We start from the raw sequence: 71,667 nt of genomic DNA on the forward strand, positions 1-71,667 counted from the left end.
GTTTGTATTTTTTACAGATGTTTTCCTGTAATTGATATCTAGTCTCATAGCGTTGTGGTCGGAAAAGGTACTTGATATGATTTCAATTTTCTTAAATTTTCCAACTCTTGATTTGTGCCCCAAGGTATGATCTATCCTGGATAATGTTCCATGAGCAGTTGAGAAAAATGTGTATTCTGTTGTTTTTGGATGGAATGTCCTATAAATATCAATTAAGTCCATCTTCTTTAATATATCATTTAAAGCTTGTGTTTCCTTATTTTTTTCATTTTGGATGATCTGTCCATTGGTAGAAGTGGGGTGTTAAAGTCCCCTACTATGTATGTGTTAGTGTCAATTTCCCCCTTTATGGCTGTTAGTATTTGCCTTATGTATTGAGGTGCTCCTATGTTAGGTGCATAAATATTTACAATTGTTATATCTTCTTCTTGGATCGATCCCTTGATCATTATGTAGTGTCCTTCTTTGTCTCCTCTAATAGTCTTTATTTTAAAGTCTATTTTGTCTTATATGAGAATTGCGACTCCAGCTTTCTTTGGTTTCCATTTGCATGGAATATCTTTTTCCATCACCTCACTTTCAGTCTGTATGTGTCTCTAGGTCTGAAGTGGGTCTCTTGTAGACAGCAAATATATGGGTCTTGTTTTTGTATCCATTCAGCCAGTCTGTGTCTTTTGGTGGGAGCATTTAACCATTTACATTTAAGATAATTATCGATATGTATGTTCCTATTCCCATTTTCTTAATTGTTCTGGGTTCGTTATTATAGGTCTCTTCCTTCTCTTGTGTTTCTTGCCTAGAGAAGATCTTTTAGCATTTGTTGTAAAGCTGGTTTGGTGGTGCTGAACTCTCTCAGTTTTTGCTTGGCTGTAAAGGTTTTAATTTCTCCATCAAATCTGAATGAGATCCTTGCTGGGTAGAGTAATCTTGGTTGCAGGTTTTTCTCCTTCATCACTTTAAACATGTCCTGCCAGTCCCTTCAGGCTTGCAGAGTTTCTGCTGTAAGATCAGCTGTTAACCTTATGGGGATTCCCTTGTGTGTTATTTGTTGTTTTTCCCTTGCTACTTTTAATATATTTTCTTTGTATTTAATTTTTGACAGTTTGATTAATATGCGTCTTGGCATGTTTCTCCTTGGATTTATCCTGTATGGGACTCTCTGTGCGTCCTGGACTTCATTAACTATTTCTTTTCCTATATTAGGGAAAGTTTCAACTATAATCTCTTCAAATATTTTCTCAGTCCCTTTCTTTTACTCTTCTTCTTCTGGAACCCCTATAATTTGAATGTTGGTGCATTTAATGTTGTCCCAGAGGTCTCTGAGACTGTCCTCATTTCTTTTCATTCTTTTTTCTTTATTCTGCTCTGCAGTAGTTATTTACACTATTTTATCTTCCAGGTCACTTACCTGTTCTTCTGCCTCAGTTATTCTGCTATTGATCCCTTCTAGAGTATTTTTAATTTCATTTATTGTGTTGTTCATCATTGCTTGTGTCATCTTTAGTTCTTCTAGGTCCTTGTTAAATGTTTCTTGCATTTTCTCTATTCTATTTCCAAGATTTTGGATCATCTTTACGATCATTATTCTGAATTCTTTTTCAGGTAGACTGCCTATTTCCTCTTCATTTGTTAGGTCTGGTGGGTTTTTATCTTGCTCATTCATCTGCTGTGTGTTTTTCTGTCTTCTCATTTTTCTTATCTTACTGTGTTTGGGGTCTCATTTTTGCAGGCTGCAGGTTTGTAGTTCCCGTTGTTTTTGGTGTCTGTCCCCAGTGGTTAAAGTTGGTTCAGTGGGTTGTGTAGGCTTCCTGGTGGAGGGGACTGGTGCCTATGTTCTGGTGGGTGAGGCTGGATCTTGTCTTTGTGGTGGGCAGGTCCACATCTGGTGGTGTGTTTTTGGTGTCTGTTGACTTATTATAATTTTAGGCAGCCTCTCTGCTAATGGGTGGTGTTGTGTTCCTGTCCTGCTAGTTGTTTGGCATAGGGTGTCCAGCACTGTATCTTGCTGGTCGTTGAGTGAAGCTGGGTGTTGGTGTTGTGATGGAGATCTCTGGGAGATTTTTGCCATTTGATATTACGTGGAGCTGGGAGGTCTCTTGTGGACCAGTGTCCTGAAGTTGGCTCTCCCACCTCAGAGACACAGCACTGACTCTTGGCTGCAGCAGCAAGAGCCTTTCATCCACATGGCTCAGAATAAAAGGGAGAAAAAATAGAAAGAGAAAGAAAGAAAGAAAGAAAGAAAGAAAGAAAGAAAGAAAGAAAGAAAGAAAGAAAGGAAGGGAGGGAGGAAGGAAGGAAGGAAGGAAGGAAGGAAGAAAGAAATAAAGTACAGTAAGGTAAAATAAAGTTATTAAAATATAATTATTAAGAAAAAAAATTTTTAAGTAAAAAATAAAACAAAAAACCCCCTAAAAACCCAGGTGGATAAAGCCCTAGGACAAATGGTGAAAACAAAGCTATACAGACAAAATCTCACACAAAAGCATACACATACACACTCACAAAAAGAGGAAAAAGGGAAAAAATAATAAATCTTTCTCTCAAAGTCCACCTCCTCAATTTGGGATGATTCGTTGTCTATTCAGGTATTCCACAGATGCACGGTACATCAAGTTGATTGTGGAGATTTAATCCGCTGCTCCTGAGGCCTCTGGGAGAGCTTTCCCTTTCTCTTCTTTGTTCACACAGCTCCCGGGGTTCAGCTTTGGATTTGGCCCCGCCTCTGCGTGTAGGTCGCTGGAGGGCGTCTGTTCTTCGCTCAGACAGGATGGGGTTAAAGGAGCCGCTGATTCGGGGGCTCTGGCTCATTCAGGCTAGGGGGGAAGGAGGGGTACAAGGTGCGGGTGGAGCCTGTGGCGGCAGAGGTCTGCATGACGTTGCACCCGCCTGAGGCGCGCCGTGTGTTCTCCTGGGGAAGTTGTCCCTGGATCCTGGGACCCTGGCAGTGGCGGGCTGCACAGGCTCCCTGGAAGGGAGGTGTGGAGAGTGACCTGTGCTCGCACACAGGCTTCTTGGTGGCGGCAGCAGCAGCCTTAGCGTCTCATGCCCGTCTCTGGGGTCCACGCTGTTAGCCACGGCCCGCACCCATCTCTGGAGCTCCTTTAAGCAGCGCTCTGAATTCCCTCTCCTCACGCACCAGGAAACAAAAGACAAGAAAACGTCTCTTGTCTCTTCGGCAGCTCCAGACTTTTTCCTGGACTCCCTCCTGGCTAGCTGTGGCGCACTAACCCCCTTCAGGCTGTGTTCACGCCGCCAGCCCCAGTCCTCTCCCTGCGCTCCGACCAAAGCCCAAGCCTCAGCTCCCAACCCACGCCCATCCTGGTGGGTGAGCAGACAAACCTCTCGGGCTGGTGAGTGCTGGTCGGCACCGATCCTCTGTGCGGGAATTTCTCCACTTTGCTCTCCGCACCCCTCTTGCTGCGCTCTCCTCCGTGGCTCCGAAGCTTCCCCGCTCCGCCACTCCCAGCCTCCGCCCGCTAAGGGGATTCTAGTGTGTGGAAACCTTTCCTCCTTCACAGCTCTCTCCCACTGGTGCAGGTCCCGTCCCTATTCTTTTGTCTGTTTTTTCTTTTGCCCTACCCAGGTACGTGGGGCGTTTCTTGCCTTTTGGGAGATCTGAGGTCTTCTGCCAGTGTTCAGTAGGTGTTCTGTAGGAGTTGTTCCACGTGTAGATGTATTTCTGGTGTATCTGTGGGGAGGAAGGTGATCTCTGTGTCTTACTCTTCCGCCATCTTCCCCCTGTCCTGAATTGTGGGTTTTTATAACATATGTAGCTGTAATGCATATAACAAATATGCCCAGAAAGGATAAGAATGGTGGAGATGTAAGTAAGGGCCAGATTTTGACAGATTTTCTGTGCACTGAAACAAGGTTGGAATTAGCATGAAGACCAGGGAGAGTCCCTGCAGGGTCTTGATCTTGGGTCAGGTTTGATTTGCCCTTAGAAGGATCACTCCGGGTCCAATCCAGATGCGACTCTCTCAAATATACCAGTACATGGCCCACTTTTCCGTCAAAGAGCCTCAGAGAATAGAATGAGGATGTACAGCACAGGGAACTCTGCTCAATATTCTGTAATAACCTGCTAGTGTTGGAGGGTCTCCTGCAGAGTTGGAGGTGGCTGTGTCTCACCGTGAGGACCAGGACACTGGCAGCAGAAGTTCTGTGAAGCACTCCTTGGCATGAGCCCTCCCAGAGTCCACCATTAGCCCCACCAAAAAAAAAAAAGCTGGATCTTGTTTTTGTATCCATTCAGCCAGTCTGTGTCTTTTGGTTGGAGCATTTAATCCATTTACATTTAAGGTAATTATTGATACATATGTTCTTATTGCCATCTTGTTAATTGTTTTGGATTTGTTTTAATAGGCCTTTTTTCTTCTCCTCTTTTGTTCTCTTCTCTTGTGTTTTGATGACTATGTTTAGTGTTGTGTTTGGATTGCTTTTCCTTTTCTGTGTGTGTATCTATTGTAGATTTTTGGTTTGTCATTCCAGTGAGGTTCTGATACAGCCAGCCATATATATATATGTATGTATGTATGTATCTTTTGATTTTTCTGCAGAAAAATCAAAAGATAACCTTATGGGGATTCCCTTGTATGTTTTTTGTTGCTTTTCCCTTGTTGCTTTTAATATTTTCTCTGTATTTAATTTTTGTTAATTTGATTAATATGTGTTTTTGTGTATTCCGCCTTAGGCTTATCTTGTATGGGACTGTCTGTGCTTCCTGAGCTTGAGTATTTCCTTTCCCATGTTAGGGAAGTTTTTGGCTATTATCTCTTTAAATATTTTCTTAGTTCCTTTCTCTCTCTTCTTCTGGGACCAGTATAATGTGAATGTTGGCTTCTTAGACTGTCTTCATCTCTTTTCATTCTTCTTTCTTTATTCTGTTCTGCAACAGTGATTTCCACCAGTCTGTCTTCCATTTCACTTATTCATTCTTCTGCCTTATTTATTCTGTTATTGATTCCTTCTAGTGTATTTTTTTATTTCAGTTACTGTATTGTATTTTTCAGTTACTGTATTGTATTGTATTATTCATCTCTGTTCTTTAAAGCTTCTAGACCTTTACTAAACATTACTTGTATCCTCTCTGTCTGTGCCTCCATTCGTTTTCCTAGATCTTGGATCATTTTTACTCTCATTACTCTGAAATGTTTTTAAGTTAGATAACCTAACTTCACTTCACTTGGTTGTTCTCCTTGGGTTTTATCTTGTTCCTTTGTCTGGATCGTATTTCTCTGCCATCTCATTTTGTCTAACTTTCTGTGTTTGTGGTCTCTGTTCCTCAGGCTGCAGGATGGTAATTCCTTTTGGTTCTGGTGTCTGCCCGCTGGTGGGTGAGGTTGGTCTAGAAGATTGTGCAGGCTTTCTGGTAGGTGGGACTGTTGCCTGCCCACTGGAGGGTGGAGCTGGGTTTTGTTCCTCTGGTGCGCAGGGCCATGTCAAGGGATGTGTTTATAGGCAGATCTTGGCTCAGGATGACTTTAGGCAACCTGTCTGCTGATGGGTGGGACTGTGTTTCCACCCTTGGGTTGTTTGGCCTGAGGTGTCCCAGGACTGGATTCTGCAGGCTGTTGGGTAGGGCCAGGTCTCTGTGCCAAAATGGCAACCTCTGGGAGATCTCACACCGATGAATACCCGGGGTATCTGCCACCAGTGTCCTTGCCCCACAGTGAGCCACAGCTGATCCCTGCCTCCCCAGGAGACCTTCCAGGACCCACAGGTAGGTCTGACCCAGGCTCTTATGGAGTCAGTGTTTTGTCCTGGGTCCTAGTGCACGTGCAACCTTGCATGTGTACTCCAAGAGTGAAGTCTCTGTTTCCCCTAGTCCTGTGGAATTCCTTCATTCAAGCCCCCTGTCCTTCAAAGTCTATTGCTCTCGGGGCTCCTCCTCCTGATGGCAGACCCCCAGGCTGGGGATCCAGATGTGGGGCTCAGAAGTTTCACTCCTGTTGGAGAATCTCTGAAATATAATTATTTTCCAGTTTGTGGGTTGCCCACCTGGTGGGTATGGGATTTGATTATATTGTGTAAGTGCCCCTCCTGCCATCTCATTGCAGCTTCTTATTTGTCTTTCTGTGTTGAATTTTTTTTTTTTGGTAGGTTCGAGTCTTTTTTGTCAATCATTGTTCAGCAGTTAGTTGTGATTTTGGTGTTTTCTTTTGAGGAGGTAAGATCAAGTCCTTTTACTCCACCATCTTGTCTCTTTTCCTACACGAGTTTTTTTCAATAGTAAATACTACCATACTACACTATCCATGGTTGATTGTATAAGTGAATGCAAAACCACAAAACAGGAAGGCTGACTATAAGTTTTATTTGAATTTTCCACTGGGTGGAGGGTTGATCCCCTTAACCCCTATACTGTTCAAGGGTCAAGTGTCAATAATGAGTCAAAATATAAAGCATAATGGAAAAAAATGAGTTCAAAATGATTAATAGTGTTACAAATAATTTGTAGTAAAATTTGTCAAGTATGTATGAATAAAAATAAAACGACCATTTAACACTATATCTCAAATTAATTAATTTAAAGAAAAAAACTTTTAGAAGATAGGAGAATTTCTTTATAAACTTGACATTGGGAAAAAATTTAAGATATAAAAAGTACTAACCTTCAGTAATTACAAAGTAAAAATGGATAAATTGATCTATATAAAAAATTTGTTGGGTAAATATGAATAGAGGTGAAATTCTGTTTATCACAGATACTATTAAGATAGTGAAAAGGAAAGCCACAGGGTGGGAGAAGATATTTGCAATAACTGAGAAAGGGTTTCTATCTAGGAGATATGTGTGTATATGTATAAATCATATCTATGTTATCTTATATGTCATTGGGAAGGCAATAATTTGAAAATATACATTAAATTGACAAATCCCTAAAAATGTAAATTAATGAAATATATCCAAGAAGTTTGAATTTTCCTATAAACAAATAAACTGATTCAGTTTTCAAAAACATTCCATCAAGGAGAGCCCCACGCTCACAAAGCTTCACTGAACATCTCTACAAAATAGTCAAAGAACATTATATAATGTCTACTGGAGAGTAGGCACTACTGATCTCTTTTATGGGACTAGCAAAACCTCGATGCCAAACCCAGTGAAGACAATATGGGAAAGGAATATTTCAGGCTAATATCACGAATATTGAGGTAAGTCAAATCATTTAATAAGGAAAAATATCATCTCAGGACTAATTTGGGTTTAGGAGTAGGTGGCATTGTATTCAAAACCCAATTGCTATAACACAATACATTGATTGATGAAATGATTATTCAATTAAAGCAAAACAGAATAAGCAATTTCTGAAGTTCACCCTCATCAATTAAAATTCTAACAAACTAGAACTAAAAAAAGAATGTCTTTAATTTGATAAAATGTCTCCATAAAAATCCCCAAGCAGGGGCTTCCCTGATGGCACAGTGGTTGGGAGTCCACCTGCCGGTGCAGGGGACATGAGTTCGTGCCCTGGTCCGGGGGGATCCCATGTGCCACGGAACGGCTGGGCCCGTGAGCCATGGCCACTGGACCTGCGTGTCCGGAGCCTGTGCTCCGCAACGGGAGAGGCCACAGCAGTGAGAGGCCCATGTACCGCAAAAAAAAAAAAAAAAAAAAAAAAATCCCCAAGCAATCATTATATGCTGAAACACACAGTGTTTCTGTTTGAGAGCAAAAAATACAAGGACACATGGATAGCCATAATCACCATTTGTCTTCAGTATTACACTAGAGATTTTACCCAGTGCAGTTAAGCAGGAAATAGAAGTGAAAGGCATAAGGTCAGGAAAAGAGGAAATAAAACTTTGAATATATGAGATATTATAGTGTACACAGAGAATGCTCAAGAACCTGCAGATCAGTTATTACAATTAATTAGACAGTTTGACAAATTTGTTGGGCACAAAATCAACTTAAACTTTAATCATATTTCGATATATACTGTAATACTGTTGGAAAATGAAATTTGAAAAGATTAACGTTTAAACCATGAAAATTATCAAGTAACTAAATATAAATCTAAAAAAGATGTTCAAGACCTCTTTGGTGAAAATTATAGAATTATATTAAGAAGACCTAAGCTTAGAGATATTTTATGTTCATGTTTGGAAGAGAAAATATTTTCAAAATATCAGTTCTCCAAAAAGTGATCTATAGATTCATTGCACCCAAGAGGTATTTCATAGAACTTAATTGATTCTAGATAGATGTGGAAAAATCAATGGCCCACATTAGCCAGGACAGTCTTGAAGAATGAGAATAAGATGGGAGGTCTTGCTTTAGCAAATTAAGTCATAGTAATGACAATAATGTGGTATTGATGAGGGCATAGAGACATAGACTAAGGGACAAGAAATAGAGATCCCACACAGATATGGGCACTGATACACACATATTGAACACTTGGTTTATGATGGAGGTTTTATGGCAGAGAGTGGGGGAAAGACTATTTTCTTTTTCCCTCATAAATAAGTGGTGCTAGGACAATAAATGTCTCTATGGTGTCTTATAAGAACACATATTTATACATGGAAAAAATCCCTGACCCTTATTTCACACCATGCCCAATAATCCATTTTAGGTGGATTATAGATCCAAGTGTGAATAAGTATTTGAAAATATAATGCAACAATATCTTCATGATAGGTAAATATTTTAAATATGTTACATAAAAGTATTAATCATCAATAAAAGTATTGATGACTTTGACATTAAAATAGAGAGAAACAAAAGCCAGAGGTTAGGGATTAGAGAGAACATTTGGGTGGAGAGGGGATATATGACAGTAGAGAGAGGTATATATGCTTTTATTTTCTGTTTTAATGAAAGAAAGTATGATAGTTGAACAAATAAGACGGTGATACATTTCACAATATCCATAGCTACTTACATCTACTTTGGACTGTTTTATTACATTTCCATAAGTTACAATTTTTTTCTTCTCTGGGATGTTGGGACATTAGAGAGGGTGTTTCCCATATCTTCCCTGGGCTCCAAACACCACCAACAATCCAAATATTCTGGGCAGGCAGTTGCCAGATGGTGCTGGATCACTTCCCCTTCCCTCTTTTGCTGCTTCTTTGGTCAGAAATCAACATAGTTGGTCTTGGCTTTCTAGGAGACCAGTGTACTCCTGAGGCATTCTGGACATCATCAGGGCTGTTTTAACATCACTCTTAGAAGGACATTTTGGAAGCTCCTTGGGGAAACTTCTACTGATGAGCTTGTGTTGCCACCACCATTGTCTTTTCACCACATGTGTAAAGAAAGACAAATGAAATGGAAACACAACACTCCAAAATCTATGAGATGCAGGAAAAGCAGTCCTAAGAGGGAATTTAATGCAATACTGGCATTCCTCAAGAAACAAGAAACATCTCAAATAAGCAAAGTCACCTATCATCTAAAGGCATTCAAAAAAAAAAAAGTCCAAAGTCAGAAGAAGGAAGGAAATAATAAAGATCAGAGAGGAAATAAATAAAATGGAGACAACAAATAATGGGAAAAAAATCTATGAAACCAAGAGCTGATTTTTTTGAAGGAATAAACAAAATTAATAAACCTTTAGCCATGCTTACCAAGAAGAAAAGAGAGGCCCCAAGTAAACAAAATAAGAAATGAAAGAGGACAAATAACAACTGACATCACAGAGATACAAAAAATCATAAGAGAATACCACAAACATATATGTGTCAACATATTGGTTAGCCTAGAAGAAATGGACAAATTTCTAGAAAGTCACAACCTGCCAAGACCGAGTCAAGAAGACACAGATAATTTGAACAGACTGATCACTAGTAGTGAAATTGAATGTCTAATTAACAAAACTCCCAGCAAACAAAAGTCCAGGGCCAGATGACTTCACAGGGGAATTCTACCAAACATATAAGTAAGAGCTTATACCTATCCATCTCAAACTATACCAAATAATTAAAGAGGAAGATACACTCCCAAATTCATTGTATGACGGCACCATTACCCTGACACCAAAACATACCAAGGCACTACAAAAAAAATTATAGGCCAATATCTTTGAAGAATATAGATGTAAAAATCCTCAACAAAATATTAGCAAACCAAATTCAGCAATATATAAGAAGCATCATACAATGTGATCAAGTTGGATTTATTCCAGGACACAAGGATCATTCAACATTCACAAACCAATCCATGTGATACATCACATTAAAAAGAAAAGATAAAAATCAAATGATCATTTCAATAGATGCAAAAAAAGCACTTGACAAAATTCAACATCCACTCATGATAAAAACTCCTAGCAAAGTGGGTATACAGGGAACACATCTCAACATAATAAAGGCCATTTATGACAAACTCACAGTCAAGGATGCCCATATATGGGGATATATGTATACTTATAGCTGATTCACTTTGTTGTACAGTAGAAACTAACACAACATTGTAAAGCAATTATACTCCAATAAAGATATAAAAAAAATAAAATTGTATCAGAAAGAATAAAATTAAGGAATAAACTTAACCAAGGAGGTAAAAGACGTATAGAAAACTATAAAACATTGATGAGGAAATTGGAGATGATACAAAGAAATGGAAAGGTATCTGGCACTCTTAGATTGGAAGAATTAATATTGTTAAAATGACCTTACTACCCAAAGCAATCTACAGGCTAATGCAATCCCTATCAAAATACCTATGACATTTTTCAAATAACTAGAAAAAATCGTCCTAAAATTCATATGGAACCACAAGAGACCCCAAATTGCCAAAGCAATCTTGAGAAAAAAGAACAAAGCTGGAGTTATCACTCTCTCTGACTTCAGACCGTACTACAAAGCTACAGTAATCCAAACAGCATGGTACTGGCATACAAACAGGCACATAGAACGATGGAGTAGAATATACAGCCCATGCACCTACAGTCCATTCAACCTAGGAAATAAACTCATACACCTATGGTCCATTAATCTACAACAAAAGAGACAAGAGTCTACAATGGAGAAAGACAATCTCTTCAACAAGTGGTGCTGGGAAAACTGGACAGCTATATGTAAAACAATTAGATTAGACACTTCCTCACACCATAAACAAAAATAAACTCAAAATGGTTTAAAGACCTAAATGTAAGACCTGAAACCATAAAACTCCTAGAAGAGAACATAGCCAGAACACTGCCTATTGTAACAATATTTTTTTGGATTTATCTCCTAAGGCAAAAGAAATAGAAGCAAAAATAAACAAATGGTACCTAATTAAATGTAAAAGCTTTTGCATAGCAAAGGAAACAAAAGAAACCAAAGAAAAGGCAACCTACAGGATGGAAGAAAATATTTGCAAATGATAAGACTGACATGGGGTTAATATCTAAAATATATAAACAGCTCATACAACTCAATATCAAAAAACAAACAACCCAATCAATAAATGGGCAGAAGACCTGAATAGACATTTTTTTCCAAAGAAGACATACAAATGGCTAACTGGCACATGAAAAGATGCTCAACATACAAATCAAAACAACAATGAGATATAACCTCATACCTGTCGGAATGGCTATCAACAAAAAGAACACAAATAACAAATGTTGGAGAGGATGTGGAGAAAAGGGGTCCCTCCTACACTGCTGGTGGGAATGTAAGCTGGTGCAGCCACTATGGAAAACAGTATGGAGTTTCCTCAAAAATCTAAAAATAGAACTTCCATATGATCCAGTGATTCCATTCCTGGGTATATATCCAGAAAAATAAACAAAAACACTAATTGAAAAAATACATGCACCCCAGTGTTCATAATAGCACTATTTACAGTAGCCAAGATACAGAAGCAACCCAAGTGCCAATTAAACAAATGGATAAAGAAGATATGGTATACATATACAGTGGAATATTACTTGGCCATTAAAAACAATGAAATTCTGCCATTTGCAGCAGTGTGGATGGACCTAGAGAATATTATGATTAGTGAAATAAGTTAGAAAACAAATACTATATGATATTTATATGTGGAATCTAAAAAATAGTACAAATGTTTGTATATAGAAAGTGGAAACACACTCACAGATATAGAAAACAAACTAGTGGTTACCAAAGGAGAGAGGGAAGCTGGGAGTGGCATTTAGGGGTATGTGATTCAGAGGTACAAACTATTGTGTATAAAATAGGTAAGCAACAAGGATATACTGTACAGCACAGGGAATTATAACCATTATCTTGTAATAACTTTTAATGGAGTATAATTTGTAAAATACTGAATCACTATGCTGTATACCTAAAACAAATATAATAATGTAAATCAACTATACTTCAATAAAAAGACATAAAAAAATCTAAAAGCAAAAACAAATAAATGAAAATTTATCTAATTAAATCTGATTTTTCTATAAAAAAATAAGCAGAAGAAAATTTTGGGGCCCATGATCCTTTTAAACAGCAAACCGTAGTAAGTATCATGGTAGAGAAGATCTGGCAGCTTAGCAAAACCAATTTTCTTTTCTTCCAGGGGGCATAGGTGAACTCCACTGTCCAGTCTACCTTGAGGGTAGGTGTGACTCTGTCACTATCGCAGGAAATGGGATGTGAATGAAATGCTGTGAGCCTCTTCCAGAGCTGGGCTGTAAACTCCCATGCCTGACCATCTAGTTTCTTCCCTTTCCACGATTTGACACAGATGAATACAGGGAACTTGGAAGCATCTTTAGGGAACTGAGACTGTGTCTCATAATCTTGGGCTGACCATGTAATTTATTACCCAACTGGGACACTTGAGAGTGGAAGGGGGCACTGCTCAGCAGGAATACTCACTTTGGACAGTGCCTGAGCAAGAAATAGACCGTGCCTGAGCAAGAAATATACTTCTATTGTGCTAGCCACGAAATGCTAAAGTTTATCTCTTAGAATTGTCAGGGTTATCGTAACTAACAAGTGCCAACTTACTTAAGCCAGCATTTTTCTAACATGGAATGTTTTTAAAAATAAAGTTGTTTTACTAATGGTAAATTTTAAATAGTGAATAAATTAAAAACAGAAAGAAGAAAAATGTCAGCCTTAATCTCACCATCCAACTGACCACTGTTAATGGATGTATTTCCATCCAGATTTTTTACATGTGTATTTTTTATAGATGTGATTACAATACTTTCAGTTTTGAATCCTATAGTTCATTCAACAAACATTTTCCTCATTTTATTAAAAAATCTATTAGTGAAGATCATTTTAGAATCTCTTCATATTTAATAAACAGGCATTTAAGTTATCTAAATCATACATAAATGTTGTAGAAAAATTAGATAAGTGGATGTGCAGGAAGAAAGAAAGGCCTAAAAGGAAAATGTATGTATAAACAAAAATTGACTGCAGTATATACTGCTCTTAACCTGCCTTTGACTTAAATCTAATGACCATTCTTTCATGTGGCAATTGTAATTCTATATCATGACTTTAAAGTTGCCATAGTGTTCAAAGCTATGAAACTTCTAAAAAGCAAAACCCCAGTTAGTGTTGGATTAATTAGTTTTTCTAAGATTTGACTTGTGTAACTTTTTTAGGCATTACCTTCTCCACTTTTCTCGGTGTGGTTGATGGTTACGTCAGGCACCTTTTTTCCTTTTTTTTAAAAGATGTTTGTGTACAAGGTGTGATAGTGCATTTTCTCAATGTCCGTTCTGCATCTCATTATTATCATTTTTGTCGATCCTTCTCAATTATATAAGCAAAAATTATTAATATTTTCATTTGCATTGATTAATTAGTGACCTTTCACTTTTCCCCAAGTGTTTATTCAGTTTTTTTAATTATGATTTGCCTATTAATGTTCTTAGCCTAGTTGACTTTCTTTCATTTTCTCAGCTTAGTTTTTGTTCTTTTGTTTTCTTAGCCTAGTTTCCTAGAGCGGTGGATAATGTAGATGGTAATGGCTACGTAATGCGAATGTGCTATACTTTACCATCTCCCTATTTTGGACATTAATACTGATTCTAATTTGAGACCTATGATTAAATAATGGTGTGATGAACATCGATACGAATAACCCCCCTAAACACACACACACGCACTCTTTAGATCTTATGTAGGTTAAAGTCCTAGAAATAAAAACCACTAGATCAAAGAGAGAAATAATGTAAATATATTTAGATATCATTTTAAGGAAACACATACCATTAAGGGCAGTCCCGGGTTCATGATGCTACAGTCATCATAAGGTAATAGTTTTTCTTCCTAATGTATCTCGTACTAGGTCAAGTGCTTCTGTCAGGTGTAAGGGGGAAGAGTGACCCATCAGGCATTGTCCCTCAAGGCCACACACCCTTGCCTACGGTGGTGGATCTGCCGCTGGCTCTGGCTTACACCCTGGGGTTCCATGGAGCTCTTCATGGCTGACTTTCTGGGCTCTCTACATTCCTTTTGCATGACGGCTTCTCCTAAGAGTGTCGTCATTTACTGCCGTGGCCTGAAGTTGTCCCTTGTCTCACGCACATCTTACTGTTCGCTTGCTCACCTCCATGCATGTATTCAGCTCTTTTGTCACCTGTGCTCTGCCGGCTCCAGGGAAGACTTGGCAGATGGATGTAGGGACTGTCTTGTGTAAAAAATAAGTTTTTATTTGCTTTTCACCTTAGTTTTCAACGTGCTGAGTTTTGCTTTTCATATTCATGCGATTTGTGTTTCTTTTTAGTGAAATTCCTTCTATTTACGATGTTGATCTCACTTTATTCAGTGTTTGTCCAGTTATCGTGAATTTGTTGTGTTCTGTTACATCCAATGCACTGGTGGTGCTGTTTGAAGGATACAGGACATCTGGGTCACAGTGAACTGTGTTACCCTTTAAGTGTGGCATTTTGTGGATTTGTGGACTGAGGTTCATGTCTCCATGTGTGATATAACTAAAGATCAGGCTGTTCTGGCTGCCTCTCTCCTTTTTCCCTCCCTCCCCTCCGGACACGGACTCCACAGAGCACAGATTGGAAACCCCAGGACGTGTGGGTCACCAAGCCTCTTCCAATTTCACATTGCCCTTGTGGAATCAAGCAAGATCATGCGTGTGAAACTCTAATGTGCAATCCAGCTAAAATACAGAGAATTTAATTATTTTCAAGACAAGATTTCTTCCAGATTCCAAATACAGGTCCATCTGTGTCAAACTGAACTTCCTAGTGGAAGGAGAGGAACCAGCAGAATTTAGAGGAAATTTCTCATCACTGCAAGTTTCCCAACTGGCGGAGGCAGAGCCTGTTATGTGCTGGTACAGTGAGAGGTCAACATTTGATCTACTGATGGAGGGCAAAGTGGTACTTTCCCACCCAGCAGCCCTGGGTCCCTCTGGCTCACAAGGCTGCCATAATCTGGTTGTCAGCAGGGAGAGTCAGGGGTCCAAGGCCAGGCCAGGCTGAAAAGGGCTTAGGCTGCTGAGTGACTACACAGGCCTTGGAGGTGGCTGAGCCCCTGGGGGATGCTGGGTTGGATCCAGGGCCTGAGCTGGCCCCACCCAGGTGGGAGATGGGTACTGGCTCCTCTGATAAGCATCAGGTACTGGCTGGCAAGTCAGGTTTGGAGGGGACAGTCAAAGGAGGAGAATTCACATGGGGCCCTGGGAGCTCTGTTAGGGAGATGAGAGGGAGGCTGGCTCAAAACAGCATGAGCTGGAAGGGAAAGGAGCTGGTGGCCAGGGCACTCAGATAGAAAACAGGGGCTGGTGTGGGACAGTAGACAGGGAGCAAGGTTGACTGAGTCCCGTGTTGGGCCCAGGGCAGAGTGGGGAGATGGGACTCCAGTGAGGCTGAGGGCCATCATGGGAACATCTCAGCCTCCTAAGCTCTAGACGGTCCTGGTTATGGGAGAAGCCTGCCCTCACTGGAGAGAGAGGCCCTGGAAACAGGAAACTGAGTGTCCATGGCATGACCCCCTGACCTCCTAGGTCCCTGGAGTTATTCTCCTTCCTCTGACCTGTTCTTTGCTCTGCCAAACTGAAGAGGGGTTGGAGACAGTGGTTGGCTTAGAGAAGGTAAAAAATTTCTAAGGCCCAGAGAGGACCATTTTGAGGGAGAGAAGATTGTCATTTTTAATGGATCTCACTTTAGACTCAGACCTGGCAGAAGGCTAAGCACCAAAGAGGCATGATTGAGAAATCAATGAGACTCTATACAGACCGCATGGGATTGAGGGAGGAGTGAGGGCTGGGGAGAGAGGGGGAAGCAATACCCAGAACTGACAGCAGAGGGCATCCTGGAGCAGTGTGGTTGCATATTGAGGCGGTTCAATGAATAAATAGGAATTCAGGTGTAATCACGCTACAGATCCATTTATTGTGGCCCTGTGATCCCACTGCTAACCCCTATGGGATTCTTGCCGCTGCCCCAGAATGATGGTCAGCAGAGAGAAAGGTCAGTCTCAAGCTGCTGTTCGAGGCGCTTCATTGTTCTCTTTAACCAGGGCAGGAAGTGTGAGACCTTGGTGAAGACTCCTGGAGATGTCCCAGTTGATTTTCCATAGGAGAAAATACCCTGGACCACGTTTTTGCACACGAGGGGCCCGCCGGAGTCACCCTGTGGGTAGAGAAAGGAAGGGCTGAGTGGGCCTCCTTCCGGTCCTATCTTCCCTGCCACCCCAGGCTGGGTGGTCTCTGTCAGGGGCCGTGAGGAAGATCTGGGCCAGAGGAGGCCTGGTCACCTCCCTCGCTGCTGGGGTCCAGCCTGGCTATGACTGTTCTTTGCAGCTCGACTCAGGTCTACCTTTCTGTCAGTCCTCATGGAAACTCTGGTGATAACGCAGCTACGGGATGACTGATCCTTCCTCACCCCCAACCCTGATCCACTCAGGGGAGAGAATTAAATTCTGGATTAGTGGACCTGCCTGCCCAAGCTCTCAGGCTGAGGATGAGGTTATGGCCCGTCCCCTACCCAGACCTCCCCAAGATCCTCTCCCCGGGGCCTGTGTGCTTAGATGCGAGGAACCTGACCTTGAAGGCAGTCTTCACCTTCCTCGGGTCCCCCACGCAAATCTGGGTGCCCTGGCTGTAATAGCCTGGGAAGAGGGATTTGCACACTGGATCCTCCTGCACCGTCAGCTCTGCCTCCTGCAGGGTGGTGGTTTGAGTGCCCACGGCCACCTGCCCCCAGCCGGCCACACTGCACGCCTTTCCTGGCTTCACCCGGACCTCGCGCCTGGGCAGGCTGAGGGGTCTCACAGCTGCAGTCCCCTTGGCCTTTCTCTCCAGCTGAGGGGAAGAGACAAGAGTCCAGCTCAGCCAATGGCCTCTGGGCTTGGGTGCCAGGATGAGGCTGCACTGACCACCCCCCTCACCTGAGCCACTGGGACTGGTCAGGCAGCCAGATGGGAGGGAGGAAAGGGACAGGTGGTAGTGGAGGGGAAACGATCTGTCCCCAGGAGGGCCGGAGGAGTGGGGAGGTTTCCTTGCCTGCAGTAACATGATGTCATTGGAGTAGCTCTTAGGATCATAGTCTGGGTGGGGGACGGCTCGTCTCACTGGGATCATCTGCTGGGTCCTCTCCTGTTTCTTGATGTTGTGGGCCCCCAGGGTGACGTTGATTAAACTGCACAGAGAGCAGAGCAGGAGTGTGGGGACTCTGCCCTGTGCTTCTCAATGACACGAGGGCAGGGATCCTGGGAGCTTTCTCAGGCAATACGGCGAAATTACTCTGAGTTTGGATTGTGACTCTCTGTGCACCCTTTCATCCTCCACTGATGCTTCATCTGACCCGTGTGGGCCCTCGCTTCTCAACCTTGCTTCTTGCTGTCACCTCTGGCCCTCTGACCTCAAAACTTACCTGCCCCATTTCTCAGCTTTTCGTCACCCTAGTGCTGGCTCTTAAGATGGCTTGTTTGATGAGGTCTTGTGGTCCTGAGTTACCACGATCTCAGGGTGAGGGAGGGGCTCCCCTGGGCCCAGCCCCTGGGGAGGGGCTGGGGTCCCTGTCGGGGTCTCAGGAGGGGTAGGCTGGCTGCTGCCCCTCACCTTCCTCTGCAGTGAGCAGCCGTCAGAACAAAGTCCTTTTGCACGAGGACACCGCCGCACCTCTTCCAACTCTCCTTATCCAGAAACTGAACAAACACCATGTAGGGACGGGAGTGGGGCTTGGCCTCGTGGCCCCCGATGATCTCCTCTGAAAGAAAAGGCTGGAAGATGGGGTGATGGGAGAGGTGTGGTCAGGATGGAGGCTCAGGGAGGTGACGGTCAGGTGGGTTGACAGCACCTTGCAGACACCGGGGGAGAGTCCCCCAGGTTCTCACTGCAGCAGGATAACCTTTTCTGAACCTCAAGCCTCACAATCTCCCTCTGAGAAAGGGGTCAGTGCTTGTTCTTCAGGTCCTGCGTCAGGCACATGTGCGGAGGAGGGCGGGTCTGCCTTCACGATGGTGGAGGCCCAGAGAATCGTGGACGGGACTCCCCGATGAGCCCTCACTCCCGCCGAGTCTCCGGGACCCCTCTAATCCTCTGCTAACATCTTGACTTGTGCCATTTTCTAATAATTACCTATGAGCTTATGGAATTGGATTTTCTAAAATCCTCATGTCCTTGGGCCTAACACAACCTAGGATCTCAGTAAATGATTTTTTGGCTGCAAGAGTGAATGGCCTCCAATTAGCTTTAGGCTGAGGTTTGGTGGGGATAGTGCTGGTGGCATTCAAGGCCATAGGGGTGGGGGGAGGGCGCTGCCAAAGACAGTGGGGCAGCTGAGGGCCTGGGAGGTGGGGGAGATGGGGCAGAAAATGAGCTGTTTGCGTCCTGGGGCAGAGTCGAGTCGCCCAGAGAGCTTTGGGTGCTGTCGTCTAGCACTTCTGATCAATCACCCCCTGGGTTCCTCTCCTGGGCAGGAGTGAGGGGTGGAGGGTACTGAGAAATTTCGTTGGTTCTTAAGCTGGGTCCACTGACAATTCCTATACTGTAGTGGATTCACTTGAGCTGCCTATTCCGGGGGTGAAGTGAGGGATTTTAATTACCTGTGTTTTGCAGCTTCACATCCTCTGCCAAATACACAACCCACTTGCCCTGCTGGTGAGAGAGAAGCTAAGACCCACCCTTCCTTTCTGCCATCCGTCCTCACTGAGTGTCTATGCAGCATCGAAATTGTTAGTCTGGGTTTGGGATGGGAGCTGGGGTTGAGAAAGGTGAGCTGGGCAGAAGGGTCAGGACTACAGTAGGTTTAGTGAGATGGGCTCTGGCCTCAAGAATGGGGATTGTCACTCACCAGTCCCAGCCCGGTGGGCAGAAGAAAGGCCATCAGGAGCAGGAGAGGCTGCATCTTCCCCGAAGTTCTGCCCAGGTTGGAGCTGCTGGTGTTTCTTCCTTCCAGACACAAAACACAGGGGAAGGAAGGAGGACAGGCTCAGTTCACACACAGACCTCCCAGACTTGTGCTCCCCTGCTGAGCCAGGTGTCAGCATGCCACGTGGTCGTCCACGTTCTCTGCCGTGGGTTAAGTGAGAACGACACTGTCACCACACTTGTACTCCCACCACTGAGTCACAAAGCCAGAAGAAAGAACAAGAAAGTGAAGGCTGTGGTTCAGCCAGCACAGGGACTGGGTCCCAGAAACCCCTCAGTGACTGAATCAAGAATATCTTCATTTTTCGACTCTTGGTTCTTTTTTGATTCTGGTGAAATCCTGAATAATTACACAATAGGCTAGGTCCTATTGTGTAATACGAGAGACACAGCTCCTGCCCCTGAGAGGCTGGCTGTCAGCTGGAGTAGACCTAGAATCTGTGGGTAGAGAATAAGATGGCAAGGACTGTGGTGAGGGGGGTCTGCTTGGTGCCATTGTGAGGTAGAGGCTGGACTTGCTTTAGGAGCAGGTAGACCTGGACCACCCAAGTACCCCACGCAGCAACCCCATTTCTTATGTTGCCACCATCCCAGTCTCATATTTTTGAAGTGTTTAGAATTGCTTCTTTAAATGTAAACGTTCTGCAACAAAGAGAGCTTTTCCATTTTTTTGGTGGTTTTTTGTTTTTGTGTGTGTTTTTTAAAAAATTAATCAATTACTTTTGGCTGTGTTGGGTCTTCATTGCTGCACCCGGGCTTTCTCTAGTTGTGGTGAGCAGGGGCTACTCTTTGTTGCAGTGCGCGGGCTTCTCATTGCAGTGGCTTCTCTTGTTGCAGAGCACGGGCTGTAGGCATGTGGGCTTCAGTAGTTGTGGCATGTGGGCTCAGTAGTTGTGGCTCATGGGCTCTAGAGTGCAGGCTCAGTAGTTGTGGTGCACAGGCTTAGTTGCTCTGCGGCATGTGGGATCTTCCCGGGCCAGGGCTCGAACACGTGTCCCCTGCATTGGCAGGTGGATTCTTAACCACTGTGCCACTGGGTAAGTCCAAGAGAGCTTTTCTTATCCCACAATCTTGAACAAAATGCCTGGACTTGATATTCACTTGACCAAAACAAACCATCACTGGGTCCATTGGAAGTGAGTGACTGATTGGGTTGTGCTGAGGTGTTTAGCACCCCTCGAGCCGAGATGGGGGCTGTCCCACTCAAATCAGGGTGCCTGTGAGTGGGGAGGGGCTTCCTCTATAGAAATGCTGCTTACTGGTGTGCACTGAAGGGGAAACGGATGCCGGTCATCCTAATAATTACTACCCACTAAGTATTCTCTGTCCAGAGAACCACGTCTCTGATGGCCCTGGGCATAGTAATCCTAAACATTTGCAGATGATCCCACCTCTCTCACCAGTATGAGGACAGAAGGAAGAGTGCTGGCAGGGAAGGCATGAGGAGTTCTCAGCAACCCAACCCCAAGTCAGTTGAAGAAACAGCATTCTATGGACTTATAGAAAAAGAGGGGAAGGAAACATGCTTAAGCATGAATGATGATTATCTTGGGGTGGTGGAATTCTTGGTAATTTTAATTTTCTTATATGTTCTGTATTTAATTGTCTTTCTATGATGAATGTGTTAGTTTCTATGATGAATATATGTTACTTTTATACCCAAAACACATTTTGCCAGAGATGAAGCTCACTCACCATGCATACATTCAGCCAACAAGTTCTTCTCTTCAGTCCAACCATCTCTAAGCTGCATGTTTTAAAAATGAGGTTGCTTTTCTGAATATGTTCTTATATTAAAAATTCAGGGGCTTCCCTGGTGGCGCAGTGGTTGAGCGTCCGTCTGCCGATGCAGGGAACATGGGTTCGTGCCCCGGTCCAGGAAGATCCCACATGCCGCGGAGCGGCTGGGCCCGTGAGCCATGGCTGCTGAACCTGAGCGTCCGGAGCCTGTGCTCCGCAACGGGAGAGGCCACAACAGTGAGAGGCCCGTGTACTGCACAAAAAAAAAAATTCAGAGATTGTTAAAAAATAGAAGAAAATATTTACTCAATAAAATATGGGCTATAGACACCTTTGAAACATTAGGATGCCCTTGAAACCAATAATTTTCATTTCAGTGAGTTTCCTTTGGAGATAAATATATTTAAACACACATAGGTGAAAACAGTAGGAGTTGAAGAGACGCTGGCTCAGACCAAGATGGAAGAGCTGAGGGCTTCCCAGGTGATGCAGTGGTTGAGAGTCCGCCTGCCAATGCAGGGGACATGGGTTTGTGCCCCGGTCCGGGAAGATCCCACATGCCGCGGAGCAGCTGGGCCCGTGAGCCATGGCCGCTGAACCTGTGCATCCGGAGCCTGTGCTCCGCGACGGGAGAGGCCACAGCAGTGAGAGGCCCGCAAACCACAAAAAAAAAAAAAAAAGATGGAAGAGCGTCTTCAAGGTCACTTTGGGCTGAGGGAGGATGTGCCGTCAGGGCACCAGAGGTTGCACAGGGTCCTGGGCTCAGGACTCCAGGACAGAGCTGCGACAGGCACTTGAGCTGGGCCTGGGAATACCGAAGGCCCTCCTGAAACTCTCTCAGCCTCCGGAGCTCTGGCTGCTCTGGCGTGGAGAGGGAACTCTGCATGGGGAGCACTGCACATTTCTAAAGCCTCCCCACATTTCTGTTTCTGGGGTTGAGAAGTGCCCCCCTCAACCCCAGAGCTTCTCAGGTGGTCCTCCTTCCAAATCTGGATTCTCCTATGTTGCCACATTGGCACTGGGATAGGGTGAGGGGAGTGGGTGTGGGTTAGGAGGAGGGCATATGGATGCGATAAGGGGGTCCTCGAGAAGAGGGTCATGTTCTCCTGAGGAGGTGTCTCCCTTTTCTGATGGAGCCCATGGTCAGCCTGGCAGGGGGAGCTGGCACTGGGGACGAGGGACTGGAGGGAGCTGGCCGTCAGTGCAGCAGGAATTTTTATTCTAGAGTTGGAAGGGTGGGTGGTGTGTTGGAGGGGGAAGCCCATAACAGATCAGAAATGTGAACGGATGGTTGCCAGACACAGTAGGTGCCTAACGAATGTGCTTGAATGAATAAAATAGGAATCAATGATTTCTTCTCAAGAGATGAAAGTTTATTAAGTTCCAGGCAGTCCCCCCTTCACCCCCTTTTGGCCCAGTGCCATTCTGACCTCTATCCCAGAGGAGATGGAGGGATCCATCCCAGGGGCACGTTAGTCTGGTCCCTGCAGTTTATAGTCACTCATTGTTTTTTGGATCCAGTACAGAAGGCTCGAGACTCTGGTGTAGACATTTGGAGGTGTCCCATTCTCTTCTCCAAAGGAGACGATGCCCTGGGCCATGCCGTTACACACAAGGGGGCCCCCAGAGGCGCCCTGTGGGCAGAGAGAGGAGGGGCTGAGCCGGATCTTCTTCAGGTGTGGTCCTCTGTGCCGCCCCAGGGTGGATGGTCTCTGTTGGGGGCCCTGGCTGATATCAGGGACTGTTGGTCCTGAGGATTCAGCCTGGCCTTGACAATCTCCCCTTCTCCTCTCCAAGGAAGCCTCTGCCTATATGTGGTGGTGGGACAGTCTCCATGCCCCCAGGGAAACAGGACAGAGACTGGATAGGAGAAAAGGCTGGGGACACAGGGATATGATTAGTTCCCACTGCCCTGGACCCTCACAGCTTGGCTGTGCCCAGGGCTTTGCATGGATAACGCTGGGGATCTCACCAAAAAAGAACCCTTCCTCTTTCTTGGGTTCCCTACATATCTGGGTAGTGGTGTTGTAATCTTTGTAGCAAGAGATGCATTCCTCACCCCTTTGGACTTCAAGGTCTACCGCCTGCAGTTTCTCTGCCATGGGATTGTTCATGCCCAGGTGCCCCCAGCCGGCCACACTGCACACCATCCCTGGCTTCACCAGCTCCCTCCTCCAGGGCAGCCTGATGGGGCTCACAGCGGCGGTCAGGTAGGCCTTCCTCCTCAGCTGAAGGCAGAGGAAAGGCATTCTAACCTACTTTTGGCCCACAGAGGCCTCAGGGACAGTTATGGGGTTGCCTTCCTCACTGCCCTGGGACAACTGAAGGGGTCATACCGGAAGGAGGGACAGGAATGAGGTCATGGGGGATTCAAAACCCAGGTATGAAAGTGTGCAAGAACCAGTGTGGCTACGTGCCCTACCTGCAGTAACATGATAGCATTGACCCACTTATTATGATCATAGCCTGGGTGGGGGATGGCTCTTCTCACTAGGATGACCTGCTGGGTCCTCTCCTGCTGGTAGATGTTGTGGTCCCTCAGGGTGACGTTGATTGAGCTGCCCCGAGAGCAGAGAGGGAGGTGGAGTCGCAGGAAATACAGGCCAGGAGCCATGAGGAAAGAGCACAGCTTGGGACAGGGTGGGACTGGAGGGGAGAAAGTTCTAGGTATGGGACCTGGGGCTGAGCTTCTCTGTGCTGCCTGCTTCCTGGCAGCCCGGGCTGGGTGCAAGTTCCTGGAGTCCACTTAGGGTGTTCAGTCCTGCACAGAGCTTGACCGTCTCTAAGGAAAACCAGGAATTTCTCACATCTGCACTCTGGACTCCAGGGTGCAACCTCAGCTTCCTTCCATCCCACCTTTGATCAGTCCCTTCTCTCCACGGGCCACTCGCATTGACCTGTTCCTCTCTCCCCAAAGCTCACCTGTCCTCTGAAGAGCTCTCCTATGTTACTTGGTGGCCCAGGTCTGCAGCCCCTGAGAAGAGGGTTCCCTGTGAGGGGTCTACAGAGGGGTGGGGGCCCAGGTGTTGCTCCTCACCTTCCCCAGCAGTGAGCTGCTGTCAGCATGAAGTCCTCATGCACAAGGAGACCCCCCCAGAGATGAAACTTTTCTCTGAAGCATGGTACTCAAGAAACGCCATGCAGGGATGACAGTGAGGCTTGGCCTCATGGCCCTGATGATTTTGCCTGAAAGAGAGATTGCAGTCTGCCTGCTGTGCTCATGGAGCCAAAGCCTGGAGAGGGGAGATGGGAGCAGATTTGCTGGTCTTTGAGGGAATTTGACCAGAGTTCAGAAAGTTCCTGGAGATGGACCAGAGCCAGGATATGTATGAGTGTAGCACCTGAGCAGGGTTTCTCCAGTGCAGGATGGGACTGGACCTCTGACGGTGGGGACAGTCACTTACCTGCCTCCCCACTGGGGGACAGAAGAAGGGCCAGCAGGAGCATCTCTCCAGGAAGGCTGCCCAGATCTGAGTCGCCGCTGCTTCCTTCTGGTCCTTTAACCCTGGGGGTCCCCTCTGGTGTTGTGACCTTTATCAAGTGAGGTTTCTCTGAAAGTCTCACAGCTCTGTCTGATCAAGTCCTGGGGTCTGAGTGGAGCATGAACTACCAGTCACCACGGAAGGACCCGTAGCTCTCGGCTCAGCGCCACCACAGCAGCAGAAAACAAGAAAGGCAGCTCCAAGTAGGGGTAGTTGGAGATGTTGTATCAGCCAGTAGCTGGTCCCTGAGCCCTAGCAGCCTGGCTCTCAGGACGATAGATTCAAGAATATCTTAATTCTCGTGGTTCTCTTTAGATCACCAGGGTGACTGTGTATTGAGGCCTCTTTTTGTGTGAGACTGTGGGAAACATTGGAGATAACATCTCTTGCTTCTGGTGGAGGAGACAAGCCGTCACGATCAGACAAGGGTGGTGAGATCCTTGGTATGGGATGGACAGAATGGTGTGAGAGTGACGCTGAAGAGGACTTATTCCAGTTATAAAGAACTGAGTGGTTTAAGAACAGCAGCGACATTGCTTTTACCCACGAATCTGCATTTTGGTCAGGGTACAGTGTGGATAGCAGCCCTCTGTTCCCCTTGGTGTCAGGGAGGCTTGAATCCTGGAAGCTGAATCATCTGAAGGCTCACTCACACCCACCCAGTGGTTAGCGCTTGCTGTTCACTGGGCCCGTTGGTTTCTCTTCACGAGGTCGCCTCAAGTAGTCTCAGTTCATGGGATTGTTGGGCTCCCTCACAACACAGTGGTGGGCTTCCCCAGAATGAGCATCTGCTAAAAAAAGAATGAGCCAGGCAGAAGCATCTATTCTACCATATTCCACTAACTGAAGTGATCAAGAGCCCCCACCAGATTAAAAAGGAAGGGTCGTAGACCCCACCTCCCAACGGGAGGGGTGTTGCCGTCATGTAAGGAGAACGTGTGGGATGGGAGACACACAACGGTAGTCGTAGCAAAGCAGAATCTGCCACACTGCTTTAGGGGTCTGGAGGGTTAGTCAGAGCCATTGAAACCACTGATCCGTCTAAGCCTAGGTCAGTGCCTTTGGATAGGTTGGGGTCTGCTCTGTCCAACCCACATGCACTGAGAATGGAAGAAGTTTGCCTGTCCCCAGAGCTACTCTTTTTAATGAATTACTGATACCATGTGAAGTGAGAATGGATGCCAGGGAGCCAAAGCAGAGTACCCACACCACTATCCAGAGAATTGCATTCTGGTGTCTCTGTACCATTTGCTAAACAAATTATCCTGATCGTGTCCCCATAATGGAAAAGAAGGAGAGAGTCATGGAATGGAAAACATTGTTGGTTCTACATATCGTGATCCCAAGTCTCTTAAAAAGCAACAAAACCTTAAAGAAACAAAGCACACTCTCAGTAGGGACTCTGGCAGGGGAGCCACGGTAAATGAGAGCGTGGTGTCCAAGCCAAGCCTGCGTGGGGTGGGAATGTGCCCACTCCAGGAGTCTCTCCTGTGTGGACACACTCCCTACGTGGGCTCGGACACCCTGCACTGGGCAGCCTGGATGAGTAATTAGAATACACGTGAGGCAGGGAGTGGATGCCCAAGTCTGTTGAAGAGGGTGTTCAAACAGGGACTGGCTATTAGGTGGTATCGGAGCTCAAGGGAGATTTAAAGGCCTTCATGGAGTCGGGGCGGTGGAGGGGGGGGAATCTGGCGGGATGTGTCAGAGCAGGATAAATAGGGTGAGGTGGGCATGGGTATGAAGGGGCTGCCTGATGTGGATTGCCAGAGCCTGGGTGGGGGGAGCAGGGGAGGCACTTGGAGAAGATGAGTGAGAGATCTGTTATATAAATCTCCGTGGGGATTAATCAAATAAGTCAACATATTAAGCTAATGAGCCAGGTTTCTCACTGTCTGAGGATTGGACGGTATTGGTGGCATCAATGTTAATTCCCTGGGTTTGATCGTAGGACTGTGGTTATGCAAGAGTGTCCTTGTTTGTAGGGATTACACTCTATAAGGTATTTGAGAAGTTGATGGAGCACCATGTCAGTAACCTTACTCGCAAATGGGTCTGGGAGACAAAAGTTTTTGTATTGCAATGGCAACTTTTCTATAAGCTGGAGATTATTTCAAAATTAAAAGGAAATCTGTACCTTTCATATATACAAATAATAAACACTTTGAAGATATAATTGGGAAGAAAATCTGTTATAGTAGCAGCAAAAAAAGATGAGGGGCTTAGGAAAACCTGAACCAGAATTGTGAAAAACCTATTTGTGCAAAATGTTAAAGAACTTCTGAAAAACACAAAAACAGACTTTAGAAACAGCAAGATATTCTTAGTTCTCACATATGACAGATCTACACCCAAAAGGTACTGATTCTCCCAAAGCTAATATATAAATGTGATTATAAAAATAATATATATGATGTGATTTTTAAAAACCCACCCAATTTTTTCACTTGGTGTTACACAAAGTCTAGATTGTTTCTAAAATTTGTGTAGAAAATAAGCATGAAAGGATCACTAGGGGAATTGTTAAAAAGAAAAAGGAATAGTACGGCAGAGGGTTAGCCTATCAGATCTTAAGAACGCCTATAAAAGTTCTTTCCGAAAAACAGTGTGGTATTGTATCATGAACAGAGAGAGAGTCTAGTGAAACACAATGGAAAAATTCAGAAACATTCACAGGTATATATGGAAATGAAGTTTATAATAAAGTAGCAATTCAAATCATAAGGGAAAAGATGGATTTTTAATAAATGATTTAGGAACAACTGGATAGTCATTTGTTAAGAGATTACGTTGGAGCAGTATCTTACAGAAACCACCAGAATAAAGTCCAAATAGGTAAGATATTTGTATACTGAAATACACAAAATAAAACCACATATTGCCTAGAAATAAACATGGGTAAAGTCCTTTAGAAAGTGAGAGTGGAGAAAGCCTTTCTAGCAATGACTCTAAATTCATACACTTTAAAAGAAAGACTGATAAATAAATTATGATTTGAAAAACTAAATTTTAAAGTTTGTATATCAAAGAAGAGTGTAAGAAAATTCAAATTACATGCAGCAAACTTGTAAAGAATTATTGCAACCTTTGTCACAATTAAGGAGCTAATCTAATATTCAAAGATCTCTAAATCCAGAAGAAACAGACCAAAAACCTGATAGAATGGGCAAAAGACCTGAGCGTTCACAGTAAAATAAATGTAAAAAATAATAAAGAGTCTCAACTTCACTCTTATTCAGATAAATAGAAATAAGAAAAGGAAAAAAGAAAATAATTATTCTACTCTATCTCATCTCTCAGATGGCCAAAAGTTCTAAAGTTAAACAGCATATACCATGCGTAAGGCTTTTTTTTAATTGGTGCTGCAGGATACATCTTTTTTCCCCCCATAAGTTTACTTTCCTCCTATCCATGTCTTTATATATTTATATGTTTCTCATTAAACAGCACAAGGTTGAGTCTTGCATTTTTATCCAGACTAACAATCTGTGTCCTTTGGAGTATTTAATCTAGTTACATTTAATGCAGCTACTGATAGGGTTGGATTGAAGAATATCGTATTGCTATGTGATTTCTATTAATGTGATTTATTCTTTGTTCTTTTGCCCGACTTTTCCTGCTATATTTTGTTGTATCTCATTTTGTCTTCTTTATTGGCTTTTAGTTATATATCTATATATTATTTTAGCTATTACTCTAAGATTACAATATGCCTCCTTCACATATTACAGGCAACCTTGAATTCATGCTATACCACTTCATATGTGAACATTGTAATGATATATTTTCATTTGTCTTCCTTCTCACCCTTTGAGTTCTTTTTGTCATACATTTCACCACTATATGCCGTAAATACTAAAGCATTTTTCGCCTTAAAGTCAATAATCCATGTAAGAAATTGATATAAATACTTTTCCACTTGGTCACTTTTTAAAAATTAGAGTATAGTTGATTTACAATATTATATTAGTTTCAGGTGTCCGTATTTTTACAGTTTATACTGACTATAAAGTTATCATAAAATATTGGCTATACTCCCTGTGTTGTACATTACATCCTTGTATCTTATTTATTTTATACCTAGTGGTTTGTACCTCTTAGTCTCCTTCCTCTATCTTCTTTCTCCCATTACCCTCTCCCCTCTGGTAACCACTAGCTTTTTTCTCTGTATCTATGAGTCTGTTTGTGTTTTATTACATTCGTTCATTTGTTTTATATTTTAGATTCCACGTGTAAGTGAAAATATACAGTATTTATCTTTATCTGATTTATTTCACTAAACATAATACCCTCCAGGTCCATCCATGTTGCTGCAAATGGTAAATTTCATTGTTTATTTTATGGCTGAGTATATTCTATTGTGCTTATATATATGCCACATCTTCTCTATGCATTCATCTGTTGATGGACACTGCGATTGATTCCATAGCTTGGCTTCTGTTAACACTGGTATAACTTTTTGAACTAGTTTTTTGTTTTCTTCAGATATATACGCAGGAGTGGAATTGCTGAATCACATGGTAGTTCTATTTTTAAGTATTTGAGGAACCTCAGTACTGTTTTCTATAGTGGCTATACCAATTTATATTCCCACCAACAGGATACCAGTTTTTTCTTTTCAACACATCCTTGCTAGCATTTGTTATTTCTTGTCTTTTTGACAATAACCATTCTGAGAAGTGTGAGGTGATATCTCACTGTGATTTTGATTTGCATTTACCTGATGATTAGTGATGTTGAACATCTTTTCATGTATCTGTTGGCCATTTGCATGTCTTCTTTGGAAAAATGTCTATTCAGATGACTGCCCATTAAAAACATTTTTTTAATTGAAGTATAGTTGATTTACAATGTTGTGTTAATTTCTGCTGCACCTCAAAGTGATTCAGTTATACATATATATATTCTTTTCATATTCTTTTCCATTATGATTTGTCACAGGATATTGAGTATAGTTCCCTGCACCCTGCCTATTTTTCAATTGGGTTTTTTTTTTTTTTTTGATAATGAGTTGTGTGAGTTCTTTATATATTTTAGATATTAATTGCTTATCAGACATATCACTTGTAAATAGTTTCTCTTATTCAGTAGGTTGCCTTTTGGTTTTGTTGATGGTTTCCTTTGCTGTGCAAAAGCTTTTAAGCTTAATTAGGTCCCATTTGTTTCTTTTTGCTTTTGTTTCCCTTGCCTGAGGAGAAATATCCAAAAAACCCCAATATATTGCTGAGACCTATGCCAAAGAGTGCACTGCCTATGTTTTCTTCTGAGAATTTAATGGTTTAAGGTCTTTAATAAATTTTGAGTTTATTTTTGTATATGGTGTGAGAAAATGTTCTAATTTTACTCTTTCACATGTAGCTGTCCAGTTTTCCTGACACCACTTATTGAAGAGACTTTTCTCCATTGTATCATCTTGCCTTCTTTGTGGTATATTTTTTGACCTTATGTACATGTGTTCATTTCTGGGCTTTCTATTCTGTTCCATTAATCTTTGTGTCTGTTGTTGTGCCAATTTCATACTGTTTTGATTATGGTAGCTTTATGGTACCGTATGAAGTCAGGGAGGATGATACTTCTAGCTTTGTTCTTTTTCCTCAGCATTTCTTTGGCTATTTGGGGTCCTTTATTTTTGCATATGAATTTTAGGATCATTTGTTCTAGCTCTGAAAAATGGCATGGGTATTTTTATAGGGATTGCATTAAATCTGTAGGTTGTTTTGGGTCATATCTCATGTTAATAATATTAATTCTTTCAATCCCTGAACATGTGATATCTTTCCATTTATTTGTTCAACTTCCTTCAATCAACGTTTTATAGTTTTTAGAGTATAGATCTTTCACCTTTTTGAATAAATTTATTCGTAGGTATTTTATTTATTTTGATGGGTTGTAATTGGGATTTTTTTCTTTCTATTTCTGAGAGTTCATTACTAGTATATAAAAAAATAACAGATTTCCATATATTCATCTTGTATCCTGCAACTTTACTGAATTCATTTATTTCTTCTAATATATATATATTTTTGGTGGAGTCGTTTGAGTTTTCTATATATAATATCATGTCATCTGCAAATCCATTCCTATTTGGATGCTTTTATTTCTTTTTCTTGTCTGATTGTTGTGGCTAGGACTTCCAATACTATGTTAAATAGAAATTGTGAGTGTGGGCCTTTTTGTCTTTTTCCTAACCTTAGAGGAAAAGCTTTCAGCTTTTCATCGTTGAATATGATGTTAGCTGTGGGTTTGTCATAAATGGCCTTTATTATGTTGAGACATGTTCGCTTTATACCAACTTTGTTGAAAGTTTTTATCATGAATCGATGTTGAATTTTGTCAAATGCTTTATCTGTATCTATTGAGATGATCATATGATTTTTATTCTTTGTTTTGTTAATGTGGTGTAGGGTTGATTGATTTGCAGATAAGGAACCATCCATCTGTCCCTTGAATAAATCCCACTTGATCTTGGTGTATGATCCTTTTAATGTATTGTTGAAGTTGGTTTGTTAATATTTTATTGAGGATTTTTGCATCTATGTAGGTCAGGGATTTTCTTTTTTTGTATTTCCTTCCTTCCTTCCTTCCTTCTTTCCTTCCTTCCTCTCTCCCTCCCTCCCTCCCTCTCTCCCTTCCTTCTCTCTCTCTCTTTCTTCTTTCTTTCTTTCCCTCTCTCTCTTTCTTTCTTTCCCTCTTTCTTTCTTTCTTTCTCTCTCTTTTTCTTTCTTTCTTTTTTCTTTCTTTCTTTCTTTTTTTCTTTCTTTCTTTCTTTCTTCTTTTGTATTTGTCTGGTTTCAGTATCAGAGTAATGTTATCCTCATGGAATGTTTGTGAGTGTTCCCTCTTCATTATTTTGGAATAGTTGAGGAGGATAGGTGTTAACTCTTTAAATGTTTGGTAGAATTCCTTTGTCAAGCTGTCTGGTTCTGGACTTTCGTTTACTGGGAGATTTTTGATTTCTGAATCAATTTCAATTCTAGTTATAAGCTGTTCAGATGATCTATTTCTTCCTGATTCAGTCTTGGAAGATTGTATGTCTCTAGGAATTCATCCATTTCTTCTAGGTTGTCCCATTTGTTGGCATATAACTTTTTTGCAGTATTCTCTTATGATTGTTTGTATTTCTGTGGTATCAGTTGTAGCTTCACGTATTTCATTTCTTATTTTACTTATTTGGGTTCTCTCCCTTTTTTTCTTATAAAAAAAAGAAAAAAACATGGGCAGTTTTCAGTATGCTACCTTGGTGTGGGGACTGGGAGCAAGTCTGTGCACTCTTCATGAGTGGAGTCTAGGGAGAGCCCTCCAGTAAGCCCAATGATTTTTAAACCAGCTAATGGGTCTCACCTTTTCAGTGTCAGACCCCAGGGCTGGGGTGCCTAATATGAAGCTCAAACCCCCTTCTTCACAGTGAGGATCCCTGAGTCTGTGACATCCCCTCATTTTATGGGTCATCACTAGGGATAATGGTCTTGCCTAGATATCATCCCCTCCTCTTCCCAGACTCCCTGTGTGTGTGTATGTGTGCTTTAATAGCCTTGGTTGTAGAAGAGCTATTCTGCTAGTCTTCCAGTTATTCTCAGCAAGAGTTGCTCTATATGTAGTTGTAGTTTTGATGTGTTCTTGGGGGCAGGTGAGCTCGGGGTCTTCCTACTTCACCATCTTGAGTCCATATTTTACACTTTTATTTTTGTTTTTCCCTTCCTGCTTGCAAATGGGGGAATCATCTCCCTTCAGCTTGAAGACTTCTTTTAGTATTTCTTACAGTGCAGGTCTGATGGCAACAAATTCTCTTACCTTTGTTTTTCTGAAAATGTCTTTATTTTGTCTTCATTTTTGAACAATATTTTCACTGGACATAGAATTCTAGGTTGAATTCCAGAAATAGGTTGCTATTTTTTTCTTTCAATCATTTAAAAATGTTATTTCCCTGCCTTCTGACTTCCATTATTTCTCACAAGAAGCTTGTTGTGATTCTTGTTTCCCCTAAAGTAATGTAAGCTCTTTTCCCCTCTGCCTATGGTCAACTGTTTCTCTTTATCTTTGATTTTCATTAATTTGACTATTACATGCTTAGATGTGATTTTCTTTGTCTTACTTGATTAACACAGGTTCATTGAGCCTCTTGACTCTGAATAAGAAATGTAGTCTAGCAATATGCCTCTGGAAAGTAAGGAAACTTTTGTTGAATTTTTTTCATAGTGAAATGTGTTTGTTGGCCAAAAGGGTATTGTGTGGGATACCAAGACAGGAAATAAACCCTGGAAGTTCTGCAAGTCCACAGTGAGTGCTATTGGCAGAAGTATGGTCATGGGCAGGGAAGGCAGAGCCATCCCTGTTCCAATGCACATTCCCAAGAGAAATTAGCAAGAACTTGCATCCCTTTAGGTCTCTCGCCCCAGAGCTGGCTTGGCAGTTCTCTCTCCAACCACACTGGGACCTGAGTCTTCTTGTGGGTCTGGAGGGCAGGAGGGGTGATGGGAGAGGGTCTTGGTGAGTAGAGGCATTTCGTTAGAGGTCATTGCAGAGATGCTTTACTGCATTTCATTTTTTATTTCCATTACAGAGATCTTGCTTAAGCAAGGCAAGAATTTTTTCCTTGAAGGTGGGGGACAGAGGATACTTCTAAGGACAAGAAGATTTGAAGGAATCAGCATGTTTCAGGTACTTACCTGCCTCCATCCAAGTATGCCCATGAGCAGACAGACCAGCTCACCAGGAAGGTGTTTTGAATACTTGTCAGAGAATGGCTGCCACGGGGGCCCAGAGGCTTGCTCTCTGGGGAGGTAAGTGTCTGAGCAGAGGCTCATGTCTTGTCCAGGGATGCCAGGAAGTCATCACAAAGGCAGGGGTTAGAAAACATGGAAGGCCTCTTGCTGGCTTGGCTGTCAGGGAGCCTGGCTCAGTCCAGGCTCTGTCCTAACCCTATGGTGCCTCCCATCGGTCACTATAGCCTCCTGGGACTTTGTCTCCCTCATCTCTCAAAGGAGAATGAGGGTCTGCAACAAAGATTCTTAAACCTGTTTTAAATCATAAAACCATTTCCTCAAAATAAATGTAATACTTGAGCTGAACATGTATGTGGCTGGGCAACTTTTTAAAATGCTGTGTTTTTTTGTTTCTATATTTTCCTTTTCGTCTTTTTCAATCAAGGAGCCAGGTCCTTAGTATGTCTTAGGGTTTTTTTCAGCTCTAAATCAGAAGCTGTGTGACATCACTGCTCTTCCTTTGTAAAAGTGCCCAGGTCATTAGGAGATTACGCTGCTGCATGCTTTGCGCACAAAAATGGGAAACGGCGTGCTTTTGAGGGTTACGTGATCCCAGGGTATTGACCCCATGGCGTAGAGGAGCGTGGTGTGTTTTGGGGGCAGGATGACACCTGCACAGAGCTGGAACTCACACTCAGCTCCCAGGCAGTGCTGCATAGCAGTGCAAGACCTTGGGTAGATGGCTGCTAGGAGTGTCTGGCGAGGTGAGCCCAGCACAGGGAGATCCTTGCTCAGCAAAAAATCATATACTCTACATGTGGCCTCCAAGCCTTTCCTTCCTAAGTCTGAAAAGTCTAGGTCGTCTTGGACTGTATGGATGCAGCAGCAACCGTGATGGCCTAAAGAGCAGAGACGCTTCTCCATTTGTCCAGACCACATGGGCCTCCCTGATTCCAGGTTCATCTGCACAGGCAGGAGCTTGCAGTCATGACAGGGATCATGTTTTTGGTCCATCCAACAGGATGAGCGTGTAGACTCAGATTCTGATTGCCTTCAAACAAATACTTCATATAGGTTTTCCTACCACCTGAATGTGTGCAATGACATTCCTACCTGCTACTTTTCGAGTAAAAGAAATAAGGTTGCCCTTGTTCCTTCTTCCTCCCTCCCTGCTACCTTCTCCCCTAGGGGACAAGGATGCTCCCATGAGCAGAGCGGGATCTTCACATCTAGAAAACAAATGACTCGTTCTAGAGTCACATGTAATAGCACTTCTACAGAGGGTAACCAGCAATAATAAACACAAATGCTTTATCCCTGTGGACTTCCCACAGGGATAAAGAGATCTAGGCCCCTCAGGTGGAATCATGTGAAGGTGGGAAGGGAGAGAAAAGATTCAGATGAAAGTCAACACTGTCAGTTCCACCCGCGCTCAGATGATAGAACCTGTGTTACCGAGTCCACGCGCGCTCTGCTTGCTGCGTGATGGGCCAGTAAATCAGAGGCGAGGTATCGAGGCAAGGGATAGGGCTTTATTCTCAAAGCCGGCAGACCGAGAAGACGGCCGACTGAAGTCTCAAAACTAACCATCTGGTCTTGGTTTGGATGCCAATTTCTTTTACAGAAGAGAGATGGGAGAGGAGATGAGGAAGTAAGGTAAAAAGGCCATAAGATTGGCAACTGTCCCCTGGAATGGCCAGCCTTCGGGAAGGGACGTGCTAATTTCTTCCCTCGGGGAGGGGATGTGATAATTTCTTCTTTCTTTTTTTAAAAAATAAATTTATTATTTATTTATTTATTTTCATTCATTCGTTCGTTTTTGACTGCCTTGGGTCTTCGTTGCTGTGCGCAGGCTTTCTCTAGTTGCGGCGAACAGGGGATATTCTTCGTCGTGGTGCACGGGCTTCTCATTGCGGTGGCTTCTCTTGTTGTGGAGCATGGGCTCTAGGTGCACGGGCTTCAGTAGTTGTGGCACGTGGGCTCAGTAGTTGTGGCTTGCAGGCTCTAGAGCGCAGGCTTAGTAGTTGTGGTGCACGGGCTTAGTTGCTCCACGGCATGTGGGATCTTCCTGGACCAGGGCTCGAACCCGTGTCTCCTGCATTGGCAGGCGGATTCTTAACCACTGTGCTGCCAGGGAAGTCCAATTTCTTCTTTCTTGCAGCCATCCAAAGGTGGACAGGGTCAGGATGTTTCCCTGAACAAAGGCACTTTCGTTTAACATTCAGGCAGAGAGGCAGGGTTCCCTGAGGCAGGCCATTGTGTATAGACAGTATCCTTTTAGTGAACAAAAGCAACGGAAAGCAAAGGTTAAAGTAAAAGAAACAGATCCAACATGTAGTCAGATTTGGCTCCTCACTGTTACACCTATCTTATGTCCACCGTACAACCCCAATGTCTGGCACTTAGTAGGTGCTCAATCAGTGCGTGTGTTGATTGGTGAAAAACATTGTGCTTTTCAGTCCTGCTAAAGACAGGAGTCCTTTCTAACTCAAAAGGTCCCAGGTGACCAGCAGGGAATCTCGGCCTAGAGGCCAGCAGTGACTAAAGGGACAGGCTGAAAGGGACTCAGGCTACTGAGTGACCACGTGGCCAGTGGACCCTGAACACATGGCGGGCATTGGGCTGCATGTGGGAACTGAGCTGGCCCTGACCAGGAGAGAGATGGGGCCAAGAGTTCTGGAGAGACATCCCTCATGGGCCCTGCCTGGTGCCAGCACAGGCCTGGTCCCTCTGATACCCCTCTCTGCCAGGGCATGAGCTGGGATGGCATCTCAGTGGTGATGCCCTGCTGGAACCCTAGGGTGCTCAGGGTGTCCTGGGTGGGAAGGCTATGAGGAAGGGGTCAGCTCAGATCAGTGTGGTCTGGAGGGGACAGGAGTCGGTGGACTCTGAGAACTCATGGTGGTGAGCAGGGATGGACAAGAGGCAGCCTGGGGACTGGAGGCAGAGCTGGTCCGTGAGCTCCAAGGAGGGCTGGGGGGACACTCAGCCTAGGTGAGAATGAGGAGCTTCTCACGAGACCCACCCCTCCTTTGCGCCGGCCTCCCTGGCTGTGGGAGAGAAACGTCTGCTCAGGAAGGCGCCTCCCCTCCCCAGTGGTGGGGCTCTGTCCCGGAGCTGCAGCCCCAGGCTGTGCCTGCTTGGTGTCCAGGACCCATGGTGTGATCCCCTCCTCTCTGCCATGTAACACAGGGCCAGGAGCCAAGAAGCTCACCCTGAGCCCCAGGACCAGAGAGGTTCATGTTTTCTCCTGACGGTGCTCAGCGGCAGCCCTGGAAGGAGGGCAGGCCCTGAAAGACAGGCGTGGGTATGCAGGACCTGGGTAACAGCTTTGCATGGGGTTTATGGGAAGAGATGGTGGGAGGGGGAAGAGGTGGAAGCAGAAAACTGCAAAATTTGGTCGTTGGCTTTCGAAACATAGAGTGGGTGCCTATGAAGAAGGGTCAGTGAGTAAACGAGAAGCCAACCCTTCCCGCTCAGCTGAGAGACATTTATTCAGCTGCTGATACCCCCAGCCCCCCAGTGTAATTCTGGATCAGCTCCAGGGAAGAAGGTCTTGTTCTGCAGTCAGAGGCTTTTCATGGTTTTCTTTATCCAGGGCAGGAAACTTGAGACTTTGGTGCAGGCCCGTGGAGGTGACCCATTTTTCTGTCCATAGGAGACAATGCCCTGGGCCACATTGTTACACACCAGAGGGCCCCCGGAGTCCCCCTGAGGACAGAGAAGGGGAAGCACTGAGCCAGGTCTCCTCCTGGTCCTGCCTCCCTGCCGTCCCAAGCCCCCTCTCGGGGGAGGCCACCTTGTATGGCCTCCAGGTAGGAGGTCAGAGGGCAGGGCAGGCCCCCGTGGTCCCCTCGGCTGCCAAGCCCTGACCCTGGACATTGTCACTGCTTCACTTCACCAGGTGGCAGCACCCTCTCCTCCCCCGGGTCTCAGATCCTTTCTCTATCAAGACGCTGTGGGACTGTGGGCTCCAAGCTGCTGTTCAAGGACATGGAAGCAGGTTGGTGGGCTGACACTCAACAGGGAGGATGAGCTCATTAAGCCAGGTGGGTTCCAGTTCTGAGGAGGCACCTGCTTTTAACTACCACACACTCAGGAAGCCCAGTTTTCTAACACCTGTGCCTCCGTGTGTTGCAAATTCCCGCTCTGAAGGAGCACCAGGTTTAGATTCCCCATAGGTCTTTTGTAGACTTGCAGGGGCCCTAGGCACTCCCAGCTCTGGTTGTTCCCCCTTCTCTTCCTGGAGAGAAAGGTCCCAGCTTAGAGGGTGGGGCAGTTCCCACACTGCTTGGGTCCCCGGGTCCCAGATCTTCTACAAACACGTGTCTCCCCAGAGCCAGGCAAGGTAGGTGGTCATTCTCACCTTAAAGGAAGCTTTGTTTTCCTTCGGGTCCCCCACACACAGCTGAATGGCATTGTTGTAATAATTGTGTAAGTAGAGTTCACACTTTTGATCCTTCTGTATGGTCAGCTTTACCTCCTGCAGTGTGTCTGAGTACGTGCCCAGAGCGACCTGCCCCCAGCCGGCTACACTGCACACCCGTCCTGGCTTCACCCGGGCCTTGCCCCTGGGCAGGCTGAGGGGTCTCACGGCTGCAGTCTGCTTGACCTTTCTCTCCAGCTGATGGGAAGAGGCAAGAGAGCCCAGCTCAGCCAGTGGTCCCCGGGCCTGGACATGGCAATGATGCTGCAGTGTCTTCCCTCTCACCTGAGCCACAGGGACTGGTCAGGCAGCCAGATGGGAGGGAGGAAAGGGATGCGTGGCAGTGGGAGGGGAAATGATCTGTTTCCAGGAGGGCAGGAGAAGCAAGGAGGTTTACCTTTAGTAACATGATGTCATTGGAGTAGTTCTTTTCATTATAGCCTGGGTGGGGGATGGCTCTTCTCACCGGGATGACCTGCTGGGTCCTCTCCCGATCCTTGATGTTGTGGGCCCCCAGGGTGACGTTGACTGAGCTGCACAGACAGCAAAGCAGGAGGTGGAGTCACAGGAGATACAGCCCAGGAGCTGAAGGGCAGGTGACACCAGGGCCGGGCTGCAGCTGAGGGGAAATGCAGGCAACAGGAGGGCCCCGGGGGCTGGACTGTCTGTGCCCTCTGTTTGTTGGCAGCCAAGGTCGGATTCTGGAGCCATTGGTAAGGGCACAGTGGTTCCCAAGTGTCAGCCCCAGGAAAACATGTGAAAGTGCATTAGTTTGTATTCTGATACCAAGGCATGCCCTATCTCTAGTCTCTCTTACTTCAGCAATGCCTCTGACACTGACCTGCCCCTCCCCGCTGCCCTCTTTCTCACCCTCTCAGGAGCCCTCCCAGCTCATGTGTTCCTAGGAGGCTGGTTGCTTCCAGAGAAAAAGGCAGGGCTCCCTGTCAGGGGTTTTCGGGAGGGTGTGGGCTACTTCCGGCTCCTCACCTTCCCCAGCAGTGAGCGGCTGTCAGCACAAAGTCCTCTCGAATCAGGAACCCACCGCACCTTTTTTGATCATCCTGGTCCCAGATCTGAAGAAATGCCATGTAGGGGCGGGAGTGGGGCTTGACCTCATGGCCCCCGATGATCTCCCCTGAAGGAAAAGACTGTTCTGCTTGTGTGCAACCACTGACTGCACCTGGCAGGCATCGGCTTGATGCTCAGAACTGCTGGGCACTGCAGGTCCAGCCTGGCCTGAGGCTGGCAGTGTGAGGGGCCTCAAATCCTCTTCTAGAAAAGGGAAGAGCAGCAGTCCGGGTCTGTGAAACTGTCTTCCACACATAGTTGGAGGTGAGCATACCTGTCTTAGGTACAGCAAAGTCCTAGAGGCTTCTGAACATTCCTCTCCCGACTATGCTTTGTTTTAATGAGTTTCTAAGGGCCCTGTCATCCCGTGATGTCTAGGGTAGCCTAGCTTTCCAGTGCTCAGGGCTTTAGAGGAGGGATCTAGATGTCATCATAGCCTATTTCCCAGGGCCTGACATACAGTAAGTGCCCAATAAGTATTCGTTGGCTACATGAAGGAATGACCACACCCCTGTCCACCCCCCACCGACACACACACAAAATGGGCCTCTGGAAGGGGGTTGTTGGTAGGGCCAATGCTGGTGGGATTCTGGAAAGGAGAGAAGTTCTGGTCTGCCCAACAGTGGCTTCATCCTTGAAAGAGGGGAGCCAGTAATGGCTTAGGAAGAAAAGCAGATTAAAGACCTAAATGTAAGGCCAGAAACTATCAAACTCTTAGAGGAAAACATTGGCAGAACACTACGACATAAATCGCCCTAAGATCCTTTTTGACCCACCTCCTAGAGAAATGGAAATAAAAATAAACAAATGGGACCTACTGAAACTTAAAAGCTTCTGCACAGCAAAGGAAACCATAAACAAGACCAAAAGACAACCCTCAGAGTGGGAGAAAATATTTGCAAATGAAGCAACTGACAAAGGATTAATCTCTAAAATTTATAAGCAGCTCATGCAGCTCAATAACAAAAAAGCAAACAACCCAATCCAAAAATGGGCAGAAGACCTAAACAGACATTTCTCCAAAGAAAATATACAGATTGTCAACAAACATGTGAAAGAATGCTCAACATCATTAATTATTAGAGAAATGCAAATCAAAACTACAATGAGATATCATCTCACACCGGTCAGAATGGCCATCATCAAAAAATCTAAAAACAATAAATGCTGGAGAGGGTGTGGAGAAAAGGGAACCCTCTTGCACTGTTGGTGGGAATGTAAATTGATACAGCCACTATGGAGAACAGTATGGAGGTTCCTTAAAAAACTACAAATAGAATTACCATATGACCCAGCAATCCCACTACTGGGCATATACCCTGAGAAAACCATAATTCAAAAAGAGTCATGGGGCTTCCCTGGTGGCACAGTGGTTGAGAGTCCACCTGCCGATGCAGGGGACACAGGTTCGTGCCCTGGTCTGGGAAGATCCCACATGCCACGGAGCAGCCCGTGAGCCATGGCCGCTGAGCCTGCACGTCCGGAGCCTGTGCTCTGCAACGGGAGAAGCCACAACAGTGAGAGGCCTGTGTACCGCAAAAAAAAAAACAAAAAAAAAGAGTCGTGTACCAAAATGTTCATTGCAGCACTATTTACAATAGCCAGGACATGGAAGCAACCTAAGTGTCCATCAACAGATGAATGGATAAAGAAGATGTGGCACATATATACAATGGAATATTACTCAGCCATAAAAAGAAATGAAATTGAGTTATTTGTAGTGAGGTGCATGGACCTAGAGTCTGTCATACAGAGTGAAGTAAGTCAGAAAGAGAAAAACAAATACCGTATGCTAACACATATATATGAAATCTAAGAAAAAAAAAAAAGGGGTCATGAAGAACCTAGGGGTAAGACGGGAATAAAGACACAGACCTACTAGAGAATGGACTTGAGGACACAGGGAGGGGGAAGGGTAAGCTGTGACAAAGTGAGAGAGTGGCATGGACATATATACACTACCAAATGTAAAATAGATAGCTAGTGGGAAGCAGCTGCATAGCACAGGGAGATCAGCTTGGTGCTTTCTGACCACCTAGAGGGGTGGGATGGGGGGGTGGGATAGGGAGGGTGGGAGGGAGGGAGACGCAAGAGGGAAGAGATATGGGAACATATGTATATGTATAACTGATTCACTTTGTTATAAAGCAGAAACTGACACACCATTGTAAAGCAATTATACTCCAATAAAGATGTTAAAAAAAAAAAAAAAGAAGAGGAAAGCAGAGGTGGGGAAAGGGACTGAGGAGCCTGGGGACTGAGCAAAGGCAACAGCACCAACTCCGAGGTCTGCTGAGCAGTTGCTGAGGGAGCACCTGTCTCATCCTAGATGCAGAAGCCAGGCCCACTCTGCCGTCTTCAGGGGAATTGATTATCTTCTCTTTTCCAGTTTCCGACCCTCTGCCATCACTTCTAGGAAAGTTCGATTTTCCACACAGCAAATGTAGGGCTGGAGGAGGGGATAGTACCCACTGGCTTTTCTTGAGAACAACCTTTGCTCTGTCACTCCTGCTGGAGGCGTATCCAGCATCATACTTGGGGGTATGAGATGGGACGGGAGCTGGTGTTCAGAATGTTTCCAGTGGATAGAGGGATCAGGGGTGTGCAGAAGGGGCAGGTGATCGGTGCCAACTGGGGTAAGAGGTTGGGCCTCTGAGGGTGGGGATGGTCACTCACCAGCTTTTGCCCTGGGGGGCAGTGAAAAGGCCAACAGGAGCAGGAACAGGAGTGGCTGCATCTTCCCAGGAAGGCTGCCCAGGTCGGAGCTGCTGGTGTTTCCTCCTTGCTCTCTTTTTAGCCCCCCCAGGAGAGGAAGGAGGTGCAAGTGGGCTCAGTGACCTCTTGTTCCCCTCTGGTTTTGTGGTGCTTCATCCTAGAAGGCTTTCTACGGAAGCTGCCTCGCCCCCACTCCGTCTACCTGACGACGTTCTCTGGGTGGTTGTGTGAGAAACATGTAGTGACCACATGGGTACCCACAGATGATGACTCAGAGCAGACCACTTGTTCCAGCCTAGAGCAGGAACCCAAGAATACAGGGCGGGGACTGTAGGATGTGGTATCGCCCAGTAGAGGTCCTGGAGCCCAGAAACCTGAGTCATCAGTGGTTGAACCACCAAGGCCTCATTTCCATGCTGCTGAGTCCACAGGATGACTTCTTTAGCTGATGCGAGTTTAGGCTCTTCTCTATGCTATGATCAAACATACTGCACATGTGTCTCCTTCCCTTAGAGAGCTGACTGTCTGGTGGAAGAGAAAGAAACATCTGTGACCAGATTGCAACTCAGGAAGGGCTTGGTTGAGGGACGCACAGGACAATAACAGAGCATGGCCACCATGTACTAAATCTATATAGGCACCCATTCATCACCTTAACTTCCTTTCTAGAGGACTTTTAACATCTTTTATTTTTTTTAATTACAAATGCTCAGAGCGATAGAGTCCATCTCTCTTGTTAATGTTTGGAAACAAATGTTCTGCACTTGACATTTGGCCTAAATTCATGAATCACTCTGACCCTAGAAATTGAATCCAGGGATGATTTAAGCCTAGGTCATTCCTACTTTGGATAGGCTGGGGTCAGTTTCACCCAAACCACATGAACTGAGACAGAGAAAAGGCTGGTTCGCCAAAGGAAGTTCAAATTACTAAGTTGCCTATACCATGTGAAGTGGGAAAGCATGCTGGCTGACCAAAGACCAATAATTGTCCTTTTAGTATTCTCTGTGCTGTGTGCAGAAAGCCACACTTCTGATACAGCAGGCCTGGCACATTATAGGATGACATTGGCTGAACAAACTCTGCTAATGATCTTGCTAAAATGGAAATGAAGGACCATTCTTTCTAAATAGCCCAAGCCCAGTTCTGTTCAAGAACAACAAAGAATCTCTCAGTGATTAGACTCTGGTGATTGAAGGTTCCATCTTTACATTTCTGTACTTCACAATTTTTCTATGAGGAATATTATGCATCAAAAGACATAATTCCAGGGTAAATATCCTCCTTATAAAAACAGATACATTTATTAAGCCTCTACTTTTTTGAACTTAGCTTGCCCAGTGGTAGAAATTTTAAAAATAAAATTAGTTTTTTTATTTTAGTGGTAGTATATGTTATTAAGAAAATTTGAGGTACTTCCATGGTGGCTCAGTGATTAAGAATCCGCCTGCCAATGCAGGGGACACGGGTTCGAGCCCTGGTCTGGGACGATCCCACATGATGCGGAGCAACTAAGCCCGTGCGCCACAACTACTGAGCCTGCGCTATACAGCCTGTGAGCCACAAATCCTGAGCCCATATGATGCAACTACTGAAGCCCATGGGCCTAGAGCCTGTGCTCCGCAACAGAGAACCCACAGCAATGAGAAGCCCACGCACCACAACGAAGAGTAGCCCCAGCTTGTCACAACTACAGAAAGCCCACGCACATAGACTGGCTGAATGGATACAAAAACAAGACCCGTATATATGCTGTCTACAAGAGACCCATTTCAGACCTAGGGACACATACAGACTGAAAGTGAGGGGATGGAAAAAGATATTCCATACAAACGGAAATCAAAAGAAAGCTGGAGTAGCAATTCTCCTATCAGACAAAATAGACTTTAAAATAAAGACTATTGCAAGAGACAAAGAAGGACACTACATAATGATCAAGGGATCAATCCAAGAAGAAGATATAGCAATTGTAAATTTTTATGCACCCAACACAGGAGCACCTCAAAACATAAGGCAAGTGCTAACAGCCATATAAGGGGAAATTGACAGTAATACAATCATAGTAGGGGATTTTAACACCCCACTTTCACCAATGGACAGATCATCCAAAATGAAAATAAATAAGGAAATGCAAGCTTTAAATGATACATTAAACAAGATGGCCTTAATTGATATTTACAGGGCATTCAATCCAAAAACAACAGAATATACTTTCTTCTGAAGTGCTCATGGAACATTCTCCAGGACAGATCATATCTTGGGTCAGAAATCAAGCCTTGGTAAATTTAAGAAAATTGAAATCATATCAAGTATCTTTTCCAACCACAGTGCTATGAGACTAGATATCAATTACAGGAAAAAATCTGGAAAAAAATACAGACACATGGAGGCTAAACAATACACTACTAAATAACCAAGAGATCACTGAAGAAATCAAAGAGGAAGTAAAAATATACTTAGAAACAAATGACAATGAAAACACGACAACCCAAAACCTATAGGGTGCAGCAAAAGTGATTCTAAGAGGGAAGTTTATAGCAATACAATCCTACCTCAAGAAACAAGAAACAGCTCAAATAAGCAACCTAACCTTACACCTAAAGCAATTAGAGAAAGAACAAAAAAACCCCGCAGTTAGCAGAAGGAAAGAAATCATAAAGATCAGATCAGAAATAAATGAAAAAGAAATGAAGTAAACAATAGCAAAGGTCAATAAAACTAAAAACTGGTTCTTTGAGACGATAAACAAAATTGATAAAGCATTAGCCAGACTCATCAAGAAAAAAAGGGAGAAGACTCAAATCAATAGAATTAGAAATGATAAAGGAAAAGTAACAACGGACACTGCAGAAATACATAGGATCATGAGAGATTACTACAAGCAACTACATGCTAATAAAATGGACAACCTGGAAGAAATGGACAAATTCTTAGAAAAGCAGAACCTTCCAAGACAGAACCAGGAAGAAATAAAAACTATAAACAGACCAATCACAAGCACTGAAATTGAAACTGCCATTAAAAATCTTCCAACAAACAAAAGCCCCGGACCAGATGGCTTCACAGGTGAATTCTATCAAACATTTAGAGAAGAGTTAACACCCATCCTTCTCAAACTCTTCCAAAAATTTGCAGAGGAAGGAACACTCCCAAACTCATTCTATGAGGCCACCATCACCCTGATACCAAAACCAGACAAAGATGTCACAGAGAAAGAAAACTACAGCCAATATCACTGATGAGCATAGATGCAAAAATCCTCAACAAAATACTAGCAAACAGAATCCAACAACACGTTAAAAGGATCATACACCGTAAACAAGTGAGGTTTATCCCAGGAATGCAAGAATTCTTCAATATACGCAAATCAATCAATGTGATAAACCATGTTAACAAATTGAAGGAGAAAAACCATATGATCATCTCAATAGATACAGAAAAAGCTTCGACAAAATTCCACACCAATTTATGATTAAAACCCTCCAGAAAGTAGACAGAGTGAACTTACCTCAACATAATAAAGGTCATATATGACAAACCCACAGCCAACATCGTTCTCAATGGTGAAAAACTGAAATCATTTCCACTAAGATCAGGAGCAAGACAAGGATGTCCACTCTCACCACTATTATTCAACATATTTTGGAAGATTTAACTGCAGCAATCAGAGAAGAAAATGAAATTAAGGGAATCCAAATCAGAAAAGAAGTAAAGCTGTCACTGTTTGCAGATGACATGATACTATACATAGAAAATCCTAAAGACGCTACCAGAAAACTACCAGAGCTAATCAATGAAGTTCGTAAAGTAGCAGGATACAAAATTAATGCACAGAAATCTCTTGCATTCCTATACACTAATGATGAAAAATCTGAAAGGGAAATTAAGGGAACATTCCCATTTACCATTGCAACAAAAAGAACAAAATACCTAGGAATAAACTTACCTAAGGAGACAAAAGACCTGCATGCAGAAAACTGTAAGACACTTGTGAAAGAAATTAAAGAGGATACAAACAGATGGAGAGATATACGATGTTTTTGGATTGGAAGGATCAACATTGTGAAAATGACTATACTACCCAAAGCAATCTACAGATTCAATGCAATCCCTATCAAACTACCAATGGCATTCCCACAGAACTAGAACAGAAAATTTCACAATTTGTATGGAAACACAAAAGACCCCAAATAGCCTAAGCACTCTTAAGAAAGAAAAACACACCTGAAGGAGTCAGGCTCCTGAACTTCAGACTATACTACAAAGCTACAGTCATCAAGACAGTATGGTAGTGGCACAAAAACAGAAATATAGATCAATGGAACAGGATAGAAAGCCTAGAGATAAACCCACACACATATGGTCAACTTATATTTGATAAAAGAAACAAGAATATACAATGGAGAAAAGACAGCCTCTTCAATAAGTGGTGCTGGGAAAACTGGACAGCTACATGTAAAAGAATGAAATTAGAACACTCCCTAACACCATATGCAAAAATAAACTCAAAATGGATTAAAGACCTAAATGTAAGGCCAGAAACTATCAAATTCTTAGAGGAAAACATAGGCAGAACACTCTATGACATAAATCACAGCAAGATCCTTTTTGACCCACCTCCTAGAGAAATGGAAATAGAAACAAAAATAAGTAAATGGGACCTAATGAAACTTAAAAGCATTTGCACAGCAAAGGAAACCATAAACAAGATGAAAAGACAACCCTCAGAATGGGAAAAAAATATTTGCAAATGAAGCAACTGACAAAGGATTAATCTCCAAAATTTGTAAGCAGCTCATGCAGCTCAATATCAAAAAAAACAAACAACCCAATCCAAAATTGGGCAGAAGACCTAAAAAGACATTTCTCCAAAGAAGATCTACAGATTGCCAACAAACACATGAAGGGATGCTCAGCATCACTAATCATTAGAGAAATGCAAATCAAAACTACAATGAGGTATCACCTCATACCAGTCAGAATGGCCATCATCAAAAAATCTACAAACAGGGCTTCCCTGGTGGCGCAGTGGTTGAGAGTCCACCTGCCGATGCAGGGGACACGGGTTCGTGTCCTGGTCTGGGAAGATCCCATATGCCGCGGAGCGGCTGGGCCCGTGAGCCATGGTCGCTGAACCTGCGCATCCAGAGCCTGTGCTCCGCAACGGGAGAGGCCACAACAGTGAGAGGCCTGCATACTGCAAAAAAATAAAAATAAAAAATCTACAAACAATAAATGCTGGAGTGGTTGCAGAGAAAAGGGAACCCTCTCTCACTGTTGGTGGGAATGTAAATTGATACAGCCACTATGGAGAACAGTATGGTGGTTCCTTAAAAAACTACAAACAGAACTACCATACAACCCAACAATCTCACTGCTGGCCATATACCCTGAGAAAATCATAATTCAAAAAGAGTCATGTACCACAATGTTCACTGCAGCTCTATTTACAATAGCCAGAATACAGAAGCAACCTAGTGTCCATCAACAGAGGAATGGATAAAGAAGATGTGGCACATATATACAGTGGAATATTACTCAGCTATAAAAAGAAATGAAACTGAGTTATTGGTAGTGAGGTGGATGGACCTAGAGTCTGTCATACAGAATTAAATAAGTCAGAAAGAGAAAAACGAATACTGTATGCTAACACATATATATATGGAATCTAAAAAAAAAAAGGAAAAATTGTTCTCAAGAACCGAGGGGCAGGACAGGAATAAAGACACAGAAGTAGAGAATGGACTTGAGCACACAGGGAGTGGGACGGGTAAGCTGGGATGAAGTGAGAGAGTGGCATGGACATGTATACACTACCAAATGTAAAATAGATAGCTAGTGGGATGCAGCTGCATAGCACAGGGAGATCTGCTCAGTGCTTTGTGACTACCTAGAGGGGTGGGATAGGGAAGGTGGGAGGGAGACGCAAGAGGGAGGGGATATGGGGACATATGTATACATATAGTTGATTCACTTTGTTATACAGCAGAAACTAACACAACATTGTAAAAAAAATTACACTCCAATAAAGATGTTAAAAAAAAATAAAATACTTGGGATCATGTTACATATACAATGTAATTTTCTATTATCCTCACTAAACCCTGCAACTTAAGCATTTCCCCCACATTCCTAAACATCTATTAGTCAATATCACCATAGTCTCTCTTCTCTAATTATTAAAAATTTTAACATGAAATTAATTTCTAAAATTGTTGGAAAATTAAAAAAATAATTTAAGCAGAAAGAAAATAATTAAAAATACCTGATTTCCCATCACTCATTGATAATCATCTTTAATGTCTTGAAGGGTGATCTAACATTTTTTCTCATGTATATCTGCATTTTTAAAAATCATAAGGGGATTATGCTAAATACAAGGCTGTGACCCTTTATTAAAATTGAGGTGAAATTCACATAACCTACAATTAACTATTTGAAATACAATTTAGTGGCATTAAGTGCATTCCAAGTGTGCAACCACCTACTCTCTCTAGCTTGAAAACTTTTTCATAACCCCAGAAGAACATCCCATCCACACGGGTTGACTACTTGGTCATGGTGTATAATCCTTTTAGTGTGCTGTTGAATTCAATTTGATAGTATCTTGTTGAGGATTTTTGCATCTATTTTCATAAGGGATATTGGTCTGTAATTTTCTTTTCTTTTGGTATATTTGGTCTTGGTATCTGGGTGATCCTGGCCTTATACAATGTGTTAGGAAGAGTTCCCTCCTCTAATTTTTTGGAACCAGTCTGGGTAAGATTGGTGTTAATTCTTCTTTAAATGTTTTGTAGAATTCACCGGTGTAGAAATCTGGTCCTGGGATTTTCTTTGTTGGCAGGTTTTTGTTTATTGTTTCAATCTCTTTACTTGTCATAAGTCTGGTTAGATTTCTTATTTCTTCTTGAGTCAGTTTTGGTAGTTTCTGTGTTTCCAGGAATTTGTTCATTTCATCTTAATTATCTAATTTGTTGGTGTAGAAATGTTGATAGCATTCTCTAATAATCCTTTTAATTTCTCTGAGGTTGGTAGTAATGACCCCTTCCTTCATTTCTGATTTTCTTAATTTGAGTCTTCTTTTTTTGTTGTTGTTGGTCTAGCTAAAAGTTTGTCAAATTTGTTGATCTTTTCAAAGAACAAACTTTTGGTATTGTTGATGCTTTCTATTTTGATTATTTTTCTCTAATCTTTATTATTTCCTTCCTTTTGCTGGTTTGGGTTGTTTGATCTATTTTTAGTTTTGTTAGGCTTAAATTTGTGTTGTTGATTAGAAATCTTTCTTTTTCTTTAATGTAGTCATTTATAGCTATATATTTTCCTCTGAGCATTGCTTTTACTGCATCCTATACATTTTGTATGTTGTGTTTTCATATTCACTTGTCCCAAAGTTCTTTCTAATTTCTCTTGCAATTTTTTCTTAGACCCACTGGTTACTTAAGATTGTGTTGTTTAATTTCCATGTTTGTGAATTTTCCAGTTTTCCTTCTGTTATTGATTTCTAGCTTCATTCCATTGTGGTTGAAGAAGATAATTTGTATTATTTTAATCTTTTAAAATGTATTGAGAAATGTTTTATGGCCTAACCTATGGTGTATCCTAGAGAATTCTTTGTATGCACTTGAGAAGTACGTGTAGCATACTGCTGTCAGAGTGTTTTGTATGTCTGTTTGTTCTAATTGGTTTATAGATGTTCTATCTACAATTGAAAGTAAGGTATTGAAGTCTCCAACTATGTTTATAAAACTGTCTATTTCTCTCCTCAATTATCTCAATGTTTTCTTCATATATTTTGGAGTTCTGATGTTTGGTGTGTTATGTATCCTTAATGAATTGACCTTTTGTCAATATATAATGTCCTTTGTCTCTTTTAACAATTTTTCACTTAAAATCTATTTTACCTGGTATTGATATAACCACTCCAGTTTCCTCTGGGTTGCTATTTGCATAGAATATCTTTTTCTACTTTTTCATTTCCAACATTTTTGTCTTTGTATTTAAAGGGAGTCTCTTGAAAGCTGCATAGACTTGAATCATATTTTTAAATTTATTCTTCCAATTTCTATCTTTTAATTGGTTAGTTTAATCCACTTAAAATTAAAATGATTACTGATAATGATAGGCTTACCTCTGCCATTTTGCTATTTGGTTTTTATATATTTTCTGTTTCTCAATTCCTCCAATATTGCCTTCTTTTTTGTTTGCTTTTTTTTTCTACTTTTTTTTTTTTTTTTTGGCTGTACGCGGGCCTCTCACTGTTGTGGCCTCTCCCGTTGCGGAGCACAGGCTCCGGACACGCAGGATCAGCAGCCATGGCTCACGGGCCCAGCTGCTCCGCGGCATGTGGGATCTTCCCGGACCAGGGCATGAACCCGCATCCCCTGCATCGGCAGGTGGACTCTCAACCACTGCGCCACCAGGGAAGACCCTCTACTGTACTATTTTAAATACCTCTTCATTTCCATTTCTGTATATTTTAAAGTTACTTTCTTAATGGTTACTGTATTTAATGCCCTAAATTTATACCAATATAGTTTGAATATATACCAATTTAGCCTCAACAACATACATTAACTCTGATCCTATTCAGCTCCATCTCCATCTTGTTATTGACACAAATTATATCTTTTTACATGTGTGTCCATTACATAGGTTATAATTTCTTTTTATGCATTTGTCTTTTAAATCCTACAAGAAACAAAAAGAAGTTACAAGCCCAAAATACAATACTACTAGCTTTTGTAATTATCTATGTGGTTATTTTTACCAGAGATCTTTTTTCTTCATTTGGCTTCAAGTTGCCATCTCTTGTCCTTAGGTTTCAACTTGAAGGACCCCCCTTTAGCATTTCTTGTAGGACAGGTCTACAGGGCAGGAATTAATGATTAATTCCCAAAGTTTTTGTTTGTCTGAGAACATTTTATTTCTCCATTTTTGAAGGGAAGTTTTGCCAATATAGAATTCTTGGTTGACAGTTTTTTGTTTTTGCTTTCAGCACTTTAAATATATCATCCCACTGCCTCTATGGTTACTGATGAGAAATTGACCGTTAATCTCATTGGAAATCACTTGTCCATGATGAGTCACTTCTCTCTCGCTGCTTTCTAGATTTTCTCTCTGTTTTTGGCTCATAACAGTTTGGTTGTAGTGTGTCTCAGTGTGGATCTCTTTGAGATTATCCTGCTTGGAGTTTGTTGAGCTTCTTTGATACACATATTCCTGTATTTCATCAAATTTGGGATATTTTTGGCCATTACTTCTTCAGGTGTTTTTTCTGACTCTTCTTTCTTCTTCTTTTATGACTCCCATAATGCTTATGTTGATACTTTTGATATCGTCTCATAGATCCCTTAAGCTCTGTTCATTTTTCTTCATTATTTTTTCCTTTCTGCTCCTCATACTGGGTTATTTTATTTTCCCTGCAAGTTCATTGTTTCTTTCTTCTGCCTGGTCAGATCTACTTTTGAAATTGTCTTTTGAATTTTACATTTCAGTTGTTGTACTTTTCAGTTCCAGAATTATAATTTCTATCTCTTTATGACATTCTCTACATTTTCATATATTGTTCCTGATTTGCTTTAGTTCCCTTCATTGTCTCTTTCAGCTCTTTGAGTATTTTTAAGACAGTCAATTGAAAATCTGTGTCCAGGTTTCCTCAAAAATGTTTTCTGTCAAGTTCTTTTTTTCCATCTGTGCATGGACCATATTTTCTTGTTCCTTTGTATTTGCATATTTTCATTGAAAACAGGATATTTTGAATACAATACTGTACTCTGGGAATTGCATTGTCCCCATCCCCCAGGGATTGCTTGTATTGTTTGTTGAATGATACAGTCATCCATTTGTCTAGTGACTTTTCCGAACTATTTTTGCAAGGACTATATTCCATGTTTGTGTGGTCACTGAAGTCTCTGTTACCTTATCTTTGTCTAATTGCCCCTGCAAAGACTGGCTCAATCTCTGTAAGTACAGAAACCAGGGAGATGTTTCAGAATATTTTTCGTGGCTTTCATTGTTGTCTGAAGACTAAAGTGACAGATTGATCAGACAAGATGAGGGGTAACAGAGTCAGCAGAGCACAGCTCTATGAAACATTTATTTGCTCTGTGTCTATGGTGTGTGTGTGTCATTTCTGTTGTCTTTAAGCTGGAGAATTTCAGGGCTTTGTGTCCATCCCTGCCCAGGTGACTCCTCTCTGAATTGCTAGAGGTCCCACAATTTCACTAACTACTCCCTTGCTTTAGTATCAGCTTCTCATACAGGAAGGAGATGTTACAGGAGGACCTGGAACTTCAGAGTCTCAGGTCCTGCCCTTTCCTGCCACCCTCATTTCTATCCCCCTCCCTATTGGGATTGATTATTCAAGAGTTGGGTTGAGGTCCTGAATATAGCCATGTTGACATGATATGCTGATTAGGCTGAAGAGGGAGGATGTAGGGAGTTTGGGAAAATTTTTCTCTAAACTTCAATGGCTAGTCAAATGGCCAAGACTGTGTAGTATCCCTCCCAAATCCAGAAACAGTAACACAAATATAAGGCAGAGGAAAGCTTACTGAGGTGGACACATGTGGAGAAGAGCATCATACAGGAAACTTCCTAAGAAAGAACCCCCACCTGGAAAAAGCCTTAGTGGAGAGACCAAATTTCTTCCTAGATGTGACCAAAGGGAGCCACACTAAGAGGTAGTGAAAACCATTTGGGACTTGTAACTTTAAGAATCTGTGTCTAAGTAAAAATAAGTGATAATAAAAACATATATTTGTAAAAGGAGGTATGATTAATCAGCCCACTGAACCAATGAAAGAATAATATCCAACATCATAATGCTGGTTAATATTTCTTTTTCCTTTTTTAAAATTTTATTTTTCTTTTATTTTCTTTTATTTATTTATTTTTTACAGCAGGTTCTTATTACTCATCAGTTTTATACACATCAGTGTATACATGTCAATCCCAATCTCCCAATTCATCCCACTACCACAACCCCACCACCCCACCACTTCTCCCCTTGGTGTCCATACGTTTGTTCTCTACATCTGTGTCTCTATTTCTGCCCTGCAAACCGTTTCATCTGTACCATTTTTCTAGGTTCCACACATATGCATTAATATACGATATTTGTTTTCCTCTTTCTGACTTACTTCACTCTGTATGACAGTCTCTAGATCCATCCACGTCTCAACAAATGATCCAATTTCGTTCCTTTTTATGGCTGAGTCATATTCCATTGTATATATGTACCACAACTTCTTTATCCATTCGTCTGTCACTGGACATTTAGGTTGCTTCCATGACCTGGCTGTTGTAAATAGTGATGCAATGAATATTGGGGTGCATGTGTCTTTTTGAATTATGGTTTTCTCTGGGTATATGCCCAGTAGTGGGATTGCTGGGTCATATGGTAATTCTATTTTTAGTTTTTTAAGGAACCACCATACAGTTCTCACTAGTGGCTGTATCAATTTACATTCCCACCAACAGTGCAAGAGGGTTCCCTTTTCTCCACACCCTCTCCAGCATTTCTTGTTTGTAGATTTTCTGATGATGCCCATTCTAAATGGTGTGAGGTGATACCTCATTGTAGTTTTGATTTGCATTTCTCTAATAATTAGTGATGTTGAGCAGCTTTTCATGTATTTCTTGGCCATCTATATGCCTTCTTTGGAGAAATGTCTATTTAGGTCTTCTGCCCATTTTTGGATTGGATTCTTTGTTTTTTTAATATTGAGCTACATGACCTGTTTATATATTTTGGAGATTAATCCTTTGTCTGTTGATTCGTTTCCAAATATTTTCTCCCATTCAGAGGGTTGTCTTTTTGTCTTGTTTATAGTTTCCTTTGCTGTGCAAAAGCTTTTAAGTTTCATTAGGTCCCATTTGTTTATTTTTGTTTTTATTTCCATTACTCTAGGAGTTGGATCAAAAGAGATCTTGCTGTGATTTATGTCAAACAGTGTTCTTCCTATGTTTTCCTCTAAGAGTTTTACAGTATCCGGTCTTACATTTAGGTCTCTAATCCATTTTGAGTTTATTTTTGTGTGTTGTGTTAGAGAGTGTTCTAATTTCATTCTTTTACATGTAGCTGTGCAGTTTTCCCAACATCACTTATTGAAGAGACTGTCTTTTCTCCATTGTACATCCTTGCCTCCTTTGTCATAGATTATTTGACCATAGGTGCGTGGGTTTATCTCTGGGCTTTCTAGCTTGTCCCATTGACCTATGTTTCTGTTTTTGTGCCAGTACCATATTGTCTTGATTACTGTAGCTATACACTATACTCTGAAGTCAGGGAGTCTGATTCCTCCAGCTTCGTTTTTTTCCCTCAAGACTGCTTTGGCTATCTGGGGTCTTTTGTGTCTCCATACAAATTAAAAATTTTTTTTTTCTAGTTCCATAAAAAGTGCCATTGGTAATTTGATGGAGATTGCATTGAATCTGTAGATTGCTTGTGTAGTATAGTCATTTTCACAATATTGATTCTTCCAATCCAAGAACATGGTATATGTCTCCATCTGTTGGAATCATCTTTAATTTCTTTCATCAGTGTCTTATAGTTTTCTGCATACAGGTCTTTTGTCTCCGCAGGTAGGTTTATTCCTAGGTATTTTATTCTTTTTGTTGCAATGGTAAATGGGAGTTTCCTTAATTACTCTTTCAGATTTTTCATCATTAGTGTATAGGAATGCAAGAGATTTCTGTGCATTAATTTTGTATCCTGCAACTTTACCAAATTCATTGATTAGCTTTAGTAGTTTTCTGGTAGCATCTTTAGGGTTCTCTATGTATAGTATCATGCAGTGACAGTTTTACTTCTTCTTTTCTAATTTGTATTCCTTTTATTTCTTTGTCTTCTCTGATTGCCGTGGCTAGTACTTCCAAAACTATGTTGAATGGTAGTGGCGAGAGTGGACATCTTTGTCTTGTTCCTAATCTTAGAGGAAATGCTTTCAGTTTTTCACCATTGAGAATGATGTTTGCTGTGAGTTTGTCATATATGGCCTTTATTATGTTGAGGTAGGCTCCCTCTATGACCACTTTCTGGAGAGTTTTTATCATAAATGGGTGTTGAATTTTGTCAAAAGCTTTTTCAGCATCTACTGAGATGATCATATGTTGTTTTTTTTTCTTTTTTTTTTTTTGCGGTACACGGGCTTCTCACTGCTGTGGCCTCTCCTGCTGCAGAGTACAGGTTCCAGACGCACAGGCTCAGTGGCCATGGCTCACGGGCCCAGCCGCTCCGTGGCATGTTGGATCCTCCTGGACCGGGGCACGAACCCGTGCCCCCTGCATCGGCAGGTGGACTCTCAACAACTGCGCCACCAGGGAAGCCTGATCATATGGTTTTTATTCTTCAATTTGTTAATATGGTGTATCACATTGATTGATTTGCATATGTTGAAGAATTCTTGCATCCCTGGGATAAATCCCACTTGATCATGGTGTATGATCCTTTTAATGTGTTGTTGGATTCAGTTTGCTAGTATTTTGTTGAGTAATTTTACATCTATATTCATCAGGATATTGGTCTGTAATTTCTTTTTTTGTAGTATCTTTGTTTCTATTTCATTTATTTCTGCTCTGATCTTTATGACTTCTTTCCTTCTAGTAACTTTGGGTTTTGTTTTTTCTTCTTTCTCTAGTTCCTTTAGGTGTAAGGTTAGATATTTTATTTGAGATTTTTCTTGTTTCTTGAGGTAGGCTTGTATAGCTATAAACTTCCCTCTTAGAACTGCTTTTGCTGCATCCCATAGGTGTTGGATCATCATGTTTTCATTGTCATTTGTCTCTAGGTATTTTTTGATTTCCTCTTTGATTTTTTCAGTGATCTCTTGGTTATTTAGTAATGTATTGTTTAGCCTCCATGTGTTTGTGTTCTTTGCTTTTTTTCCCTGTAATTGATTTCTAATGTCATAGTGTTGTGGTCAGAAAAGATGCTTGATATGATTTCCATTTTCTTAAATTTACTGAGGCTTGATTTGTGACTCAAGATGTGATCTATCCTGGAGAATGTTCCACGTGCACTTGAGAAGAAAGTGTAATCTGCTGTTTTTGGATGGAATGTCCTATAAATATCAATTAAATCCATCTGGTCTATTGTGTCATTTAAAGCTTCTATTTCCTTATTTATTTTCACTTTGGATGATCTGTACATTAGTGTAAGTGAGGTGTTAAAGTCTCCCACTATTATTGTGTTACTGTTGATTTCCTCTTTTATAGCTGTTAGCAGTTGCCTTATGTATTGAGGTGGTCCTATGTTGGGTGCATATATATTTATAATTGTTATTTCTTCTTCTTGGATTGATCCCCTGATCATTATGTAGTGTCCTTCCTTGTCTCTTGTAACATTCTTTATTTTAAAGTCTATTTTATCTGATATGAGTATTGCTACTCCAGCTTTCTTTTGATTTCCATTTGCATGGAATATCTTTTTCCATCCCCTCACTTTCAGTCTGAATGTGTCCCTAGGTCTGAAGTGTATCTCTTGTAGACAGCATATATATGGGTCTTGTTTTTGTATGCATTCAGCAAGCCTGTGTCTTTTTGTTGGAGCATTTAATCCATTCACGTTTAGGGTAATTATTGATATGTATGTTCCTATTACCATTTTCTTAATTGTTTTGGGTTTGTTTTTGTAGGTCCTTATCTTCTCTTGTGTCTCCCAATTAGAGAAGTTCCTTTAGCATTTGTTCTAAAGCTGGTTTGGTGGTACTGAATTCTATTAGCTTTTGCTTGTCTGAAAAGCTTTTGATTTCTCCATCGAGTCTGAATGAGATCCTTGCTGGGTAGAGTAATCTTGGTTGTAGGTTCTTCCCTTTCATCACTTTCAGTATATCATGCCACTCCCTTCTGGCTTGTAGAGTTTCTGCTGAGAAATCAGCTGTTAACCTTATGGGAGTTCCCTTGTATGCTATTTGTCATTTTTCCATTGCTTCTTTCAATAATTTTTCTTTGTTTTTAATTTTTGCCAATTTGATTATTATGTGTCTTGGTGTGTTTCTCCTTGTATTTATCCTGTATGGGACTCTCTGTGCTTCCTGGACTTCGGTGGCTATTTCCTTTCCCATTTTAAGGAAGTTTTTGACTATAATCTGTCCAAATATTTTCTCGGGTCCTTTCTCTCTTTCTTCTCCTTCTGGGACCCCTATAATGCGAATGTTGTTGTGTTTAATGTTGTCCCAGAGGTCTCTTAGGCTGTGTTCATTTCTTTTCATTCTTTTTTCTTTATTCTGTTCCATAGCAGTGAATTCCACCATTCTGTTTGCCAGGTCACTTATCCGTTCTTCTGCCTCAGTTATTCTGCTATTGATTACTTCTAGTGTAGTTTTCATTTCAGTTATTGTATTGTTCATCTCTGTTTGTTTGTTCTTTAATTCTTCTAGGTCTTTGTAAAACATTTCTTGCATCTTCTCGATCTTTGCCTCCATTCTTTTTCCAAGGTCCTGGATCATCTTCTCTATCATTATTCTGAATTCCTTTTCTGGGTGGTTGCCTATGTCCACTTCATTTAGTTATTTTTCTGGGGTTTTATCTTGTTCCTTCTTCTGGTCCATAGCCCTCTGCCTTTTCATCTTGTCTATCTTTCTGTGAATGTGGTTTTTGTTCCACAGGCTGCAGGATTGTAGTTCTCCTTGCTTCTGATGTCTGCCCTCTGGTGGATGAGGCTATCTAAGTGGCTATTCAAGTTTCCTGATGGGGGTGACTGGGTGGTTAATATTTTTGATCACTGATCATAGGTCCTCACTCTACCTTCCGAGTTAGCTATGGACATTTGTTCCATTTCATACATGAGAAAACTGAGACACTGAGAGGGAAAGGAACTTGTTTTACCTCACTCAGCTTGTGAGAGTAGATAGATCTGATTCCAAAGTCTGTGATCTTAGCCATAGCTCCAGTAACTTGACCATTTCCTATATTGTTCCCCCTGTATTCTGGGGAAAAATTAAGGGGGTGCTGAATAATAAAAGTTTCTGTCTATGTCTATAATGTATGCCTCTGGTTCTCTTAGAAATGAAAGGTGCCTCAGTGGCTACCATACTGTGTTGGAAAAGTTCATTTGGATCACATATTCTCTTTGGTTTTATCCTTTATATCCTGATGTTTTCCCCAACATGCAAGATAATGTCATGCTTGGCTCATAATGTGTAATCCCCTTGGGCCTTAACCTCTCATCATTAGTGCCTATTGGAAGGGGGTAGGGCCATTTCTGGCAGGCAATGACAATGGCTCAATGACATGACATTGCCTCACTCTCACCTTCCCACACTCATGCATGGCATTGGAGTCTGGGAGGTTATCATGGCTGGGGGCATAAGATCAATTTTAAGACCTTTTGCAGCTCTGAGACTTTATCTCTCAGTAGGAAGAGACCTGAGTTGGGGGTTAGGAGCCCTGGTCTCCTGTTCAGTGATGTGGCGCAGTTGCTATTCTCTGGGCCTCATTGTCTTCATCTCATAAAAGAGGATTGGGCTATAGTAGAGGCTTCTTAAACATGTTAACCATAGAAACGGTTCCTCAAATGGATTATATATGTGCGAAGGTAGCTTTTTGAAGTCAAATATCTATATCTATACCTATATCTTATATGTATATTTATACTTATGTATATAGACACAAGTATGCATATTGTTTTATGTACACTTTTTATATGATTACATACACACATGTATATATGTGTACATTTGTGTGTGCATGTGTGTATAGTATGTTTTTGTTTGTTTCCTTCATTTTTTTTCTGAACATGATCTTAGCACATTTAAAAAATTTATTAATAAAGTACAATTTACAATATAAACATATTAGATAAATTTTCACAAATTGAACATACCCATGTAACCAGGATCCAGATCAATAACCCACACATTACCAGCCCCCCAAAGTCCCACCACTTTGTGCTCTACTCTAGTCACTGTCTCCCAATCCAAAGCATTAAATTGTCTTCAAGAAACATAGATTGCTTTTACCTATTTTTGTACTTTATGTGAATGGAATCACCCAGTATGTATTCTTCTGTGTCTGGTTTATTTCACTTACATTTTTGACATTTATCCATATTGTTGCATGTAGCAGTAGACATTTGTCATGGACTGAATGTTTGTGTACCCCTAAAATTCATGTCTTGAAGCCCTAATCCCTGTGTGGCTGTGTTTGGAGACAGGGTCTCCAAAGCAGCAACTAAAGCTAAATGATGTCATAAGGGTGGGGCCCCATCCAATTGGATTAGTGTCCTTAGGAGAAGAGACACCAGAAAGATTTCTCTCTTTCTCTCCATACACATTCGCCAAGGAAGGGCCATGTGAAGACAGCAGCTGTCCACAAGCCAGGTAGAGACCTCACCAGAAACTAAATCAGCTGGAACAGAAATTTCTTTTCTCAGTTCTGTAGGCTATAAGTCCAACATGACTGTGCCAGCAGGACTGGTTCCTTCAGAGTCCTCTCTCCTTGCCTTGAAGATGGCTGTCTTCTCCCTGTGCCTTCACAGTGTCTTCCTTCTGTATAGACCTATACTCAAATTTCCTCTTTTTATAAGGATACCAGTCAGACTGGATCGGGGCCCACCCTGATGATCTCATTTTAACTTAATTATCTCTCTAAAGGCTCCATCTCCATACAAAGTCACATTCTGAGGTACTGGGGATAAAGACTTCAACACATGAATCCTGGGGCTGGGAGGGGTGGGGGTTGGGTGACACCACTACACAACGCAGCCCGTAACAGATGGGAATGGGCAAAAGATCAAGATTACTTATTTGTCCAATAATTCATCTGGTTCTTTACTGAAATGCTTCAGTCTTTTAGCAAAAAATGTAGGCGTTATTGTTCTGATCTCAGATTAATGAAGAATATCTTAAACATGTATTGTCAGCCTAATGATAACAGCTCTAACAAATAGACCACTAAGGTATAGTTTCTCAAACACTATAGAAGTTTATTTTTCACTTCTGTAAGTTTAAAGAGGGTACACATGACTGGAAGGGTGGCTCTACTCCAAGCAGTTAATCCAATGGCAGCCCTGTCATCTTCAAAACGTGGCTTCCACTATCGCCTGGGGTTTTTCTAACCTAATCAATTGGAAGGGAGAAAAGAGCATTGAGGTGTTGGTAGGGCTTTTTGGGTCAAGCCAGGAAGTGGCACACATCATGTCTACTCACATTCCATTGGTTAGAACTCAGCCACCTGGACACATTTAACAATACAAGCTGTGAAATGTAGTCTAGCTGTGTGCCCAGGAAGAAGAAAAAACAAATTTTTGATAAACTGTTAGCAATCTTCAACAAGTCTCAAAATTCACTATTGATAAAATACTGATAAATTTAACTACATTAAGATTAGGAAAAGACAAAGAAAATAGGAGGGAGTTCTCTGGTGGCCTAGTGGTTAGGATTCAGTGCTGTCACTGCTGCGGCCCAGGTTCAATACCTGGTGGGGAACTGAGATCCTGCAAGCCATGTGGTGAGGCCAAAATAAAAAAAAAAAAAAAAAAAAGGAATTCTCTGGCAATCCAGTGGTTAGACTTGGCTCTTTCAATGCCGTCCCCTGGATTCAAAGCCATGAAGTGCGACCAAAAAACAAAAATAAACAAACAACAGAAACAAACAAAATAGGAAACACAGCTCATGAAGATGAAAAGATACTAAGTTGTATTAATAGTAAGAGAAGTGAAAATTAAGCCACAATTAGATACATTTCACATTTTACAGATTATCAAACCTTTCAAAATCCGTCAGTATCAAGTATTGACAAAGAAGTAGAGTGGCAGGAACTCTCATCTATTGTTGTTGAGTGTGTAAAATGTTATATTTACAAGGGAAAACAGTTTGGCATTACTTTTTAAAGTTGAAAATGTATATATCTTATTTCTAGGTCTTTTCACAGGGAACTAAGAAGCATGGTTTTGGGCAAACTGTAATTTTTCCTTGATGATCTTATGTCCCTTTAAGACTAAAAGCTTTAGCAAGTGGATGCTGTCTTCTTGTGAGGAGGCTTGAGAAGGAGGGCAAAGAAGCAAATCATTCACATACTGCAACAAAGTAGAACCTCTAGAGAATTTTATATCATCTAGACCAGTCTTCAGGGTCTGTGAGAAATTAGGACTCTCAGTAAAAACTGTCCTGAGGCATTTCCTCATTAAAACCCTGAGGCATTACTGAATTGATTTCCTTCCCAAGTGAAGGCAAAAAAAGTATTTGCAAGCTTTATCAACAGGAATACTAAAGAATGCACTGCATAAATCACTTACAGGAAAGGATTTGTTTCCAGTGGGAATGGATGTTAGTAGCTTATGCGGGTTGGGAACAACAGGGTGTGAAGAGATAACAATGTTGTTTATTACTTGGAGGTCCCAGACAAACCTCCACCCTCAGCCCTTTTTTTCTCACCCTTAAAATGGGAGTGTTACATACAATACAAGGGATAATGAGGCCTTGAAGCTTGTAATCTTCTATTATGGGTTTTATGCCTTGAGGGGCTTCATTACTCATTGGGTATTGATCAATTCTGGGAAGAGGTTCTGAGGAATCTGTTTGAATCACGATGGAAGGTGTGCTGTGAATTTTGCCGATATCAGTTGGAAATTTTGCCCGTAAGAAGGGTAGTGGCTGATTCAATAGGGACAAATGATCAGTGTTTCCAGACTCAGCTCTAGTATCATCAGAGATGGAGCAAATAAAAGATGTCAAATGGTCATTTAATTCACTTGGTGGTGAATTGTCAAATTCTACTGTCAAATTCTAGAATTATTTTCCCTTTTTAGGAGAAAGAAATTCTGGCATGATACTTCTCAGCCTGATAAATGGATAGGGGTGGATAAACTAAAGAGAAAGTGGTGTGTATCTTTCAAAGAGCCTAGATGAAAGGGAATAGGTTCAGAGACAGGAACCTTTTGAGGTTCATTAGAGATTCCTACTATTTGAATTGTTTTGGTACTCCCGAGGCAAGGACTATTTTGTAGTAGTCAAGCACCAAGAGTGTAGCTCTGGGGTCAGTTAGGACAATTCAAATAGTAGGAATCTCTATGGGAAAGCCCTGAGAATTGCCTGATAAAGTTGCCTAAGAATTTCCTGAGCCTGATCATATAATATGTTGTTGGGCTGGTGTCTCAGTTATAATTCTAGAGACCTTTCAGGATTTTCCCAAGTAGCAGTTTTCATCCAATGCTGGGCCTGGCCTTCACTGACAAGCATATGAACTAGCTGATTAAATCAGAGAAACCAGGTTGATAAGTTTGAATGACTATATTAAATTTCTCAGCAAATCTGTGATGATCTTTGGTTAATTGGGGAAAATCTTTGACTATGTCTCACAGTTCTGCTTTAGTCCAGGGAATATAAGAAATTCAGGGTTTAGCCTCTGGGTCCTCAGAAGGCTTAATTTTAAAGGGATAGGTTCTGTTAGGTTCAGGGGAAATAGGAGCGGGGAGAGTTTCAGGGAAAGAGGGAGGTTCAATGAGAGAATTAGTAGGGGGAACTGAGGGTATGGAGGAGGCATAGGTGGTATAGGAGGGAAGGAGGATGATGGTGCCAGAGGCGGAGCCTGAGACAAAGAAGCCAGGGAAGAAAAGAGTGAGGTCAGAAGCCATGTTAGCTTGCTTTAATTATTGCTTGCCTCAGTGAATCTTAAAATCTTATCTGGCAGGGAGGCAATTTTAGGCTCCCAGTAACTTGAGGAAGCCTTGAAATACCAAACAAGACAGACATTCCATTCAGTTATGGAAGTTTTACAGCTACGGTTGACCAATTTTGTTTTAAGAAATGTAAGTCTGGGGTATCTAAAGGTATTTGTCATCTAAACAATTTGGCCTTTGGTTTTGGTGATTTCTTGGGACGGAAGGATAAAAGTCAAGGCCTTGGGTCCAACCAATATGGAGAGTCAAGAAAGAAACTCTCCTTGTGTTCATCTGGGGCCCCAACAGAGAAGATAGCCTTGGTACTGAGCAAAGCAGAAAAAAAAAAAAAAAAGGGAAAAACAACAAGACTCTGAGAAGCTATGACCTAGGGCCTGTCTTCTTCATGATTTACAGCTTAGGTTCTCATTGGGTCTGAAGCAGTGGTCTTGGTTTTCAGGTGGTTTACAGGGGAAATGCCTTCAGATGCCAGGTAGAAGCATTAGCAAATCCTCTCCGAAGAAGATACATTTAGTCTAGGGAATCCTGCCATCCCCTACCCTCCCTCACCACACACACAATATCTTTTTAAACATAATAAGTGGCACATAGTCAAAATACCAGAGAACACAGGAAAACATGGCACAATGAATGAGATCCAGGAGAAATGACTTTTAGCAGGAACAGATCAGCAAGTTCTTGAGGTTTTGGAATTATCTAGCACAGATTATAGCACAAATTTTAAAAGAACTGGAGGGGAGACTTCCCTGGTGGCGCAGTGGTTAAGAATCCGCCTGCCAATGCAGGGGGCACGGATTTGAGCCCTGGTCCGGGAAGATCCCACATGCCGCAGAGCAACTAAGCCTGTGCGCCACAACTACTGAGCCTGCGCTCTAGAGCCCGCGAGCCACAACTACTGAGCCTGCGAGGCACAACTACTGAGCCTGTGTGTCACAACTACTGAAGCCCATGCGCCTAGAGCCTGTGCTCCGCAATAAGCCACCGCAATGAGAAGCCCGTGCACCACAACGAAGAGTAGCCCACACTTGCCACAACTGGAGAAAGCCTGTGTGCAGCAACGAAGACCCAATGCAGCCAAAAATAAATAAATAAAAATAAATAAATTTATTAAAAAAGAAACTGGAGGGAACAGGAAAATATGAAGTGTCATTATGATTTGATAGAGGACTAAACAGAACTTCCAAAAGTAGAAAATGAAATAACAAAATAAAAAATTAAATGAATCATTTGCTTGCAGATTGCAGACAGCAGAAAAAATAATTATTAACTGGAAGAAATAGTAGAAGAAATTATTAGAGTACAATGCAGAAAAAAACGAAACTAGTCTAGTAACTATTAAAGGAAAATGAACATTGTTTATATAATGATAATCACATTGTCTAATGGCACTTAAAAAACAGGGTAGAAATAAAATGCAAAAATGTTGGGAGAAATTAAATGAGATTAAAAGTCCTGCGTTTCTTGTTTTTTCAGGGAGGAGGGTAAATCTATTGATTAAATTTAATCTTTGATAAGTTAAGAAAACATGCAGTACTTTTATGTAACCACCAAGATAATACAAACAATGTATAACTTCCAAATTAGTAGAAGGGAAAAAAGGAAAGGTAAAAAGTAATCCATCCAAGGAAAAGTAAGAAAGGAGAGGGAAATAAACCCTGTAGAACAGTTAAGACAAATACAAAGGATAAAGTAAGAGTAGATTTAAAAGCAAGTGTATCAATAAATATATTAAATATAGACATACAGAATGTTCCAATTAAAAGTTAAAGAATATCAGATCAGCTATGAAAAATAAAACCATAAATATATGCTCTGTGCAATAGACAGGTTTAAAAAGTTGAAAGTAAAAACAAGGAAATGGATATATACCATATTTATAGTAATCATAGAAAACTATCACAGGAAAAAAGAAGGTGCAAATATTTAATATCAGGAACTAAAAAGGGAATTTTCTTTTAACCAATGCCACAGAACATTAAAAGATAAGTCAAGAATGTTATAAGAAACTTTCTGCTAATAAATTTGAAATTTTAGACAAAATGAAAATATCATTGCCTAACACCTACTCAAGAAGAAATTGCATACTTTCCAGGTAATATGGAATCTACCAAAGAAATTGTATCAGTAATCAAAAATTTTCCAAGTAACCTAGATGGCTTTACTGTATATTTCCACTGGAATTCAAGGAAGGAAAACTTTTCATCTACAAACTTTTCCAGAAAAGAGTAAAACAAAGAACACTACCCATCTCACTTCATAAGGCTGGCATAGTCTTGATACAAATAACAGAATAAGACAGGAAATTTACAGGTTAATCTCATGCATGATTCATAGACACAAAAATCCTACACAAAGTATCAACTCTTGAAATTAGTCCAGCAATATATAAACAGGTCACTACATCATGAGCAAATTAGGTTTATACGAATGCAGACCTCATTTAACCTTAGGTCAATTAATTTGCCACACAGATCTAAGAGAAAAACCATATTATTATCTTAATAAACAGAAGAGCATTTGATAAAATTCAACATCCTCTCTTGATAACAAAGGTAATATTTTAGCAGACCAAAATGGAGAGAAGTTTCCTTAATCTAATGATATCTTTAAAACCTATAGAAACCATTTAGTCAACTGCTTATCTAGTAAGGAAATTGGGGTTTCTATCTTCCCCACAAGAATGCAAGAAAGCCCTTCTCTCCAGGCTGCTTTGCAAATAAGGTGTGTGACACTGGTATTCTTCTCTCAGCTCTTTTCCTTGGGAGGCTTGAGTTTAGAAAATATCACAAGTGGGATCCTTTCAAGGATGTCTATAGATAAAAAATGGGGGAGAATGTAAAAAGGAGATCCAAGGGAGAAAGCATTGCATCTTTCCTTGACTCCATTCTTCTTCTCAACTGTCATTGCCCGGGGCTTGCACCTCCCAAATAAATTGTTGTCCCTGTAATCCTTGCTTCAGGCTCTGTTATCTACAGGAGTCCAGATAGGATAAGGTGGTAAAGTACAATTTGTGACATTTGTTTCCCTGTACCTCAGGCTGGAAGTTAAAACTCAGAGGGAGTCTTCTCGTAAATTACAGAGAAGATAATCCCCAGGGATATACTTCCATTAAAATCTTTCCTCCTAATGTCATCCCCTCCTGGTAGTTCTTGGATATTTCTCCCCTCTGTTTAACCAAGGTTTATGATGGAAACCCCTTTCTTATCCCTTTTTACAATCTGTTTCTGGGGGACCAACCAGCTATCTCACCTAAATACTTTCTATTGGTAGAGTAAAGCCAGTACTGCCGCCTTACAAAGAGCGTTCAGAGATTCTCAGCCCCACTGAAGGAAGGAAGCACATCCTGTGCCTTTTAAGGGCACAGCATCTCATGGGGGAAAATAAGATGTCTATACTGGCAAATACTTTAGTAATAAAAGAAGAATTGCGGTTCAGTGCTACTAAGTCACCAAAAAAACTGCTGGCCTCAAAAGAGGTTGTATTTTCCTCCACTATTCCATATTCTTCATTCTTCCTGTTTTACAGTTGTGTGATTATTCAATCAGACAGTGACAAAAACAGGCAAAGAATAACACACTGTGCACTATTGTATGCTCAATGCCAGCCTTGGGGACCACCCACATGTAGAGCTTTACTTAATGTTGTCAGGGAACAATGAGGATGATAAAAATGAGGCAAAATAGAAAAGATGTGAACTTTAAGGCTTGGGATGAACCTGGAGTAAGAAGGGGAGGGATAGTGAGAAATAAACTGATAGTTTATAAATTACTTAGTTGATACTCAGAAGACTGTTGAAGAGTCAGTGATAGAAAAAGAGACTGACTTTGCAAGAGCTTCTTGGGATCTCCAGGAAATCAGACTTGGAGGAATCTTTTAGAATTCATTGTCTCCAAGCACTTTTTTGCATTTTTCTCAATCTGTGCAACAAAAACTTTCTCTCTTACTTTTTCTGTCTCTTTGTAGATTGTTTCATTTCTGGCATTTACTCTCATCCTCTTTGCCTTTTTTGGATTACTTTTAAATGGTGTGATGTGCATACCCCTTCCTGTGTATCATTACCTTCCACCATTAAGTTTCTTTTCTAGGAGGATGCCATTCTAAAAGTAGAGACCAATTGTGTAACCTCAGTTTTGCCTTTTTCCATGAAGAATAAATTTTCATCTTCAGGAATTCCACTGGACTCCCTCTTTCCTAGTGATTTCCATCCTTCTTTTTCCTTCATTATATAAAGTGACTGTACACCATGTATCTGATGTTCCACATCAATGTTACATTCTGACATCTTGCTTCTAATCCAAACTCTAGCCAAACTAAGGGAAGGAGAGTACATATGATATACTCAGGGAAACCGGTAATGGGCAGACAATGGGAGGGTTATGGGTGGGGTCCATATGTCATAACCCTGTGCTATAGCATCCAAATGGAAGACAGACATTCCAACTTGACCAAATCAGTCATCATATAACCTTGACATTCCTTTAATTGCCCTAAATCTAAAAAATTTAAGATAATCCCTTGAAAATGTGTCATAAGAAAAATACAAAATGCTTGGGGAATGAGCTAAGGCTGAGGACTCATTTTTATTAGTCAGTAACCACAATCTTGCAATTACCTGCTGTCACCACAAATCACCCTCCTAGGGTTCACTGAGTCAAAAGCGCCATTGACTCTTTATAGCCATTGTTGCCACAGTGGGAACCTCATAAAGAGATTGTTGTGGGCCTTAGGTCAAAGGAAGAGGTGCTATTTCCTGCAGCCTCTGAGCCTTTCCACTGCTTAAACTGACATGGGAAGCCAAATCATAGGAAGACTGGAGAAGAAGTCCTTAAGGGAAGGGTTTTAATATGATACGGGTGGAGATGCAATGTCCATGTCTGGGCGATTCTTTCATTCAAAAATATGTATTAAGTACTGTTAAGTACTTTCTCTGTGTATGGCAGTCTACAGAGCACTGGCAATCAGATGGTGAGAAATAACAGATACAATTTCTAAGCTTGAGGAGTGAGACCTACATTAGCCAAATCAACACACATGTATATGATTATGAATGGTGGCAAATACTCTGAAGGAAAAAGATCATTGGAGACTATCACAGGCTAACCTGACCTTCCCAAGGAGGTAAGATTTGCCAGGCATGCTCACACGCAGCTGAGGATGAAAAGTGTTCTCTGATATGTTCAAGTAACTATCTCGAGGTGGTCACACACACAGAGGTTCTGGAGGGCCTGAGCATTATGAGAAGTAATGAGGGATTTTACCAAAAGTTAAATTCTTCTGTTTTCCAGAAACTATGTGGAATTCAAAGACAAGAGGCAGAAATGAATACATTGGAATCTTTGAATATTTAAATCTTCTGTTTAGCCAAAGGCATCATAATAGTGCAAACAAACCCCCTTTGGATTGGGGGATGATGTTTACAGTATTTGTTAAAAAATCGATATCTAGAATATACCAAGAAGTCTTTAAATCCTTGACAAATGACTCAAGGGTAAATGTGCAAGGGATAGGACAGACAGCTCATGGAAGAGCAAACTCAAATGACTAATAAATAGTTGAAAAGATAATAAACCTTACCAGTAGTCAGGGAAGTGGTAAGAAAAATCACTAGGATTTACCATTTCACACCTAGTAGACTGACAAAAATGATTAAGCTTTGCAATAACAAGTATTGTTGGGAGTATCACATGGAACAGTAGCTTTGTGAAGCCATTGGGCAATATCAAAGACAAGTGAAGGTACATATACTGTACAGCCCAGCCATCCCACATTAAGGATATACCCCAGAGAAATTCTTGCACATGTAAACTTAGAGGCATGGTAAAGAATGCTCACTGCAATCTTTTTTATCAGCAGAAATTGGAAACAACCTAAGTTTCCAAAGAATGGATTAAAAAAATTGTGCTATTTGCACATATTGAAATATTATGCATTCATTAAAATGAATGAATTATACTTACATGTATCAACATGACTAAATCTCAGTAAATACATCATTGATTTGTTTCTTCCACGGAGGGAAACTGGATGACTAGGAGTCAGAGGTGAGAGAAGTATTTTTACTTTTTATGCTTCTGGAACCTAAATTTTGTACCAACTAAACATAGTTCTTTTTGAAAAAATACATACATGTATGATTCAATAAATTTATGATTCAATAACATGTATGATTCAATAAATTTAATTTATTATTAAACAATAAAAAGGATGCAGAGGGCTTTTATAGGATAAATATAGGATGTATTATTTTTTAAAAGTTTAAAAACAGACACAGTGAAGAACAACCAGGTCACTTCTGCTCCCTACATTGTTTCGACCACCCAGACTGCTCACAGTTTAACTCAGAGTCCAGACCCACCACTTTGGTTTCTGAACCTGAGCCACTGCATTGGCTGGAAACCAAAGCTCTTGGTTTTCTTCCATTATTTGCTTCTGACAATAAAGACAACAGGGGAAGAAAAATATAGCGAAGACCAGTGAAATATTACAACCCACACAAGCTGGGAGAGGCTGGGCCCACTGAGTTCCCACTCTCCTTTCACTGCTGAGGGCAAACACCTGGTGTGCAGAGCAGCTCCTGCCCTGGACAGCCTCTCTGGAAAGCCCAGCTCCTCTGGCTGATCTCGTCAGCTGTTCTCCTTCCTCCTCAAGCTTGTTTATTTCCTTCTGTCAGAAAATTATCACAATATGCCGGCTGAGTTGGAACAAGGCACTTTGCTGAAATCTGTTTATATGTTGTCATAATAAAAGTATAAATTGGCTGATGTCTACACTGTGACCTGCTCAGATCTCTAAACCTTGGTGTGTTTGAGTTCAGCTCTGTAGTTGGTATGTCTTAGTCCCCTCCAGCAGGAGGATAAGGTCACAAGTCTGTTCTCTATATCTGTGAGTCTCCTTCTGTTTCATAGATATGTTCATTTGTGCCATATTTTAGATGCCACAAATAAGTGATATCATATGGTATTTGTCTTTCTGACTTACTTCACTTAGTATGATAATGTCTAGTTGCATCCATGTTGCTGCCAATGGCATTATTTCATTCTTTTTTATGGCTGAGTAATATTCCATTGTATACATGTACCACATGTTCCTTATCCATCCATCGATGGACATTTAGGTTGTTTCCATATCTTGGCTATTCTGAATAGTGCTGCTATGAACATAGGGGTGCTTGCATCTTTTTGAATTATAGTTTTGTCTGGCTATATGCCCAGCAGTAGGATTGCTGGATCATGTGGTAGTTCTAGTTTTAGTTTTCTGAGGAACCTCTGTACCATTTTGCGTAGAGGCTGCACCAATTTACATTCCCACCAACAGCCTAGGAGGGTTCCTTTTTTCTCCACACCCTCTTTAGCATTTGTTATTTGTAGACTTTTTAATGATGGCTGAAGAGGTCTATTTCATTGTTTGTTCTCTCAGAGGAATTCTCTTGATCTTTTAATTGGGAGTTGTTCCTCTGCTTCTTCATTTTACTTATATTTCTCTTGCTCCATGAGTTTAGGAGAAACAACTATCTACTGTGGTCTTGGAGAGCTATTTTTATGTGGGAGTGTCCCTGTGTAGCCTGTGTGGGTTTAATATTTTTGGTGCAAGGGCTGTTTGGATGCCTGCTGCCTCTTTCCTCAGTGTATGTTGGCCTTTATCACCTTGGTAGGGAGTGTGATTGGTGTTGTGGTGACCAGAGTCTGCACTGGATATTGAGCGGGACCTCCTCTTTGCTCTGTGGTTATCACTGTCCTGTCAGGGGCAGGGTCTGCTCCCTAGTTGTTGGAGTAGAAGCCCCCAGATCTGTTTCTGAGCTGCGTTTCTGAGCTACAGTGTGAGGTAGGCAGGATTGGAGTCCTCCCACTGGAAGAGGAGCCAGTGAGTATTCCTCTGCCTGAGATAGTCTTCAAATTTCTTAAAGAAGCCCATGGAGAAGCAAATCCTCCTTTTCTTAATCCATTGAATGTCTACTGAATGTCCCAAGCTTCTGCTGATATCTCATGATGTCTAAGTCCTGGGACCACTGTATCAGGACCCCTCAGGTCAGAACCAGGTGAGCATTGCCTCATGTCCCCTGAGGCCTGCTCACAGTTCCACCTGCTCAGGAACCTGCTCTTGCATCTTCATGGCCTACATGCCTTTTACTTGGGTTGCTGTTTGTGTTTCCTGAGTGTCTGACCCCTGGAGGTGATCTTGAATCTGAGACAGAGAAGGTCTAATGTCTTAGGATGGAGATGACCAAACTCAACTCTTCAGGTGACCCTGAACTGTCCCTGCCCCGTTTTTCTCCCTAATTCCATTTAAAGTCTTTGTCATTGTCACTCTTGGAGTTCATGGCATTTGAGGCAGGCAGAATCCTAAAATGACCCCTGGTGACTCTCACCCTTGTATAATCTCCTCGCCTTTGAGTGTGACTGTGGTTATGTTATGTTATATGACAAAAAGGAGATGATCCAGGTGGGCCTAACCTAATCACATGAGCTCTTCAAAAGCAGAGAGTGTTTTTCCAGCTGGTTGCAGAAGAAAAAGTCATAGAAATCCCAGGCATGCAGAGGGTTTGATGTATCATTGCTGGCTTGGAGATGGAGGGGGCCACGTGGCAAGGAATGAGGGCAGCCTCTAGAAACTGAGAGCTGCCCCCTGCTGATAGCCAGCAAGGAGATGGCACCTCAGTCCTACAACTGCCAGGAACTGATTCATGCTGACATCCTTAGTGAGCTTGGCGCTAAGGCTTCCCAGAGCCTCCAGATGAGACCCCAGCCTGGCTGACAACGTGATCTGGTCTTCAGAGACCCTGAGCAGAGAGCCTAGTTGAGCCCACCCAGACTTCCGACCTACAGAACTATGAACTCATAAATGGGTGTTATTTTAAGCTGCTAAATTTGTGGTAACTTGTTACACGGTGATAGAAAATCTCCCTCCCACTTTACGGTGCAATCCCGCTTTCGCTTCTTAGCGAAGCCTTAGGGGAATCAGCAACCCAGGGAGGTGTGAGCTGTGAGCTCTTGTGAGCCCCTTGCAGCAAGAAGGGGAAAATGATGAACAGACAGCGTTTATGGAGCACCTATTCTGCATTAGGTACTATTTTAAGTGCTTTATATGCATTTCTTTGCTCCTACAACAATCCCATGAGGTTGTACTGTTATTATCACTATTTTACTGTTGAGAAAACGGAGGCACGGCCAGGTGAAGCAGCTCTTCCATGGTTGTGGATTTAGGCAGGGGTGGAGCCAGGATTCGCACTTCGGTGGTTCTGGCTGTAGAGTATGCACACTTAACCACTACACAGAAAATTTTTATCCAAGTCAAAATTCCTTTGGGGAAAACTTAATACATTGTGTGTATCCTTGTGAATTCCAAGCTCCCTGAGCATTCTCTCTACCACCCACATGATGACTGTCGCCTGGTCTTCTTAGAGCTGCCCCGATCTCCAGGACAAGGTCGGGTCTTCTGCACATCCTGGGGGTGGTGGTGAGAGCAGGTAGTCTCAAGTGATTTTCTTGTGTCAGGAGTATCCTTGAGCAGCTTTCTGAGTTAAATTGGAAAAATGTCAGAAAGAAATTTTATACCTCACTCAGGCCCTCACCGGCAGCCTGGCTAGAGGAAGTGGTGGGGTCTGAGGACCTTGGAAGCTGGCCACTGCTTGGACCTATATCCTGAGATTCTGAGGGA

General features: G+C 42.0%; 3 protein-coding genes across 5 annotated transcripts; all 3 read right to left on the minus strand.

Annotated features, from left to right (window-relative positions):
* Window positions 1-16,342: 16,342 nt before the first annotated feature.
* LOC115852174 (granzyme H-like) lies at window positions 16,343-19,237 on the minus strand. The gene is made up of 5 exons (XM_060293600.1): window positions 19,184-19,237; window positions 17,950-18,110; window positions 17,392-17,527; window positions 16,933-17,190; window positions 16,343-16,519 (listed from the first exon to the last, which is right to left on the minus strand). The coding sequence occupies exons 1-5, from the start codon at window positions 19,235-19,237 to the stop codon at window positions 16,343-16,345; spliced, it is 786 nt and encodes a 261-aa protein (XP_060149583.1).
* A 3,235-nt stretch (window positions 19,238-22,472) lies between these two features.
* On the minus strand, window positions 22,473-30,796 carry LOC115852063 (mast cell protease 3-like). The gene is given in 7 exon segments (XM_070045037.1): window positions 22,473-22,634; window positions 22,973-23,006; window positions 23,008-23,228; window positions 23,423-23,558; window positions 24,038-24,093; window positions 24,096-24,186; window positions 30,672-30,796. Coding segments are annotated over 7 exon segments (825 nt in total).
* A 5,955-nt stretch (window positions 30,797-36,751) lies between these two features.
* LOC115852175 (granzyme B-like) lies at window positions 36,752-41,476 on the minus strand. Of its 3 annotated transcripts, none has more exons than XM_060293601.2 (5): window positions 41,355-41,476; window positions 38,598-38,745; window positions 38,008-38,143; window positions 37,743-37,808; window positions 36,752-36,895 (listed from the first exon to the last, which is right to left on the minus strand). In XM_060293601.2, exons 1-5 carry the CDS (start codon window positions 41,413-41,415, stop codon window positions 36,752-36,754), a joined length of 555 nt encoding a protein of 184 aa, XP_060149584.1. In that variant the 5' UTR covers window positions 41,416-41,476. The 3 variants fall into 3 exon arrangements, with proteins under 3 accessions (XP_060149584.1, XP_030710554.1, XP_060149585.1); XM_030854694.3 differs by having other exon boundaries at window positions 37,551-37,808; XM_060293602.2 differs by lacking the exon at window positions 37,743-37,808.
* Between the last annotated feature and the right edge of the window lie 30,191 nt (window positions 41,477-71,667).

The sequence above is a fragment of the Globicephala melas genome, chromosome 2 (genome assembly GCF_963455315.2).
Source record: "Globicephala melas chromosome 2, mGloMel1.2, whole genome shotgun sequence".
In the NCBI taxonomy this organism is placed as follows: Eukaryota; Metazoa; Chordata; class Mammalia; order Artiodactyla; family Delphinidae; genus Globicephala; species Globicephala melas.

Excerpts from the sequence above, each read along its gene's own strand:
- LOC115852174 (XM_060293600.1), bottom strand. The coding sequence starts at position 19,237 with ATGCAGCCTCTCCTGCTCCTGATGGCCTTTCTTCTGCCCACCGGGCTG. Across the intron at positions 17,528-17,949 it reads GCTGCTCACTGCAGAGGAAG|TTTAATCAACGTCACCCTGG; the intron begins GTGAGGGGCAGC and ends CTCTCTGTGCAG. Across the intron at positions 17,191-17,391 it reads ATGACATCATGTTACTGCAG|CTGGAGAGAAAGGCCAAGGG; the intron begins GCAAGGAAACCT and ends TCTTCCCCTCAG.
- LOC115852175 (XM_030854694.3), bottom strand. The coding sequence starts at position 41,415 with ATGCAGCCACTCCTGTTCCTGCTCCTGTTGGCCTTTTCACTGCCCCCC. Across the intron at positions 37,809-38,007 it reads ATGACATCATGTTACTAAAG|CTGGAGAGAAAGGTCAAGCA; the intron begins GTAAACCTCCTT and ends TCTTCCCATCAG. Across the intron at positions 36,896-37,550 it reads AAAACAAAGCTTCCTTTAAG|GGGGACTCCGGGGGCCCTCT; the intron begins GTGAGAATGACC and ends CTCTGTCCTCAG.